This window comes from Thunnus maccoyii, chromosome 4 (assembly GCF_910596095.1).
Source record: "Thunnus maccoyii chromosome 4, fThuMac1.1, whole genome shotgun sequence".
Lineage (NCBI taxonomy): Eukaryota > Metazoa > Chordata > Actinopteri > Scombriformes > Scombridae > Thunnus > Thunnus maccoyii.
The window spans coordinates 13,609,045-13,665,558 of NC_056536.1; the positions used below are offsets into that span (position 1 = coordinate 13,609,045).

Genomic DNA, 56,514 nt, shown 5'->3' on the forward strand with positions numbered 1-56,514 from the left:
GTTCCTTTAATGCCAATTAAATGTTCCAGTTTCTGTAATAGGATGTGATGATCAATTGTGTCAAATGTGGCACTAAGATCTAACAAGACAGAGAGAAGTCCTTTGTCTGATGCAATTAGGAGATCATTTGTAACTTTCACCAGTGCTGTCTCTGTGCTATGATGCGCTCTAAATCTTGACTGAAAATCCTCAAATAAGCTATTGTTATGTAGGAAGTCACACAACTGATTAGCAACTGCTTTCTCAAGGATCTCAGAGAGAAAGGGAAGGTTAGATATAGGTCTAAGCAGCCTCCCTGGCTTCCTGGCTGCTCAGGAGCTAACAGGGGAGTAGGAGCTATGCTAGGTTGGCCCGCACCGGCTACTGGGGGCTGGCTAACTACATTAGCTAATGATTGGTTTTCCATGGTGCAGAGCCATGCTTCCAATTCTTTGAGCCTTGCCTCCAACATTGCAAATGAACAACATTTATTACACATACCATTATCATTAAAGGCAGAGGAGGCAGAGGAATAGCTAAACATATGACACACAGAGCAAGAGAGAGCAGGAGGGAGAGTGGGAAGCCATCGTTAACTGCTTAGTTAGCTGCTAAACTAACAGCTGAGCTAAAACTGTGGGATTAGCGAGAAAAGTTGCTAAAAGAAGGAGCGAGCTAAGAGTGATAATTATCTTTATATATTTAGAAATTTTTAATGTATTACAAAGTCAAGAGGTTGTGATATGTAACACAACAAGCTAGCAAAGATCTGTAAACTAAACCACGTTCCCATGCATACGCAGTGGCATCTGCCATACAAGGAACTTCTCTCCTGAGAGCTACAGTCTTATCGCTGTTATTACTCTTTGGAGCCGTTTCTAAACAAATGACCGTAATCACTCTCACCAGGGGAACATGTCACCCAGTGCAGTGGTGTTTTGACATGTTTTTATTAGTTTTTGGACAACAATGGAGGTCTATGGCACAGAGGGAATACCATTATCAGAATTTGAATACACGCACAATACTTGTGAGTGGGATGTGTTCATTGTTGGTTTGACTCTGCACATGAGATTTGTTGACAAAAAAAATAGAAAATTGCAAGCCTTATCCTTTAAGCTTGTCAGCCTATCAACTACTCTATTGAGCCATCCGTGGTGCTGTGTTAAATATAATTCTTGTAGATGACATCCAGGCCATGACCATGTACCAGGTGTAAATGAAACGCCTGGTCACGATGCCTGTCACATGGTCTATGTTAATCAGCACCGGACGCCATGGTGAAGGTGTGGTTACTGACGTGTGACTGCACTAAAACCAGGCAAAACGACGTTCCATAGAGGGGTTTTGTGATCTCACTGTGTTTCCTGTTCCTTGCGCAATTTCTCTGAAGACTCCAAAGAACAGTCAGCTCTAACCCACAACCACGTAGGCTTCCTTTAACACTTGACTCAGCTTAGAGGGAAATCTATAGATGGCTTAAAGTAAGAATGTCTCTTCCTGTTAGTGAACTCAGTCCTCGCCTGGTGATGTTGTGATAATCGGACTTTTGTTTCAAATGAGAGAAACTCACACTCCTCTTAAGTGGGTTGTTTGATCACCTCAAGGTCTAATCTTCCAACATGGACTTTGTCTTGGTAAGTACTAATTTAGACATTTTAATTGGATCATCTGTATGTCTGTTTCCAGGATGCTTTAATGTAGTTTCTGTGAGTTGATTTTAGATAATAATAACTATAGCAAACACACAAAAGGTTGTGTTGATGATGTTGATGAAGTTATATGTGGTTGACTGAAGTGAGGGTGTGAATTAAAGGGGCTCTCTGTCATGTTGTTGCAGCTCTGGTAGAAATGAAGCCTTGACATTTCATAACCTCATAAATATAAATATTTAGATGTTTCTATGACCAAAATATATAACCCTGGATAAAACAAGATACGGAGCGGTGATCGCTCCTTTCTTTGTCCCTGGCAGGCGATTATTTTGATTTTTATTCGATAATTAGATAATTATCAAAGTAATTTTTGAAGGAGTTAAATAAACCCACTTCTACATACCTTTGGAATAAGAATTTGCCCCAAATTGGATGATGTAGGGTTGGCCCTGCCAAATTATATGTTTTATTATTGGGCAGCCAGTATTCATATGCTTGTGTTTTGGTTACAGGAGGTGGAAGGACCTTTTTAGAGAGTGTACTTTTCTGAGTGTGTAAAATGTGAAAAGACTGGACCACCATCCCAGAAACATTTGGCTAGAGGATGTAATGGCACAATATGCATACTTAATAACCCGCTTGATATCAAAGATGTATGAAGATTAAAAAGGAAATATGCCCATGCAATGACTTAAAGAGTTGTATTCAGCCAAGTTACTACACCACTACAGCTGTGGCTTTGTATGACGACATGGGAGCAGCTACGGTGTTGGAGGTGTCAGTTGATCTGCCAGCAGTCTCCTCTCCTCACAGTATCACACATTATTATTATCATAACCTCGTCTTTTGTTTCAGGCTTTCTCACTGGGACTTGCCTTACTTTCTATTAGAGAGAGTTACACTGAGGGGACAGAACAAACCAATACATCATGTTATGAAAAGTGCCCACCTGGTAAGTTATAACACAAAATGCCTTCATGTTGCACAGTTATACTGGCATTATCACCTATTAACCCAACCCCTTTCTCCACTGTTTTTAAGGATATCATAAAGAAAGTGACTGTGATGATCCTGTTGGACAGTTCAGATGTAAAAAATGTGATGCTAACACATTCACAGATATAGAAAACTCCATATTGAGATGTGAGAGGTGCGACACATGTGAGAGTAAGTATCTTGTTCAAATACTATTCATTGAGTTTAGTGATATAACACACGTACTGTCAGTTTATGGGATATTGTCTGAACTTGAAGTTAAACTCTACTAAGATAATACATTGTTGAACGTTTCTAGTTATTTAAAAGAAAATATATTGCTTTTTGTTGCAGTTAACATTCACTTGTAATTTTCATGGTTTGAGATTAGACAGAAGTGGAAACACTGATAAGATAAATCTGATGTAAAATCTTCTTCTGTATGTGGCTGCACGTCCCGTTCAATGAGGTTGTACAATAGATCTAAGATGAGGGATTTTGTTGGATAATGGCAACATGTGAATTACATACACTGTGTGCCATTCCCATTTTAACTCCAACTTAACGCCCAGGTTAAATGTGATCTTGTCTAAAAGGTTATTTCTGTCCTGCAACAGATTTAGCCTTAATTTTGTAGTAGAATTTTAAAAAAGATATCTGGCTGTGTGCTGACTGAAGCAATGGCAAATTGATTAAAATAATCCTCGAATCAGCTCATGCCCTCCCAATTTTATTGTTCAGAATAAAACGCCTTGTCAGCATTGTGTGTTAATGCTGTGGATTGAGACAGAAACATTGTGTTTTTAAATTTCCCCCAGAATCTGAGGAGCAAATAAAGCCCTGCTCCTTTAACAGTAATGTGGTGTGTGAGTGTAAAACGGGATACTACAATGAAGCTACTCAAACTGACGACAGGCGGTGTGTTCAATGCCCCACTAAAGGTTGTAAAGGTAAGTAAAGACAAAGTCAAGGACATATTGGGATTCACAGCAGCCATATTGATTCATATTCTAGCTTATTAAATATAAATTACATTCTCTCAAAAGAAAGGCATGTGGTTTTTGGATTCTCAGAATCACATTGTTTATATTTTTTGGGTTTTTTTTCCAGATGGCAAAGGGAAGCAGCAGCCTAACAGGTGGGTGATTTTACTATAAAACAGAAACAAAAACCTAGATATGTTTAAGTCATTAAATGAGTAGTATTTAATGAGTGGAGAGTGCACACATTGAAAAATCTTTTATAGGTGCTGGGTAAAAAACTGCAACAGAAGGCAGAAATCAGACTGATCTACATACTGTAGTAATAGATCCTAATAAATCTTGAGAGCTGAGGAAGGATCTTTTCACTCAGTGTAATAAGTCAGGCTCATCGCTTTAAGCTAATCTTTCCACTGTTAATTTGTTTTGGGGGGGTGACTGATGTCTTATCATCACTATCTCTTTATCTTTTGACTTTTCGTCACTGATGTACTTAGCTATTTCTATGTTGTACTTTCTATGATAATTGCTTTCTTTTTGATGATTTTATGACTTATGTATTTTATTAAAACTTCATGTAGAATATTCAATATGTGTTTCATACAATTTGTTGTTGTTTCCATTGAATCAAGAGAAAATGTCAACTATTCACTGACTCTGATATTCTACAATTATTAGGAGCTATCAGTAGAGTGTGCAGATGTTTTGTCTGATTTCTGAGCCAAAAGACCTCCTTTAAGTGCTATGCTCACATTTTGAGAGTGTATACTACTGCTCCAAAGCATTTTAAATTCCTATGAAAGTGACTCACATATAGCCAGAGAGTTAACTGTGCAGTTCAAAAAAAAAAATACCCCTTTTGATCTTGTAACTGACTTTTAGTGTTGATTTAAAAAGTATTTTTCTGTGGTCAAATCCAGCATAGCATGATTTCAGGTCGGGGCGAACTTTTTCTCAATGGTCTTGACTTACTGAGGTTTTACTGTACAACCTGCACTGAACAGTGTGGCTGCAGATGTTAAAAGTTTTGTTAAGACTGTCAGGGTAGCCTTACGAATAACGGATTGTAACTGTGCATAAATATGTTGTTATATTCAACTGTTGTCTATATTTATCTCTACGTTTTTCAGGGCTTGTAAGAACTGTCTGAAAAACTCAGAATGCAAGAAGATATGTCTATCAAATACAACTACATCCACAACTACAACTGCAACTACAACTGCAACTACATCCACAACTGCAACTGCAACTACATCCACAACTACAACTACAACTACACCCACAAGTACAACTACATTTATGAATACGGCATCTTCAAACAACACACCATCGACTCCTGATATCGTCCCAGTTCCAAGTAACTGTTAGTTCTAAATATCTACTGTACTTAAGAAGTGATGTAGACAGAACAACTCACTGGTTTGTGGTTTTTTTTGTTTTATGACTCATGTTATCTGTTTATGTTTCAGTAAGTTGTCATGATTCTTTAAGAAATGTGGTCATCTTTAAATATGACTCAAGTTCACCCCATATTTTAATCATCAGAGGTTTCCAGACAGAATTATGTCAGAATTGATGAGTGGTAGAGTTATATCAGTGTTTCTTTGTGTCCACAGCAGTGAACTATTTGACCTTGATGTTTCTCGTGTTGGTTGTGGTGACAATTACGGGGCTTTTTTGGCTCCTGTTCTCCACCCTCTTCATCAGGAACCTGCTCAGATACTCAGACGTTTGTCCCTGCTGGGACACAAACAAAGACCTGGAGCCGCCTGCTGAGGACCCCATATTCAATGGTAACCTGTGGTAGAATGTAGCTAAGTACATTTGACTTAAGTAATGTACTTAAGTCAAATGTTGAGTTACTTTTACGTTTTATGTTGAGTTTTTTACTCCACTACATTTGTTGGACAGTGTAAGTTACTAGTTACTTTAGAGATTGATATTTTACATATAGAACATATGATCAGCATATAAAATATGACACATTGTTATACATTAAATTACCAAACCATAGGCCTATATAAAATGGTTGAAATTAGCTATTAGTAATTATCTGTAATAATAATCCCATAACAAAACATCGACAGGAATTGATCTCCATAATGAGTACATTTACTTTTGATACATTAATTACATTTTTTTGGCAATGCTTCCTTATTTTTACTTAAGACAGACCTTGTAGTGGATTATTTTTAGAGTGTGGTGTTGCAACTTCTACTTAAGTAAAAGACCTCAGTCAGGGGCATCATGCACAGTTTCACTATGCATATATTAAAGGGGACATATTGTGCTTTTTGAGATTTTCTGTTATTTATATACTGTTTTGATGTTGGATGTCTATGTTAAACATCATCAAAAATCCAAAACTTGAGGTGAATGTATGTAGAAATTCTCCCTCCAAGTCAAAAGCCCAGGCTTCACCATGCTTTGAACGCTTTGTTTTTTTCTACCTTGCTGACGAGCGGATGTTAGCTTGTCGCCCGTTCTGTAGCCTTTGTTGCTAAGGTTGTTCCTAAGGTTTTTCCATGTGGAATTTGCATTGTCCACTTTCATATTTCGGATCGGATTTCAGCTCAAACATGTATTTGAACATGTATTTGAGATGGTGACATTTCGAGGCAAAATGGAGTCGTCAAGCATTGAGGATGACTTTGTGGTCCTCTCACTTCTTAAAAGAAAAAGAAAGAACCACACACACACACACACACACACAAACACCTGATCACAGGTGATCACAGGTGATCAGCCTTTCGACTCATCAATAGTTGTCCTGCGATCAGTCTGTTAGAGCTGATAGTATCAGTGTTTTGAGGCTGTGTCGTTTGCGTGTACGGTGGCTCTTAGTGGTCAAACAACTCTGTAAAGGCTTTTGACAGATGCAAAAAAACCGCAGAAAATCGAACCTTCTCTGAAAACTTCAATAATGGACGAAACTTTCAGAGTCGGTGTGTAAACGTGATTGACACAACATGACATCGTATTTATTTTTTAACATGCAACAATTTCAGACGAAAAAAACGGATTTGGTGTGCAAAGACCTTAAATCTTGCAAGGATATTCCAGTTGAGCCTCAGATTCATACCAAACCAAGTTTTTATTAATGATCTGCCTTACTTATCTACTTTGGCTGCTGCGTTTATGATTAAACTGCCCCCTATCAGTAACTATCTAGAACTATAATTGAATGACACTTTCATTATTAACACTTTAAATATTTACTGTTCAATATTACATATATTAGCAATAGCAATATTGAACAAGAAAACGTTAGTAAAAATGCTTTAATCTTGGGGCTAACGTAAGTTGGTTAGCTAGCCGGCACTGTTAATTATTTAATGTTGAAGAAAGCTCACAGTCTCAACATGTAGCTACTGTTGTTACTTACACTATAATGCTCATGACTCCCTGTATAAATCTCATTATGTCTGGCCCAAGTAGTCAAAGCAAAGAGATGGGACTGTGTGTACCAGGCAGGATTAAATATGAATTAAAACATACAGAAAAGCAACTTTTGTTTATATATTATATTACTAAGGCTAATTAAAAACACTTATTGCAAAAATAGAATTTAAGTGGGCACTTCTACCACTAACAGCTCCATGGAAATGATAGATATATAAAATTAAATACACAAATACTTTAAATATATTATTTTTTGTGTATTTTTGTAACCAAAGATAAACTTTCTTGTTTGATTTCTAATGCAATTAAAATGTGTAAAATACAAGTTTAGGAGGCAGTTATTGCCACACAGCGTACTTCAGTGTTAAGCAAAAAACGTCTTTGTGCGTTCATGAGTGAACGTGTTCAGCAGGAAGCTTACTGATAACATCTGCTTTCCTCCTAACAGAACAACACAGTCATCAAGGCTGCAGCCCGACCACACTGGTATGTACTCAGTTTCATGCATTTTGTGTTCTGTTGAGATAGAGATCTAGATTGGAGAAGTAATGTAGGTGGACAATCAGAGGCCCTGTTGGAAAAAAAAGCTCAACGATCTCAATTAGTGCAAAGGTGAAATATAATACAATTTGTAGCTAAACTAAAGCTGTAATACATTATTAAGATCATTTACTGGTGTTATAAAAAGCTGAAGAATTTCACTCTCTCTAACACTTCAAAGAGTTGTCTGCAACAAAGTTTTTTTTTACTTCCTTTTTGTTGTTTTTCCCTTTCAAGACATTGAACATATCTGAGGAAACTCCCATGATGACTCTCAGTCAGAGTCCAGAACATCCAGCCCACATCGGTCTTCTAGTGCCAGACACTGAACACAAAGGTAAGATTCAGTATTTGATTTCAATGCAAATCTGTGACGTAGTGACTTAGTCAGACTTTGTTTGATATATTAGTGTGACATCAATGTTTGTCTCCAACACTGGTGCAGGAGCTGAATATCTAATGAAGGGGAAGAGGAAACTGTTGATTGTGAAAGTTTACACCAAAACATCAGCAGAATATAGAGCCAGAAGGTTTACAGATATGCAATAATAAAAATGTAAAAACTAAAACTATGTTATCCTGTCATTCAGATTATGTTTAACATTCCTTTACTTGCAGCTTGCATTACATTGTGGTGTAAAACAAACTAATTAAGTGAGAGATGGGATATTAAGTAAGAAGGTTTGAAGGGCTAAGTATGCATTGTAGCTATATATCATCAAAATTGCTAATTAACAATGTAAAATCGAATGGAAGGTCAGACGTGGCTTAACATCTAATGATAATATTACTGCTGTAATTGCTACTACAACTACTATACTAACAATGCTGATAATAATGTAGTGTAATAGAATAATAATGGAAAAGGAAAGCATGATCCACTTTATCAAAGGCAGCTGGGAGGTATTATGATCTACTCTAAATCCAGCTAAACAACCTATGCAGAGCTATAACAGTACTGTGATGACATGTAAAACTAGTCTCATATCAAAGAGACATGAAAGTAAGAAACTACTTACTGACAACTACTTATTACCTGTAGCCAAAGACTTTTGTAGAATTGGTCTGCAACAGTCATATCAAGACATTTTCGTGATTGTGCTGGAACCACACAGGAAGTGAAGAGGAACTGGTTATTTTAGGACAGGAAGACAAATTACCTCAAAGGCTTACTTAGAAAAAAGAAGAAGTAGAAAGGTATCAAAGGGAGAGGTGATCTGCTATTTAACACTCTGACCAAAAAAGATACAATACCAGTCAAACTTTTGACCGGTATGGTATGTCATCACCAATAGTCTAAATATGGTGAACACTGGTGGCAAAGTCACATGTTTATGGAGGACAAGTTGATCAACAAAGTCAAGAAAATTGAGGAGACTTCGATCAATTTGTTGCAGGGAATAAATGTCATATTTAAATGTCTGAGGTCAGTTCACATTTAAAGAACACAATTATTTAAAATAATACCCTACAAAAAATACTACAAAAGTGCCCTCTAATGTGCCCCCACAAAGGAGAAAACATACCAAAGTTCTGTAATGTCTGTCTAGTTATGGGTAAATCAGGATGAAGTGCCCTCATGGTGCCCTTTCACTGGAAGAAAATGTGATAGTGCCCTGTAAAAAATAACCCAAAACAAGAAAACATGAAGTGCCCTTTAAATGGAGAGGATGTAATGCAGTGTCCTATGATGCTGTTATAATGGGGTGAGCTGGAGGTTCTTTATGGGTGCCCTTCTAGTGAACACACACACACACACACACACACACACACACACAAAAGGAAAAAGCACAATTTAGGATTCCCCTAAGAATAAAATGCAGAATTGGGTGCCCTTTCAATGAAAAAAGGTGCCCTATAGGGTGCACTGTGTGGGAGAAAAACATTGTGAAGTGAGGGCTCACTGAATGTATCAGGTGCCCTTTATATTTTTTCGTCCCTTCCCCTGAGACTGCCTGAGTCCACCACTGAGGCTGTGAGTAAGCTCCTTTATGTGGAGGATTTAGATTTTTAAAACTAATTGTAGCTAAATTGAGACAGAAGCTCTGAAATATCTTTGATAAAATCAGTTAAAAGAGAAGGGTTGATAAATCAGATTTTTATCAAAAATAAAATTTTAGCTTGAATGAGACAGGCAAGACCCTCAAACATTCTAAATTTCCCACTGTTGGAAGTATTTAAAAGTATCTCCAAACTATCACCTGGTAGGGATTCAGTGTCTTGCTCAAGGACACTTCAGCAGATCGGGTGCTTGCACACAAACATGCAGCTTGTCTGATTGTCTGGTTAAAAGATTGCATCACCATTCATTATGCTAAATTTGTTGTGAGGAAAAATAAAAAATATCACTTTGCCCCATCTGATTACTGGTGTTGTACTATCTGCAGCGGCTGTGTTTTCAGATGCACAGTGGCAGCCTTTCCATCTCTGCTTGTTCAGCACACTATTTATCAGTGATCAGCATAGCGTTGAGGTGGAAACTGGAAAATAGAACGCCCTCACTTTTTCATGTCAGTCAGCAATTAGACATCAGGGGAAATGGCAAATCAGATAGTGACTGCATGTCACTGTTAACCTTGAACCTCCTTTGAACCACTACCTCACACTTTCAGATGTTATTTAAAGCGGTGGTTCTCAAACTTTTTCACATCAAGGACCCCTAAACCAACACAAATTACATCACAGACCTCCATCTGATAAGATTTTTGCTTTTAGGTGTTTTATTACAGAAAGTGTATGAAACCCATGACCAAAACAGTCAAACATTCTGTCATTGCGTTATTTATGGATGGAATTATAGTGAAAATAAATTATTCCCCTTTTTGCTGGGGACCGTCTGCAACCCACTCAATGACCTCTGGGGTTCCCCGGACCCTACTCCTTGAACCATTGATTTAAAGAACTTGAAGTGTGAAATATTTGTAAAGCCACATTTTTTGTCATTAGTGATGTCATGTTGTATCTGACATTTGTACCTGAGCTGAAAATCCCCTTGTGGCCATAAAGCTGTTGGCACTGTGGTTACTTTGTGCATTTCTTTTCAGAGTTTGGAGATGGTGGTTGTCTGTCTTGATTTTAGTGAATATTGTATACTGGGGAAGTTTATTAGGCGGACACATCATAACAAACATGCATCATAGTTAGTAATAAGTGTTATTGACTGTTTTTTGCACTGTGTTGTTCTGTGTCATTATTCTATATTTATCTTCATGTCACAGCAACTCACCAACAATGTGTCATCCCATTTTTAACGCTCTCTTACTTCCCCACCATTTCATCTGTGAAAAAGGCCTTTTTGAAATTTCAGGAAATACTTGTTAGTAGGTTCAATTCATAGTTGGTTTTTCATCTTTTCATGGGATTTGTTGCCAAAATGAAAAACAGAACATCACTAGACTTATCCTTTAAGGGCATGTGTACCTTTTCATATATAAATGTAGTGAGTGGCGTGCTGATCTCCTGCTCTTCTGCTCAAAGCAGAATTTTTGTTTCTACAGGTTTAGAGTCCTCTGACTGTTTATGATTCTCTCCTCACAGCTGCCAGACAAAAGGTGCAATCAAAGCACTGGCCGGCCATCGTCCTCTACGCGATTATTAGGGAGGTTCCTCTGCGTAGGTGGAAGGAGTTCCTGCGCCTGCTCTCAGTGGCAGACCAGCAGCTGGAGCGGGTGGAGCTGGAGGCTGGCATGGGTCTGGGTTTTACCGAGAGGCAGTACCAGATGCTGAGGCTGTGGAGCCAGCGCTCCTCTGCGAGCCTGAACGATGTCTTCTCTGCCTTGCACTACATGGATTTATCTGGCTGTGCCCAGCTGCTGCAGGAAAGCCTGGAGAAGCTGCAGTGGCAGCCTGAACCGATGCATTGACAGCCTGCAGACGTTACACAGACCATGGTTTCAGTGGAGCAACGCAGGACACCTGAGGCTGAGGCTGCACCTGGAGACACAAGCACAATGAGAAACAAGAGTGCTTCAATCATGGACGGAAGTGCGTAGGGCTAGAAACTTCAAGTTCCCGGAAAGGACTGAACCATAGCCACTATATGGTACAACCACAGGAAATTGCAATAATGTCACAAATGATCCAAAGCTGAGTAAAGGAGATGTATAACACAATGTAGCTAAGAGTTTAACGGCATTAGGGAGCACTAAGGAGATCCTGATAGGCCCAACTGCAATTGGAATATTTCCTCTTTTCCCACTTCTTTTAATTGATATAAATCATCAAATGCATTTCAGATGAGTGTGTAATATGTCTTTTCTTGAGTCTTCATTGAGTTGAGCTTTATTTTGATCCAAATTGACACTTTGAATGCAGATTGCACACATAAAGAAAATAATAGATAGGTTGCAGTGCAGAATCAACTGTAGAACTGGAACTTGGATCATGAAGTGGCTTCATCAAAAGCATGTTGACGACAGTGTAGTATCTTTAAGGACATCACGGCCTGTTAACATTTAGGGAGTGCTGAATTTTCTAGTAATCTAGGCGTGGGAAAAATGACTTAAAAAATTATTCAGGGAAATCCCCCTTCTCTTAGCAATACTGTTAAAGCGCAATGTTTAGTACCTCACCCTTCAGCTTCTAGTGTGGTGACACGTAAAAGCTAACAGTCGAGGGTTGTGGTTTCACAGCACAGTGTTGAAACGTACATGTGCGAAACTCAGTCATTGTGTGTGTGCGGTAAACAAGGAGAAAACTTCCTTTTTTGAATTCCAAAGAGGTGTTTCATACTTCCAGAGAAGTGGTGCTTAGCTTGCATTTTACTAGTCAAAGTAAAGGCTCTTCTTCAGTTTAAGTGTTTAAACTGTGTGAACATTTCAGTGTACATCTATGATGATTTTACCACACCCGACATCTCCTTCGTGTCTTTTGACATGAAAGTCTGGTAATAACAACTCAGCCACTGATTCTTGCTGAGCACCTTTGCAAACGAAGAAAACAGAAATCCCCACAGGACGTCAGATTTTCTGTTCTCTGCAATGAAATGGTGTCAACATGCAGTAGGCCGGGTTTTTCCTCACCACATATTCTATCCTAACTAATGGTTTCCTCTGGTGGTGTTGGGGTATCTCACTTTGAGAGTGTTGTGTGTCAACTCAATAACCGACAGTAAAGGATTTAGACTTTCCAATTAATGGAGTTTAATAATGAATGTTTTAATGTGAATCTATGGATTCTGGCTTTGGGCCAGCTGAGACATATGTGTGTGTATATATTTTGTTATTACTTTTAATTCTCTCAAACTGTTCATGGATTCCTGCATATTTTGTTACAAATCTCAATGAGTGGATTTATCATACGGAAAATGTCAAGGTTAGGAATTGTATCCTCACTGGAGTCACAAATTGTACAAATATATGGCGGTGAGGTACTTTTAAAGCCTGAGTATCATGAGTAAAACTCTTAGCCACAAGGTGGGAGTGTTGGCTGAGTGTCTGAACAGCAGCAGCTGGTGTGCAGTTTTGAGCACACAAAGAAAATGTAGGCAGGGTGCTTGAATAGCTTTTATTCTTGAGGTGGATTAGACCAACCTCATGAATTGCAAATTCTGCTTCAGCACAAAGAACAGCTGTCCTGCATTGTCCATTTCTCCTGGACGGAAAAAAATAGATTCTATACAGAAAGACATTTATCATATTCACAATATGTTAAGAGATGTGCTAGACAACATCTGAAATTCTGATAGCATGTGTAAATAAACACTGGGATGATAAACATTGCATCGTACCAACACATGTTGATATGCTGCCAGCTAACTTTTTTTTTTACAGATGTACAGGAATACAGCATTTTGATAGACCCTTCAATTCACAATTTAAATTGCTTTTCCATGCTGATGTTTGAAAGGATTTATATGAATACAAAATAAAAAAACATATTTATATTATATTTGTGGTGTGTATTAATGTGGGCCACCCCAAAAGACTGTAATTTATTCATGGTAAACACTAATACAACAACAGAAAATATCAAGTTTCCAAATTGTCAGCATATGTAGGCAATAACTGACAGTGGTAACTAAGTACATTTACTCAAGTACTGTATTTAAGTACAATTTTGAGGTACTTGTACTTTACTTGAGTATTTCCATTTGATGCTACTTTATATGTACTCTCCACTACATTTCAGAGGGAAATATCCACTACATGTATTTGACAGCTTTAGTTACTTTTCAGATGAAGATTTGACACAATGGATAATATAACAAGCTTTTAAAATACAACATTGTTAAAGATGATACCAGTGGTTTCCAACCTTTTTGGCTTTTGACATCTTACAAAAAGCAGTGTGTAGTCTGGGTCACATTTCAGATGTCTCTGAGTTGTTAACAGCTCCACCAAATAGTGATTTTTCCCTCTAAACTTCTCACACGGTTTCATTTCAATAAATGTTCAAATGATCCAGCATTTCCGCAAAAATCAAAGACTAGAGAAAAACTGAAAACAGATTTGTGTATCAGAACTTTGTTTTTTCTTCTTTCCTCTCCCATTAATCATCTCACGATCCCTCAGATTTATCTGGTGACCCTTTGGAGGGGCCCGACCCCTAGGTTGGGAACCACTGGACTAAACCAGCTAACTAGTTAGTTAACTTTATATACAGTTAACTAACTAGTTAACTGTATATAAAGTAGTTGAAACTAGCTCCACCTCCAGCAGCTACAACAATAACATGCTGCTCTAACACTGATGCTTCAGTATTAATAATCTAATGATGTCATGTATAGGGATCAAACCACTACTTTTACTGCAATAGGCTACGTTAACTACATCAAGCTGATAATACTCATGTAGTTAAGAGGGATTTTTCATGCAGGACTTTTACTTGTAATGGAGTATTTTTACATTGCTGTATTGATACATTTACTTAAGTAAAGGATCTGAAAAAATACTTCTTCCACCACTGATAACTGAGCGTACACGCAACTTATATAGACAGTAAAAGGTAATTTTAATTGGCTATTTATTTTAATGGTTATAACCTATTAAAATGACCTTTTCTCTGGGTCATCTAAAACGAGTGTTAGTGGTTTCTATGGCAACCAGAGCTGTGCTCAAGAGGACAACAGCTCACCAGGACCGTCCCATCCCGACAACAGGAGGAACAGACAGAGCCAGGAAGAGTTTATATCGGGATATGAAGCTTTTTCCGCCTGGTTTGTTTTTATCTTGTTGTTTTTTCTGTTTTCCAATCTGCTGCTCACTTAAAAAAACTGAGCTGCAGTTTTTGTTGTAGGTATTAGCGGACACACCGTGTTGTCCTGGCAACTCTGAGTGGAGAGCTATTGAATTACAAAAATGGGGCCCAGGTTTTCTGTTCTCGGGATGTTCTGCAGCAGAAAATGAGCTGACCGACTTTGACCGTGTCGGTGAGTGGTTTTCTTATTCAGACTTTAAAAAGTCACGGATTGTTCAAGTGTCGGTGGATCTACTGTGGGCAACAAAAGGAGCGGGTAGGTGAACCATGGGTCAGAAAGAGCAAAAATCCCACCCACACGGGGGCGTTTTAAAATTAGACATTTTATTAATCCTGCCAGTTAGTTGAGACCACATTGAGACAGTGTTTGACTAGTAGTTGAGTCATGATATATATCAATGTCCAGTCATCAGTGCCTCCTACACAGTCATCAAATGTCAAGGCTGAACAATAAACTGAGTCACTCAGTCTTTGAGGCCAAAAAACAATTCCTAAATTGGGCAATACTAATACATACTATATTACAATAAAATCCTCACTGTTGAATTAACTATTTAAATGTCTTAGAAGAAACAGTCAACATTTGTGAGAAACAAAATGTCACTGAAAATCAACATTCAGCATGTCCACCCTAAAAATATTAGTTTAACACAATTCTAGTGTTTATAAAGGGCTAATGAGGTGGAAAGCAGGACCATAATACCTTTATCCTGCTGCTAAACTGGGAGTTGCATCAGTGTCATACTTCACATACTATCACAAAACGCCAGTACCACAATATGTCAGATATCAGCAGTAAAAATAATATTGAACCAACAACAACATTGTTTTTAATATGTCAGGATACTAAAACTGATATCTCAGTGCGAAGAGTTTGCTTATTACTCACAGGCTGACATTTTGACATGTCACAGTAGGAAAAGCCCGGGTGTAAATAATAAAATTAACTATGAACTGAATTCCATTTAGCTGCTTCAATTTCAGTGTACTGGTATTGTGCGTGCTGGCTCACTGTGACACTGTCATGACTTACTGGGACATTTGAATAGAAAGGAGGTGTTGTTAATGTTGTTAGAAACACCTGTGCGTTTCCTACTATGACAAGTCAAAATGTCTGCTGTGAAAAAGGCCTGTTGTGAGACAATTTGATACAGTATGCGCAGTATTGATAATACTGCTATTTGAACTAATAATTTAAAATTATATCCATCAGGTGACGTCTATGATGTCATCGCTGTGAGCAGCTGAGGAGAGAAGAACAGACAGAGGGTCTGCTGCCTGATCATGACTGCTGTGGTTCGACCTGGAGTCAATGTTTCAGAGCTATGTGAGGATGGAGACAGGTTCCTTGAGGCTGGAGAGCTGGGGAGGGCAACCTCCCTCTACATGTCTGCCTTCAGGACTCACGCCACCTCCACTGTGTCCCACCTGCGAAAATTGTCCAGCCTGTGTGGGGTAATCTCTACTCTAGAAGGTTGGCTTGACAGTCATGGGGAGACTCCGCCTGCTGAGGGTCTTAATAAAGGTCTAGCAGCTGTGTTTCTGTCCACACTCTGTCCCAACAATCTTTCTGCCACCATTTTCAAAATGGAGTCTCTCCTTCATAGTGGCAGGCATGGTTGTGAGGAGATTTTTGCTCGCTGCACTGCTCTGCTTGAAGGGAAGCGAACCCCTCATCCAGAGGGGTATACTCGCGTGGTGTTGGAGATAACTCGTGCCCTGGCATGCTTGTTCTCAGAGCCTCACAGTGTCAAGGGACTAAAGCTTTACCTCAACGCTTACAAGAGCAACAAATCAGAAACTGTCACACTGGTGAAGAGCAGACAAGCTCAGCACCTACCCAAAATAGTGAAAGCCTTCACAGACCAAATACTGCACATACATCCCTCTCTGATGTTTGACAGTGAGTGTGAAGTGACAACAAAGAGGAAGGAAAAGCTAGACGTTGAGTCTTATACAATGACTGAGTTTTTGTCAGCTCTCTCACCAAGTAACAGAGAAGTGCAGGAAATTCAAGCAGCACATTTGTTTTTCACAGGCAGGTTTGGGGACAGTGCAGAGGTGTATTCTGCTGTCTTGCAGCAAAGTCATTGTCAGCAAATGTCAGAGAGTAGTATAGACGATACAGTCCAAGACACACCTGAGAGGAGAGCTAGACTTTTAACCGGTCGAGCAGCTGCCTGCTTCTCAGCGGGCGGGAGAACTGCAGAGGCCTGCAGGGATCTGGGGGAGGCATTTGAGATCCACCCTGCCTGTGCTCGAACTTATTTCCAAAAGCTCTTCACAGATCACGGTACAGGGGTGGCTGCTCGTAACCATCTCCGTCAGCAGGCAGAGAGGGGCTTATCTGGCTACAGAGAGAGGGTCCTCATTCGTCCAGACCTGCGGTCCACAGAGGGAGTTGAACTTTTGGACCCTGCGATCTCTCAGTTACGGACTCTGTGCCATTTAGAGCCTGACGGGGGAGGCAGAGAGCTGCGGGTACGACTGGCTGACTGTCTCCTTCTCAGAGGGGGACACAAAGAGGCCCTCTCTATCTGTAGCCAGCTAGCTGCTGCACAAGGTCAGCAGAGCTATCAGAACACTGTGCAAGTTCTTCGTGGATATGCACGACTTCTCAATGATGACCACAAGGGGGCGTTAGAAGACTTCCAGGCTGTGATTGAACACAATGCCCCCCACCCATCCAGCTGTGTACGGGCACTCTGTGGCAGGGGGCTTCTTCGTATGATGGGCGGCTTCAACTACCTCACAGCACTAGATTATGTGACAGCCAGCAGGCTGCAGCCTCAGGAAACAGCACTGACTGTTCGCTGCTTAGTGCCATGGAACTGCCGGGGGCTGCTGATTACAGTTTTATTGGAGCAGGGACGAGTCATGCTGGAGGGGACTGGAGAGCACGGATCCACCTCCAGTTCAAGTGAAAACTCCCAGCAGCCACTGCAGGGGGATCAGCTTCAGGCACCATCAAAGAGAGACAACCACAGAGCCGGGTATGATGTTAATCTCACATACAGTTTGCTCAATGGTCTATCACTTCACCAAAATCTCATCATCTCAATAAATTTCATTTTCAGTTGATGATATTTGCTCTAATAACAGTTCTCATTCATACTTTCTCAGCTCATTAAATGTTCCTGGTCTCTGTGCATTAGGACTCCTGCTGGTGTCCAGTCCCTGGCTGTGCTACTGATGGAGCTGCAGCCCAGTGCTGATGGGCCTCAGATCCTGGCAGCAGACGCCTTGTACCAGCTTGGTCGGGTGGAGGAGGCCTACCGGCTACTGCTCTCCATCGGGCCCACCAGTCCTCGGGCACCTGTTCTGGCTCGCCTCGCCCTGCTGCAGCTGCACCGGGGCTTTCTCTATGACACCAATCAGGTACGTAGTTTTAGGGCAGTGGGTCCCAAAGTGAGGTCCAGAGGCACCAAGATTTCATTTCATGCCAGGTGAAGATCTGGCAAATGTTTCATTGGTGGTTTCACAAGCAGCAGACACATTTATTCATTTAATTCATCTCTGCGACAACTTCTTGAAATTAATCATCCTGTCCTTGTAATTATAGGGACACATTTGTATGAAAAACTTTTGGGCCACCTTCTGTATTGCAAGGACTTTTAATACAATGTTGCAATGTAGTTTCAGTAGCCTGATTAAAAACAGAGCGAGGAGCCTGATTGTCCAGAACAAACCCAATTAAATTCGGCATAGAGCTGGAGTGAGAAAGGCCTGTGTTAATCTCATTCACTCAAATTGCTCTCTGGACGCAGCTTCAAAGTGCCCACGTTCAGGAAATAAAGAACCACAAGGACTCATTTACACCCCCTCTAATTAGATTTCTTAACTTGCATATGAGTTGATGAAACTTTGCCAAAGCTGGTGCTGTAAGAAATATAACACAGTAAATCTCATCACACCAGCCTCAGGCACACAAATACAAATGTGCAACAGTAGAGCTGCAGTATCGCAGTGCTGACCAGCAGACGAGATAAACACTGAAACTGAGTTGTCACCTGTAGAACCACCAGCGCGTACAGCATTAAATCATCAGTTGTACTGTTTTTCATTTTTGAATTTAATTAATATATTAGAAAAAAAATGTTAGATGTACAGCTTCTACTTTCAAACAATTTTTTTTATAAATAGAGTTTATAGTCACAGATAGCCTGCAGGGTTATGAATTTCCTGTCAGGTATCTTAATATATTTATTAATTTTATGAAATTTATAGTGAAGGAGACGAAGATTTCACTTCTGTCTTTTCCTCACAGCTGCTGAAAAAGCTCATTCAGTGCAGTGATACTAGCTGCTTGCGCCCCCTGTTGGCGGTGGCACAACAGAGGGACCGGGCGCTGCTGCAGGCACACTGCCACTCCGCTGCAAAACGCATCCTGGAGGCCAAGAGAGAGGAGAGGGCTGTCAGGGAGGCTGTGGCCTATCTCTCCATCGCCATCATGGCTTCTGGTGATTAGAATCTGATTGATAAGAAAGATACTGATGTTTGTTATTGGTCTGACTCTCATTGTTGACTGAAGTAATGGTGGGTAATCCTTTAATCTAGACAGAAGGAATGATTAGAGGGATGATAAAGAGAATTGATTTGGCTTCAGTTCAGTATCTCTTCAAACACTGAATAAAAAGCAGCAGCCAGATTAGCCATATGATTTAACTAAAAGACAACAAACATGAATAAAAACCTGTCAGTGTCAACCTGTCAACACATATCATACTTGTCACTGACCAGGATATTTGGATTAGTCATTGTTTATATATAAAGATTGAAGTATCCAATAAAACGATAATGGGTCAATATGATATTATGAAGTATTATACGAATATTGTGAAACCAATCAGGTAATTGTCTTTGTCAAGGTGGCGAGGCAGCAGACTCCTTGCTGGAGAGAGCGAGGTGTTATGTCCTGCTCGGCCAACGAAAGACAGCCATCTTTGATTTCAGTGCCATTCTTAGGGAGCACCCGAAACACGTTCAGGCCCTCTGTGGAAGAGGCTTCACCTACCTCATGCTGAGCCAACAAAAGGTATTCTTGAGTTGCAACGCTGTCAAAATGTGCCGTTACTCAGAACCTGTATTTTAAACAGTTTACTCCCTCTCTAAAAAAAAACATTTTAGTCTCAAAACCTTGTAAACACCTTGTGGTAGATTTTATTCTAATTTTTTTCTCTGGCCTCCTCTCGACTTGGAGCTACACTAGGCAGCTTTACATATTTGTGGCTGCAACTGGCAGTGAAAGTTAACAGTTTGAAAACTGTAATTTTAGGTGTCACAATATTAGTGACATCTGTAAACTGCCAGTACTCTCTCTCTCTCTCACTCTCTCTCTCTCTTTCACTCTCTCTCTACCTCTACACATATATACATATATATATGCAAACCAACGTGGGCAGGAAAAAAGACGCAAAAGTTAGTATTTCATGTTAGCAGAGAAGAGAACACTCCTATCATTTGCAATAATTTGGGCATATGGGATCTCCAAGATTTCGGGGGCTGGTATCCTTTTTCTAATACGACAGAGGTAAATTTACATAAAATTGTCTGGTGCAGGAGATGTGTTTATTCCATTTAAATGTAAATTCAAACTGCCTTTTTCCATGCTGTAGGAATGCACTCATGATATCCTGGCAGCACTTCAGATAAACACTGACATAGTCACCAAAGACATCCTGTCACTCAAGGACAAGGCACGGAAACTGGTCTGTGATTGGTTGCATCAGTTCTGCAGGACCAGTCTGTCAGACATCCTGGTTACTAGTGCTGTCCCCTGCCAGGAAGAGCAGCTCAGAGAGGCTTTTATAATCGGTGGAGCTCTGATGAGGACAGACTGCAGAGACCCCAGATGGCATCTCCTCTATGTGGACATACTTTTAGCCAAAGGTGAGAGGGGAACTTTGCCAAAATGTGCTGCTTGAATTCTCAGTGAGATCCTTGATGTCACTGGAAATGGTCTGGTGAGGAGATTATGGATTAGGCTGTTCGATGTTTCGTCTTTGACAAAAAGAACCATTGAACCTAGTTTACAGTGATCCTTACTTCTGCTATTATGGTCCATCTGCTCCAGGTGAATTGAAGGCAGCAGGAGCTCATCTGAGCCAGGTGTTTGGTCAGGAGCCAAGAGATGCAGTGGCCCAGGCCAGGTTGGGTGTGGTGGAGGCCTGGCAGCAGAATTACTGCAGCGCAGCTCGCAGGCTCAGCAAACTCACTGAGAAAGATCCATCCAGTTTGGACTTTTTACTGGACCTCATCCCGTTCAATCAGCGAAAACACATGGCACAGGTAAGGCTACTGGAATAATAGATTTCAATTTTCGAAATGAGCGCCATTGGCAAAATGATTTGTTCGAGCTATGGAAGCATTTTTTATTCCCCCATCATCAGCAAGTTAGTTTTACAATTTATCTGCAGACGTCCTCATAACAGAACTAAAGACTGTGCCTACATCTCTGTTTTTTAGTAGATACAGAGCAATTTACATAAAACAAATCTTTCTGATTAAAATACATTCAGTTTCACTGAGGCTGTAAAATGAAATGAGCCTTTAGGATTTATTGTTTTTTTTTGTTCAAGAGAGTTTTGTCAGTACATTTATTTATTGGCTTGTATAGAAGAATAAACTCACACACTTGCTGAAGAGATTATGAAATTGAAACACTTGCTATCTAATTTGTGGTGTTTGTTTTTCAATCTTCTCCACACTGATAGAGCTGAGCTCCTCTGTGACACTCTGAAGTCCCTGATATCTACTCTCAGAATAGTTTCTTATTTCACCTGCATGAAATTTTAATTTAATGTCTTCTGTCTGATGTCATGGTATCCTTCAAATAAGTTAACATGATTGGCAATTAAAAAAACAAAAACAAAGAAAATGAAAGTGTACTGACATTCATTTATGTTCTCTCTGAACATATAATGAATATTTCATGTTTAACATTGACAGTAAGATCAGAAAAGATGGCGAAGTATGCGTAATGTATGATGATGGAGTACATAAATAATGTTAAGACAACAGCATCTTTCCATAATCTCACTTAAGTGTTGTAGATAAAGAGTATTTATGCATAAATAAATGTCATATTTTTACATTTGTATTGCAACAGGCAGCAGCACAGGAGGCCAGCAGTGTGTCATCAGCTGGCCAGTGGGATCAGGCCCTCACCCTCCTGAATGTGGCGATACAAGCTGTGGGCAATCACAGACTCCAGTATCTTCGCCAGCGGGCTGCTTGCCTTGCACAGCTGGGCTTACACAAGAGGGCCATAGCTGACCTAGACCGAGTTATCCAGAAACACGGTGGATCCGACCCCAGCGGCTCAGATGACCCCCAAGTCTGGGCGGAGGACCTGTGTCGTCGAGGTCGCAGCCTGGTGTTGTGTTCCAGAGAAGGACCAGCTCTGGAGGACTTCAGCCGGGCCTTAGAGCTCCACAGGGACCAGGCCATCCAGTGCGTGGAAGCTGGTCTGGGCAGGCTGCGTCTGGCTGAATGCTTCTTGCGGGGGGCACTGCTGCACTACGGGGAGCAGCAGCTCAGCAAAGCTTGGACATTGATTGAATGCGGCCTTGTTGTGGACAGTGAGAACGCAGAGCTCCGCAGACTGAGGGCAAGGGTCAAACGAGAAGTAGCCAGCCCTTGCAATGTCAACTAATGTTGATTGAGAGCCGCACAGGACACAAGAGCTCCAGCCGAGGTTAAATGATGTAGCCATCATGATGTAGTGCCTGTACCTGAAAATGTTGTATTGTAGAGGAACGATCTATCTCGTTGAGGACTCTTCCACAGTGTTTTAGGACACGGTGCTTCGGTTCTTATCATGTCTTCCCAGTTCAAATTAAGTATGTAGGATTAACAGCAGTGTATGTTAAATAACAATAATACTGATAATAATAATAATACTTTATTTGTACAGCACTTTTTTAAAGTTACAAAAAGCGTCACAAAGAAAACAAAAGCAAATTAAATGCAAATACAAACAATGAGATCATTGTTTTTTTATGATAATATCTTTATAATAACAGCAAAACACTATATTGAATATTAGATTATGTGAACAGTGCAGATTTTCCATACCACAAATTTATTGTATTTTAATTTATTCATTTTTATAATTTATTTTAGGAACCAATTACTCTGGAAATTCAGACATTCGTTGGAAAGACGTCCTCTGAGTGACAGTGAAGTGAAAGATCAGTAACTGAAATAATCTGCAAATGCAGGCAGATGATGGTTGTATTACACGGTATGAAGGAAATCACGCAACATGAATTTAAATAGTATTGTTTAATTCAAACCATCACACCTAGATATAAGATTTAAGAAAGTGCCCAATGTGCAGGTTTTATGCTTTCAAACTGGAAGAGGCAGTTTTCTTTAATCATATCCATGACAGCAAACACAATTTTGTAAGCATAAATACAGGAAAAGTTAAATAAATGCTGTAATCCAGTCCATATCACTCACATGAAAGTGTCAATGAATGTTAAAAGTCAAGAACAATGTCAGTTCATTAATATTCTTCTTAATGCACATTAAGTAGGACTTTATCATTTAAAATGATGTTGAATACACTGTAGCATTAAATTTGTACATATACTGTATGTGTAACATGTGTCGAGACGCTACATGTGCTTCGCTGTTATGCAGACACAGTTATGTATTGGGGTTCCATGTTGCCAAAGTAGGATTTCTCCCACTCACTCATGAGGTCAAAGTGCAGCGGGCGGTCGCAGAAGGTGCAGGAAGCCGTGGCCGGGCTGTTGATCAGAAGCCCCGCCTCCTGCCACACCTCCACGAGTTTTTCTGTGAATGAAACACAAACATTTATAAGAATAACAAATTAAATGCCAATATTTATTTCTCTGTCTTAACTGAGGTTATAGTGTTGCTTTTGCTACTGAGGGACAATTTTAAGATCTGCATCTCTTTCATTCTTACTGCACTGCCGACCCATTTACAGTAAGTTTACAAAGCAGAGAGTCTTGCAAAGGACAAATGTAAATCACTCATTGTACCTACTGTCCCTGCTTATCTTGATTGGACATTTACCAGAATCACTTTGTCCTAATTTCAGTAAGGATTCCCACACTCACCCACAAAGTAGTTCATCATGGCGGGGTCGTGATGAGGAGACGGGGCCAAGCGCAGCAGCTCCTCACCACGAGGCACTGTGGGGTAGTTGATGGCCTGGACGTAGATGTTGTGTTTCTCCAGCAGGGTGTCACACACCTTGGTGTTCAGCTCAGCATTGCCCACCTAGGAAATGGACCATGAAAGGGGACATTAGCCATTTGGAGGATGGTTTTATTTAGCATAAAGCCATTACTGTGTTTGAATTGATTTATGGTGTACAGAGTGTGCTACTCAAATAATTATAGACTTTTCTGATGATATTACAATTAGCTTATACATAAATGCATTAAAAAAAGCATAATTAAATTAGCATGTAGATTAAAAATAAAAAGCATACATCATTATATATATTAATATTTGTATTTTAAAATAGAACCATCAACTTAAATGGTGCCACAATAGTATTCAAGTTAGTATAAGTTAAATGACAATTTAATTAATTAATTACATATAATTGCTTTTTGAAATTCATAAATTTTATTATAACCAAACATGGAAGAAGTCTATTAGTATTATGTAAATAATTTAAGGGTAGAAGTCTTTTGATGTTTAGCATGTATCATTTAACAAAAGTCAGAAGAAAAGTGAAATAATATAGTAGAGGAAGGAGCAGCAGTGCTACATCTTCATACCCGTATGGGGATGATGTGGCTGGGGCAGTTGACCACAGGCAGGCCTTTATCCATGAGCAGCTGCCTCATGTGTTTGACGTTCCGCTGGTGGGCTCTGCGGAGCACCTGTCCTTCAGGGCTCTTCAGGACCCGCACAGACTCCAGGGCTCCAGCCAGGGCCATCGGGGGCAGGGCAGTGGTGAAGATGAAGCCGGCTGCGAAGGAGCGCACTGTGTCCACCAGGGCGGCGCTGCTGGCGATGTAGCCTCCCACACAGCCGAAGGCTTTGCCTGGAACAGCAACAGATGACAGAAGGTGAGATGAGGTCAGGAGACATGAAGTACAAATATAACATCGTTTAGTAATACTTTAGGTATTTCCACTTTGTACAACTACTTTTTCTATACTAATACATTTCAGAGGGGAATATTATACATTTTACTACATTTTACAATTCAGTTGACAGCTTAAGTTACTTTGTAGATTAAGATTTTATATACAAACCATATGATGAGTTTATAAAATTTGATGCATTGCTATAGATTAAACTACCCAGCAATATATAAAGTTTTTCATCAGTAATAATGACACATAACAATAATAACCTATACAATAACATAACATTTGGAAAAGGGCCCTTCAGCATAATAAGTACTTTTACTTTTAATACATAAGTATCTTTATAAATGATACTTCTGTAATTTTTAATGCAGGAGTTGTGATTATATATTTTTACACTTTTACTACTTTTATGAAAGTAAAGAACCTTTCTCACAAAAAATAACACATTCAGGTAGTCAGTTGGTGAAATGAGAATATTTTTTTAATAAAATGTGTAATCATATGTTCAATACAATTCAATAAATATAGTGAATGGAGTGTGTGATTGTTGAGGTAGTTGAGATTTAGAGATTAACTTCATTTTTTTGACATATAATATTTTATTTAAATAATTTGTTTTATATAAGCTGCTGGTGGTGAGACTAAATTCACTGTTTTATTTAAATTAAACAATGTGACAAACGATGATGATTTTGCATTAAATCGTGACATCACCATGATGTATCATGATGAAGTTTTGTGCATTGATACACCACCAGCTATTTATTTGTTATTTCATTAAGCTTGTTTATTTATTTATTGCCAAGTGGACACTTGCGACCATGCTTTGTAAAGTCAAGTGTAGTAATCCAGGAGGATTTATTAACACTTGATGTGTGCTTGACAAGGATTTCTACCCAAAGCCTTAAAGTTGTCATAAAGCTACAACACAGCATGGCCTCTGTGATGATGGTTTTATCAGTACGACCAGAGTGGGAGTGGAGCTGGCACCCAGCTGATAAAACCTCTGCTTCCTCTGATGAGTGCCCGGTCCTCTCCTGTCCTCGTTTAACCAACATGAAAGCAGCATCGTGCTTGTTGAGTGTTATTGCTGCTACGTTGGCATTATGCCAGTTACAGTTTGTCCAAATAGCTGTAAATGGGCATTTTCCCAGGAAGAGGCCAATTAATCTATGACGGTTTGAAGCCGTTTGTCTTGCCCCTCTTAGCATGGCGTTGGGTAAACATAATGGTTGGTAACTGTTGTAAGAGTTATGAGAGTGAGATTGGCCTTCAAGTTATTTGATAAATAAGATTTTTTATTATACATTTCAAGACAAAATAGTTTACAGCTTGTGAATTTCCTCAAAAGACACTCACCTAAGGTCCCAGAAACAATGTCAATCTTGTGCATAACGTTGTCTCTCTCTCCCACTCCAGCTCCGTGGGCCCCGTACAGACCCACAGCGTGAACCTCATCGACAAACGTCAGAGCTCCGTAACGATGAGCTACATCGCACAGCTCTTCCAGAGGACATATGGCACCTGAAAACCCCAAGAGAATAACATAATTAGAACAGTGTTATATAGGTGAACAGCTGGAAATGTACTGAAAAATGTACTGAAAATATAGTATGTGGAGAGTTGTTCTTATAATTAAAAAAAAATATGTTAAAATATCCCCTAAAAACAGAAATCAGAGAACACGTCTATCAAATGAGTGAGCTTCTTTTATACGTGTTTCAAATGAATCCTCTTGGAAATTAACTGATATGGTCACAGTCATCTATTCAGACTTTAGTTTGTGCTTTATGGAGCTGTCAACAGTGTAATATCAGTCAGAGACATAGACTGGGGGAGGAGGAGTGGAGGACTATTTCCTCCCATGAGAGACAGTGATGAATGACCGATAATGTAGACTGAATAATTGTATTGTGTTGTTTTAGAAATACAAATACTCCAAACCTGGCTTTTCCCTTTATTAGCTATGGATTATGAGCTTTGCTGATGGTGCTTATTTGACTTAATATACATAATATACATATACTGTAGAGTTATTAGTCACATTAACAGATTTCTAGTGGCATTTCCTCTCATTATTGTCACAGTGTGGGAAAGGCTGTTGGTCCACTTCTTGCTTTAACAGACAATGATTGAAATTCTTGGGATTTCTATAGCTCATGTTTTCATTACATTACGTTTTTGAGCATTTACTTATTAAAACAATATTCAGCTGGTGATTATCATAAACCACACAACCATCAGTATACAGTAAACTAGGACAATTCCACTTCAATCATATAGCTTAGATCAGTCCAATACAGGTTGCCATGATGTACACTACAAATAAATATCAAAATGTTAGTCTCTCTGAATATAACCCTCTACCATAATTCTGATTAAATGCACACATACATCGTCGTACTCACCGTCCATAGAGTGCACAGTCTCAAATGCCACTATTTTGGGTGTCTTGGGGTCGGAGCGCTTCAGCAGTTCTTCCAGGTGTCGGCTGTCATTGTGGCGGAAGATGAAACGCTTGGCTCCGCTGTTCCTGATTCCCTGAATCATTGATGCGTGGTTCCCTGCATCAGAGTAGATCTCACATCCTGTAAGTGACAGTGAACACACCATGAAACCAGTGGAGATGAACACCCCCCCGACCAGTATCAACACTCAGATGGTATTCCCTTCTTCTACATAATATACGAAATGTGAAAAAAATGTTTTATTATAATTGCAGAGCATCTAAAACTATAATTGACAAACCATATTTTAAAAACATGTAATTTAAAACTGTGACACTGACATTCATGAATGTCATCACCTGAATCTATTAATTTGACCCATGTGTTAGAGGTCAGAAGTCAGTATTTACCTGGCAGCATTTTAGCCAGGGTGAAGAGGGTGGAGTCATTTGCCACGAAGCAGGAGGAGAAGACCAGAGCTGCGTCTTTCTGGTGAAGCTGGGCCAGCTCCTTCTCCAGAGACACATGGTAGTTACTGGTGCCGGAGATGTTCCTGGTCCCACCTGCTCCTGCACCGTGCTTGTCCAGGGCATCTCTGAGGACATGCAGGACAAAAAGATGAAACATCTGGCCCACATAATCCATGTCATGAAAAGTGTCTTTTCTTTTTTTTTATATTTGTTTTGAATAAAAGTGTTTTATATTTGGAACCTGAGTAACTAAGTGAAAACAGATAAAGCTCTACATGTGCTTCTATTATCCAAATACAAATGGTTCAAATGTTGAGCTGTAGACTTGAGACTTGTGACTTGGACTCATGTTAGACTTGATTCATAAAAACAAGTAGTTGAGACTGGACTTGGACTTGACTGCTGCAAGACTTGACTAACTTGACATTTGCCTCTCTTAAGGCCTGACCTGACAGCAAAAACATTCAGTTCCCAAATTATGACCTATGATCTTGAATTGATGAAATTAAATAAAGTAAATAGATAAATAAGACAGTGACAGGCAGGAAAGGGAAGCTGTGTTATTTCAATGATCAGAATTGAGACTTATGATTTGACTTGGACTTGCTCTCGAGGACTTGAAACTTGATTTGACAAGAGCTGCGACTTGGACTCATGACGACTAACTTGAGACTTGACATGGACTTGTCATAGAAGAACTTGCTGTCTCATTTTACCTGATTCCACTGAGGACCCGCGGGTGCCGACTCATCCCCAGGTAGTCGTTGCTACACCAGACAGACACCTGTGAGCCCTCCCGGCCAGAGATGGAGTAATCCTCAGCAAAAGGGAAGACCTCAGCGCTCCGGTTCACGGTCTTGAAGACTCTGTACGTGTGGTCCTTCTTTTTTTCAGCAATCTTCTCAACGAAGAAGCGGTCATAGTCGTAGCTGGGGCCGACTGCGGGGATGATAGTTTTGACTTGAAACCACTTCACTTTCACAAAATGCAAGTATTAGAGGGTTTCAGACCAACTTAACTGTAATACATACCCATGTTGTCTTTGAGGAGGGTGACAGTGTTGGTTGGAGCTGCTGCTGGGAGAATTGAATTCTTTAAACCCCTCAGCAGAGAAGTCACCCTACCTGTGAAAGATGTTGCACTGCATTACTATTTTGTCCTGGATTTTTGTCTTTATTTTGATATTTGGAAAAATTTTGTTCTGTTAAAGTTCTCGTTCAGTAACTCTGGTGTTGTGTAAGTTCACTGCAGCATTGCTATAGCTGGTTAACTCTTCCTACCTCGTTGCACATCCTCCTGCACTTCAGGGCTGGCTCGGACCATCCCGATCTGAGAGCTGACAAAAGGGCAGCCCTTAGATACAGATACTGCCACCTGAGTGGCCGTTTGAGCAACAAGCCTCCTTTGATCCACCATGGGAAGTCGGTGAGGCTTGGTTTTGGTGGGTGACACGGTCAGCTTGGCATCCAGAGAAGCTGGGCTGCTCACGCTGATCTGGCGAACGATGATGGGACATTGATCGGCCAGTGACAGCAAGGAGGTCCCAGTTCTCCTCAGAGCTGGCATAGGGACCGACTTCAGAAAGGGGCAGTGGTGAAGAAAGGCAGCCATGGTATTCCAGCTGTTCTTACTCTGAGTTAAGATGGAATACAGGAAAATACTTTCATAAAACTTCAAGATCTTATTCACCATAGAGTATGAATATCACTGCATTCATGATATGTAAAATAATTATTTATTTCTGTTGTTTTTTCAAAACCTTCACAGAAAAACTAATATCGATGACTGGAGAACGACTGAACTTTATAGATTACATTATAGTTAACAAGGCCAGAAACGTTCTAAGGGGCTAATAAGTGGTTGAGTGTAGAGCAGGTGCCTCCTGCAGGGTGCGGCAGGTTGCTGCTGCTTATCTTCACTCTGCAGGCGCAGAGCAAGTTCTGCCCTGACATACGTCATCAGCTGAAGCTGCTATCAACTGATCGTCTACAAAACACAGCAGGGATGCGTCTAATTCTTTTGTTTCCTAATTATTATTTCCCCTATGTTAAAAGTTTCCCAAACTTGCTGGAAAAATAAATGTTGGTCTGTGAGACGCTGCCAATAAATAATCCACCACATGATTATAGATTTTCTCTATGTGTAGTTTAGTTTACAAACAGAGTCCAGAGGATCATTACCTTCACAATCTCCTGTGGTCAACAGATAAGGCAATTCTTAGGATCTGTGGCTTTTCTTGTGGTTAGATGTTATCTTTACGTTGGTTTGTCAAAGGCCAGCGCCTTTTAAACACCAAAAGTGGGTCAGAAGGTTCATCTTGGTATTGTTTTGTTGTTGTTGGAGTACAGCTGAGTATTGATCACAAGCAAATATGCAGCACATCTTTCTGTTAGCTGTAGACTGCAATTTAAAAGTAATGGAGTATCCAAACATTCATTTTTTCTCAATTACTGTCAGCAAGAGTCATTCAGGGATACACTGTGTGTGCACGACATGAATGAATAAACAGACAAAACAATAACACAGCCACTACTAATACCCATGATAATAATAGTATGATTATCACTACAACAACAACAGCTGCTACTGCTAAAAATCTAAATAACCGTGATGGTGGTCATAATACAAATAATAATAATAATAATAATAATAATAATAATAATAATAATAATAATAATAATAATAATGATGATGACAATAATAATAATAATAATAAAAATGAAACAACAAAGTGAAGACTGTCAGGAAACTCACCTGTTGACCTGCACTGAGGACGAACTTCAAAACAGCAAACAGACAGAGCGTCCAAAAGTGTCAACACTGGTCAGATGTTGAGGAACATTATGCAATCAGCTCCACCCCCCACCCCCCACCCCCATAAGAGGTGTCGTACCGGCTTCGGGGGCCACCCAGGGAGGTGGGTGTGTGTGTGTGTGTGTGGGAGGTGCAAGATGCTGATGACACTTTACATCATTTAAACTGACTTTATGGAGGACTTTTTCTCTTGATGTCTGAGTTGAAATAACTCTCTGTTAAATCAGTAATGTTGCATTTTAAAATCCAAAAATGTTTATAATAATAATTTTCTTCAGCTGATGGTTTGTTGAATTACACCATGACACAGATCTAAAATTTTATAAGGAAACTGCAGGAGAAAGTCCTGATATTTTTTATTTTTTGTGATATTTTAGGTGTAAAAAAAATCACAAGACTGTTGTTTTATGAATGTTTTATGTTTATGAATATTTATAACACACTGTAACACAGCTTTAAGTATAATGACATGTTTAAATATAACAAGTATAAACAAATAGTAAATGATTGGTGATATGATATAGCAGTTGTAATCATATAAATTACATCTTTAAAGTTTATACAAATATTAAATATGATGTATGTATTTATTACATGTATTCATGTAGTATTAATTAATACATTTAGAAATACTATGTCTACTGATAAAGGCCATGAGATGAGGCTAAAATCTCCATGAGAAATCTAGTTAGAGGACCTTGAGTTAAGATTTTTTTTTTCACCACTGCTTTCAAGTTCAGCATGTTCTCATGAGTTTTGAAGATGTTTATGAACTGTTTTCAACCTGCCTGTGAATGATTAATACATGTGTATCAACTGTTCATTCATTAACTGCACATAAACCAAAATGTCCTTACATCTGCTTACAATTACATATAGTGTGTTAAGTGCATTTATCATTTTATCTGTTCATTATACAGTATATTGCTTGTAAATGCTTAAAAAAGCAAGAACACTACAGTGACATTATATGAAAATAATAAGAATAGCCATGATAATTGGCTTATATCATAAGGGAAACATATGGGACAATTAGGCTGTAAGCCCCTACATAGAAATGTTACAGGGATATAAAAGTGATACTGAAAGAGAGATGTCATGAATGTCTCTAAAAAAAAAACATGATGATTAATAAAGATGACTATAAGCTCATTTAAAAAAACTATGAATTGAATTATTAAAATATTATGTCATATAGCCTACAGGATAAGTCCATTTCCTAATACAATAGGTGTCCCCCATATGGAATCAGTTATTACACAAACACCGCAGGCTATTGTAAATAAAATATGATACAGTACAGGCTATATTCCACCATAAGGTCATATAAACTCACAAGTTCATCTGGGAATATAATGGGAACATTGAATCGATACAGACTAGTGCAAGTCTCCAAATTATATCTCGGGAGATAAATACTGGCTGTCAGACTGATTTAAGGGTCGTGTTTGTTTCTTTGTGAGCCTGTTCTCTGTACAACTCACTCCCTGTCAGCCAGCCTGTAATTAACTGTTTATCTGACTGTGTGTGTGTATATATGTGTGTATGTGTGTGTGTGTGTGTGTGTGTGTGTGTGTGTGTGTGTGTGTGTGTGTGTAGGCACCAGCAGATGGTGCAGTACTCCTCCTCGGGGTTTTATGAATAGCTGCTGCTGCTGCTCGTGTAAGAGGCGGAGTTCTTCTGGTCCGTCGACGTGCAGGCAGGCTGGGAGCATCACAGGACCAACATCATCCACCATCCACCCTCACAAGGACAACATCTCCCGATCTCCCGGAAAAAAAGAAACACACACACACACACACACACACAGGGGGACAATAGGGGGCAATCGAAAACGGCAAGATGCTGGCCTGTACAGAGATGATCACCATGTGTCTTCAATCTGCCAAACACGAGCACTTGAGAAAGCAGCAGGAGCTTGATCACAACCAAAATCAAAGCACCTCTCTTTTCCAGGATGTAAGTACATCTTGATATTATAATGTTTAAAGTGATGTAATGGCTTCATCTGTCATTTCTTATTCATATATATCAATGTTATGCATGTTTGTATCTATATTTAGACATGTTCTGTTCATGTCCTCCTCTCGGGGGTCGTCATTCAAAGCCAGCATATGAGCAGTCCTTCATTCTGCTCTTTATGAATGGCTCATAGTGAGTTAAAGAATGTCAGCCTCCCATTCACATTGATGTACAGCAGCCCTGTTATGTAAAGGTGAGGGCCCCATTAGTGCGTGTATAACAAAAGAGATGCCTCAACACGGTCATGACATACACATGTTTCCCCCCTTTTAACCTGCAAAGCACCACAGTGCAGTAGTTTTAATCTGGTTTCATCCCAGTTTTTAATATGATAATAAGGGTCATGACATTGGTTGTACTCTGCATGAAACGTGCATGTGTGGGTGTCTGTATGAAACATATGATAGCTGTGAATTTTATAATCAGCAGCCTGGCTTTCACACAGCTCTAAACAGAAACACCTTTTAAAAATAGAAAGATCTCACAGTTTTAATTATTTAATCATGCTTGCACAGCTGACAAAGGGTTGGATTTACACGCACGGTAATGTTCCTCAACTCAGCCCGCTTATCTTACCATAACATGAAAAAAATGGCATGTTCTCAGCCACTGAATTCCCTCCATTTTAAAAGGAGGCGACACTCTGTGTCCGTGCAGTATTATATTTTAAGTCACTGCTTTATCTCTTGAGCCTTTGTGGCTGTTTTGTCTCTGGAGACTGACGATGCTCCAGAAAATACAAGACACTGTATTTAGCAGCATCATTTCCCAGCTGTAGACTTCCTGACAGCAGGCTGTAAATAAAAATCTTCAGTTAATGTTCCCTTCACTGGCAGATCATTGGCCAGTGAAGGGAACATTAGACTGCAGCAAGTGCGCATTTGGTGTAAATGCAGTTAGCATCCAGCCCAACGCTGCATAACCACCAAACTGGCATTTCTTCACAAAACCCATAGCTAATGTATGATCATTTGTTCTTTAATAGCTGCAGAAACTAAGAGTGTGAGCTCTCTGGAAGGCAACTTATCCACCTTAACTGTCATGATCACTTTCCAGTATAAAACAGGCTGTCATTGACCCGCACTGATTCTCCTTTATTCCTCTGTCTTCCTAACTATGAAATCCTGTTGGTGCTCACATTCTCATATTTGCAGTATTTTACAGAAAATTGAGCCCAATTTGTGCTTTTCCTCTTCTACTCAGACTTATTACAGCTCACTTAGACTTGTGTTTTTGTGTTTATTTGTCTCGCTCTCTCTAAAGTTGAAGGACTCATTGTTGGGTTTAACAGACTCACAGAAGTCCTCGAGGAGTGTTATGCGGCTCTTTTTGAGATGCTAATTTGCTTCAGAGGCTGATGGGAAGCAGCGTTGTGCGTTTCATACACAGCTGAGATGCTACAGATGCTCTCAGAGTGTCAGTCTCTTCTCCTGCTGTAGTTTTATTATGTTCAACAGGACTCAGTGTGACATAGTAACTGGCCCCAGGGACTGGCTGAGGTAGAAATTATGACCATCATGTAGCTAATACTGCTTTTAGAAGATCTTCATCAGCTCTGCAGGATCACAACATTTCCGTCGACTCCAGCAACCCTTCAGTTAAGAGCACAAAGGAGGAATTAAGGCCAGTAAATCCCCTCCTCAGGTTTCTCAAGAGCCGATGTTTATTTCTCTCAATTTGTTTCTCAGATTTTATGGAGCAGCTCCCTGTTGGCTTCCTGAGATAGGATGCTTACATCAGCACTTCTACGGTTTAGGGAGAATTGACAGTGATAGTGCAGCCTCCAGGTGCCATCACCGGCATCCAAAAGTCATCATGCCACCATCCAAAGTTGTTAAAGGATCATACCAGTTGTTTAGCATGTTTTATCCACTCACTAAAAATCCTTTGTACTTGAGATCAGTTGTTCCCAACCTGGGGGTCGGGAACCGCACAAGGGGCTTCTGGATTAATCGAAGGGGTCAGGAGATAATTGGGCAGGATAGGACAACAGAAAATTTTGGGGCACTTTTTTTTCAAGCTTCCCACTAATTTCTGCTTTATTTATTGTGAATTACTGTATTTTATCTCCTCAAGCCTCTAAAAGTTATAAGTACTCTTTTGTTTAACTGGTAGACAATGCAACGTGTGAGGAGGGGTCTCAGGTGGACTTTACTTTAGGGGTCACAAGCCAAAAAGGTTGGGAACCAATGTTTAAATGTTGTGACAGCTAGCTTTAGCTAAAGCTAATTTACAGACTTTCTCCAACATTAGTTTGTTATACCACATAAATGAGGCCGTAGTTAAATCAAATCATAATGAAGAAAAAAGTAAAACTAATCCTGCTGAAAGTTTTAATTCATAGCTGTTACACCTTCAAACTTCAAAACCTTTTTTCTCATCTTCACTGTTTCTGTAGTTCCTGCTGTCTGCCTTTGTGAGACAGAACTAAGCTTTTTGTAAACCATGTTTTTGTGTTTTGGAGTCCACTGATACATCATCCAGTTGATATTGGTATTGGCAAATGTGTCCACCAATAAATAACGAAAAATTGCGGTACATAAATGTTAAAGGTAAGTTTTGAAAAGGAGCTTATGGTTAGACTTTAGTATGATGACATAAATAACAGCTTGAAAACTTTAATGTAGCTTACTTTTAACAGACAGAGAGAAAAGAGTACATAAAGATGATTTAGTCGTAGACATAGACATTTAAAAATCTGTTATAATTTGTAGTTTGGGTTTTTGGCAAGTTTATTTTTTTTATCTATAAAACTCTGTATATATTTGAGTCCCTTAAAGAATTATTATTTTCTTACATCTTCAGCTGTTTAATCATCATAGTGAACATCAAGTCTGAATTCATTGTTGTCAGTGTTTTGTTTTGAGCCAACACAAATCTGCCCTTTAACTGTTTTACCAGGCAACAGTAGTGTAACTTTGAAATAAATTAATGCACACTTGATTGTGACTGTGATTGATTGATTGATTGATTGATTACACAACATAACTCAAGTTTCAAGAGTCTGCTAATTGATTTTTATTTCATAAATAATTGAAACCAACAGCTGCCTGAAATTGAAGGAAAAATATATAAAAACTCAACAGCATGTGAGTTGGACCATAATTGGTCAATGAAAACATCAAATAGCCTATACATGATTTTCAAATACACGCGTATGATCCTTTAAATGTACTGAAAGACTGGGTGTTTTCCTGAGGAATTCAGTGCAATCTTTCTTATTCTGTACATTTGTTCGGTACATTTCTTTCTTGTATGGATTTCTGTGAGGCTCGGTAGATGTGTCTTGAGGGATGTTGTTTAAAAATGGGTTGCTAGCAGAGCGTGTCCAGGCCTTCACACTCCAATGTGCTCGAAAGGTGGCAGCTGGAAGTGAGTGCACCGCTCCACTCTGATGATACAGTTAATCAGCCAGGCGCCGGACTCTATTGGTCCACACAGGCTGATTTTAGAGAAAAACATGAAAGAGGTGCCACTCTGATCATGCACACAACACTTCACACTCCACTAACAGATCTGACTTCTCACAGCGTTGGTGATGAAGTTGATGATAATAATGAGGATTTTATTACCGTGTTCATAGCATAAATTAAAAGACATGAAGCACCGTTGGTTCCTGCTTGTGCAGGTTTTGCACAAAACAGGGAAAATATCTTAAAGCAGCAAGATTATCTCAATGCCTGCAGAGAAAAAAACATAAAAGCTATCATTCCAAAGCTCCTCTCGGGTGCATGTACGTAAATATCAGCGTTTCATTTCCTGAGGTGCCTCATGTCTCTTTTGTTATTGAAATGCAGAAATGACAGCTCTTTTTAATGTTCTTCTGTGCAGACAGAAAGAGGAATGTGCCGTTTGTGGAGACTCACCAGTTGGCTTGCATCATTGCTTCTCCCTTGAGCCAAAGTCTTTGCATTTCATCATCAGTTCATGATTGATCATTGATGTTTTTTTTTTTTTTATCACTGCTCCTTTGTCGTTTGTGCCTGTACCCCAGACCTAAAAACCTAAACATGATCTTCTCCTCTTATTGCAGATATTCCGCCGGGCAGACAAAAATGGTGAGTAAGCAAAATATGAAGATAATTGGATTATATCGCTAATTAAAACTCAATTAAAGAAGAAGAAGAGGGTAAACTGAGTACAGACGTGAGACATGAGAACAGGTTTGTAAACCCGACAGAAAAAGCTGTCTGAGCAAAAGATGTTTTGCAGAATGAAACTTCTACAGTTGCTGCTTGAAGCTGCTCTGGCTGATCTGCTGCAGCTCTGTAGTCTTTTCATGTATTTACAGAAAGGATGAAGGATCAAGTCCATTGAAATATTTAAACACAAGCTTGATATATAATATACATAATGAAAATCAATAAAGTTTGCAAAACTTAAAACTTGTATTTATTTAAAATGCGGCAATGATGGTACCTTATTTGCTTTTTGTCCAAGATTTTCAAGGCCTGACTTTAAAGACACTCTATGGATTTGATTACTGACTGGTTGGCCTGGGACCAGGTAGTAAAACCATATACCAGATGTGAGAAACAGCAAGGCACAGTCAAATGTCAAGCAATTTCGTTTCCTCTTCAAACAGCTAAGGTTAGCCTTAATCATTTACAAATCATTTTAGTATGATTTTTAAAATTAAACTGAGAATCTAAAATGATCCCTAAATACTTCATCTCTATTACGTGTTCATTGAGCTCTACGTTAATTCTAACAATCAAGGATTCTGTTACATGTTTTAAAGGAAAAACAGGCAGACGTTGCTTTCATAGTGTTAAGTGTCAAACAGGAAGCATCAAACCAAGCTGATAGCTGTTGTATAGCTTATCTGCAACAGCCTCACAGGTTTTGCCAGACACCTGGACGACGGTATCGTCAGCGTACATCTGAAGACCTGTACCGGGGCATATTTCTGGCAAGTCATTAATATACAAACTGAAAAGGATGGGACCCAAGACAGTTCCTTGAGGGATTCCTGTTTCAGTTTTGTATTGCCACCCTTGAAAGATCCAGATAAATAATCTTTTTGTGATGTGATTGGATTTGATAGAATTAACTCCTTCAGTGCAGCCATTCGTCTCAGTGATATACTGAAACATGTACAAATGTATAGTATAAGTAATCTTGCTATGCAGTAAATGTGGCCAAAGCTGTCGCTTGCCTTTTGCTTTTGTTCTCTATAGGAAAGAACATTTTTTACTCTAAATGGTACAGACTCACTGGAGACTTGCACCTAATCTGAATATAATTTATTCCCCCCTGCAAATGTGTTAGTGTTACATTTGATTAATGTGTTACAGTGTTACATTAAAATACCCTCTTTATTTCATAGGGAATCCTCCCCCCAAACCTCTCTTGGGAAAACACAGAGCATTCAGCTCTGCGAGGGAAACAGTGGTGACAAACAGGAAAATGTTTTTGCTCTTAATTTTTTATTCATGCAATGCATCTCCATGTTATGGCATGCAAAATACAAAAGGAGTAAGTGATTAATGCATGTAGAGTATCTACGAACTGCGATCAGTTTCCTCAGGAGGACAGTGAATGTGTTACATAAGAGCAGAATTAATGATGCAACATGTGCCATCATGAGAAGGGGTTGTTTTAGGTGCCTCAAAGCTCATGTGGAGATGTAACGATTTGCTTTTTCTTGGGGGTTGTTGTGAAGAAACTCTGAAGGATAGAAGGAAAGGGTGGGAACATTTTTCTTTCTTCAAGTTGCGTCTTCTCTCAAGTGATTACTTTGAATTAGTAGCAAAAGCATAATGGCTGAAAGCACAGCAGAGGTGTGTGTTTCATTCTCAAGTGAAGCATTTTTCCAGAAATAGATGTTGGATGCATTTCAGTAAGCGAAGTGTATATATTACATGCGTTTTTGTGAAGTCTCAAGTCTGCTCCCCGTGTTCATTCTTTCCACCCCCTACCCTCCAGCACACACACAAAGCTTTTATTTTTCACTCTTTGTAGAAAGAGGAGAGATTAAACAAGAGATAAGAACTCTGTGGCATATTTGTGGTAGTTATCTTCAATTTGCAGCTGAGCACGGCTTGTCTTCACGAACTCACTGAGTCGTGCACCCGAGAGGAAAGTGCCTCCTTCCAATCAGTACTGAGTGGGCTGCCATGATACGCCTCGAGCACTGCGGATTTACCACATAATGAGGGCTGGCTACCAACCCACTACACTACATCCCTTTACAATGTGGTAATGAGGAATTACATTCTTAAAAGCAAAAAAAACAAACAAACAAAACAATTATATGAGTACAAGAATATGAAGTAGATACTAGAAGCTTCTACTAAGCAGCCTTTTGCTGAGATTAGTCTGTAATAAATGTATATTACATCACCCTGTGCTGGTAGATGTACACTGCGGCTCACAGTGTAACAAGATGAAACAGAAAGTGCGATCAATGATATTAGAATCTCATTTTTCAGTGCAATCAATAACAGGCATGAAAAACACACATAAGTCAACAATTATATTTTCTCTTTTGAAATAAATAAACCCTTGTAAAGAAACGATGTATTATGTGACGTGTAACATGGGCTAGTACTGCTTTTCTTTATTTTGATGATTTATTCATATTATTGTATTATTGTATATTTAAAAACAAACAGTAAATCATAAGGTGCCTTTTCTCTGTGGACGCTCAAATAGTGAGCATCACTGTGCAGTTTTTTGATTAATTCTCACAGGTTGTAGTGATGTACGAAAGTGCTGCATCCATAGAGGGAAGAGACTACGGCTGAAACTGTCATTATCAATTAATCTGTTGATTATATCTTTGATTGTTTGTGCCATAAAATTGCAGAAAATAGTAAAACATGACCAGATTGAAAGGTGGTGGCTGACCAACAGTCCAACACCAAAAGTTTACAATAATTTATGAGAGAGAAAAGAATGAAATCATTGCAAACTTTTGGCATTTTCCCTTAAAAAATGACAGTGACAATTAATTGACTATCAAAATAGTTGCAGATTAATTTTTCTGTCAATTTACTGATTTATCGACTAATTGTTGCAGCTCTAGAAGAGGCAAACATAGATACAAACACTGAGCTGCTGTTCATACATTAAATATTTTAGAAACAAATTAATTCCATTAATTAGTCTGAAGATTTTTGACACCTGGACATTGAGGCAACGTAAACAAAACATGCTTCATTTCTAAGCTGTCTATATGGTACAATGCTAATAAAAAGAACAGAAAATTTAAACTGAATTCTGTAAGACTTGATTCACATGTGTCTCCGTAGGGAGAGTTGTTTATTTATTATTAATTAACCTACATATGTTGACCTCTTCTATTCTTACCTCTCATATTCTCCTGAATTGCACTTTATGGATTGTTTCTGCTTCATCAATTTTAGGACTTTTAGCTTTAGGATTCCCTCAAGGAAATGTGTTCCTGGAAAAATATGAGCTTCTGTACAGGGAGAGCTTTTCATTTAGGTCACAGTTAGAGCTGTGGTTTTATTCAGTGTGAAGTAAGACAAAATAAAGCCTGTAAGCTGTCATGCTTCTGTCGCGAGGTGCTGATTTATCATCCATCTGAACAACACTTGAAATTTCCCAGCAGAGGTATCGTATTACAGTTGTTAGTCATGAAGCCTCGAGATCAATTGCTGGAAAATTTTCTTTAGTTAGATATCACTGTCTGAGAGCTGAATGTTGATAACAGTGACCAGCTCTTCTATTCTTGCAATATAATAACTACACAAGAGTTTGCCTAATGGCATTGATTAGGAGACATACAGTATTGATGAGTCACATTGTTAGAGGACACATAATACTTCTTCACAATGTGGAAAAGACCTGCAAGACATATAATAACAACACGCAGTTTTTAATCACTCTGAGCACAAATTCAACATTCAGCTGCACCTGCAGTGTGTGCCAGTGAGACACAGACGGTGCAGCTGGGGAGGATGACAGTAGAGTTGTGAATTAGTGCATTGAACTACTGTACAATTAGAGCATGTTGATCATACTGGCATGCTGTGTTTTTATATGTACATAAGATAAAAATGTCCACAAGATCTCTACATGTGCAGTGACATAGTTATTATGTCTGCAACCAATGATTATTTTCACTACTGATTTTTTGAAATAGAGAATAGCAGTGAATTCCCACATGTGAAAACCTGCAAACAACAAATATTTGGCATTTTTGCCTGGTAGATTATTTAAATTATGCATCAGTTATCAAAATTATTGTCCATGGACTAATCCAACACGTCCTCTAACATGATCGACAAAACTGGTTGTTTGTCATTGTCTTCCAAAACAAATCATATGAGCAACAAAAATCTCTCTAAACTCAGTTTTTTATGTTTCTCAGAACATAACCAGAAGTTGTTTTGAAGTGTTTGATCAAAAGACTAATGTCACAGTTTTTCAGATGAGGACAGTCTCACTAATGAATTATTTGACTAATCGTTTCCATACTAATTGTTATGTAGGGCGTTTTAATTAGGTGATGAAAAAATTGGAACAAATCATTAATCTTCCACATTCAGGACATATTAACTGTCCTTTACTTACACTGGCTCTAGCCAGACGCTCCACTACTCTACCCCTGCAGCTCTGCTCTTTGAGAAAAACACTGAACACTTGCATAATGTGCCATCTGATGTGCACTGTAACTCGTATTCGGGTGTCTAATTGGGTGTGAATTTAACCAAAGCAGATCTGATGGAGAAGGCTGGAGAATGAGTCAGAGGTGCAGCAGACTGTGTTTACTCCTACATCGTGTGGAAAAGAGCGCAGAGATTTTTACTGGAAAGTTTGAGACAAGAATTATGATTCTGCCGCCTCCAATAGCTTTATCTTCCATCTGAGGTTAGCCATGTTCAGTAAACACAGTCTTTTCCATCTTAAGGTTATGATCTCTTGCCTAAATCAGAAGCAAATCTCTGCTTGATATTTGTCATATAAGTCAAGTCAATTTTATTAATTTAGCCCAATATCACAAATGTGCCTTTAAAATCTGTACAGCATACAACTCCCTCTATCCTTAAACCCTCGATTCAGATATGGAAAACCTCTTCCAGGACAGACTGACATGTAATAGATGTCATGTGCACAGAATAGACCAAAATAGCAAAATTACATTATGGAAAAAGCAGGATGACAATTGAATAATATGAATCCGGGAGGATGTTTAGCACCTCCTCTCACCATGGAGACTTGGAAAGAGAACAGACTTCACATACATACAAGAGGCAAGACTCAAATACACCATCCATGCAGAGGGAGAAGAAAGGGAAACGATGCATAGTGAAAAGAGAAAAAGAGGAGGAGAGAGAGAGACAAGAGAGAGAGATAGGCACACATCTTGGGCGTTATGTGGGCCAATAACAAACAGAGATGTAGTTTTCAGAAGGTTTACAGTATTTGTGTCATCAGGACAGACATGAACTTTAACTAGTAAAGCTTAATAGATTCAATGAGACTGAGATCAGCCCAGTAACAGGTGCAAGGATCCGAAGTAACCAAAGAATAAGAAAGGATGAGTTTTCATTTGAGATTTTCAGCCTTTACTGCAAATGCATCATGTCCAGAGTGATCCACACAGTGTGAGTCGGCAACAGGTCAAAATTATTCCAACAAACTTAACAGATGATATGATTCACTGTTGGCTCAGGCCTTTCAGTCTGAGCTCTGATGCCTGGCAGAGATCTCAGAGCCGGGTCTCAAAAGGTTTCAATGCTTGCAGAGCAAAGCTGGCGGCGAGATCTCATTATCGTTTACCGTTAGTCCGGAAGCGAGCTCTGCTCTGACTACTCGAACCAGCCCTCAGTCTCTGCTCCCAATTTCCTCTAGATCCTGCGGGCACTGCAGTACACACCCATGGATGCTGCTTACCATCAGCAGACATATTCACTTGACTTTGTGTTTAACTGCACTCTAGTGAAGGCTTAAGAACGGCTGATGTACAAACTGTGTTTATGTCATAAACACAAAATTGTAATAGGAGAAATGAACTGAGGTGGAAATAGTAACAGTGGTTAAATCATTCTGCAGGATCAGTTGTGAGGAAATGGAAGCAGCAATATGGTCCCATTATAAGGAAAAATGGTGCACTCTTGGGGAATTATTAATCTTAAGAATAGAAATAGGATTCTTAGCTGCATCACATTACCACCAACAACTGCTGCAGTATAATGGAGATGTATTATGGGAAAGACTTCGAAGTGACATTTGTGGCCTAAAGTTTTGTCCTCGACAGAAGTTTTAAAGCTAAAAAAAAAGACGGCTTTGCGAAGCTGCCGATTGATGTGAAACATTTTAATTTGCAGTAGCTATTTTGATCTTATCACTGAAATTAATTTAGTGTTGTGAAACCAAAGTAGCCTTTTCCATTACATGGGATAATTGACAAACTCTTCATTAAGGTGATAAAACCTTTCAGGCGTCAGAGAGGTGTCATTTTCATGGGTTTTGCTTCTTTCAGATGACGGGAAGCTGTCCTTGGAGGAGTTCCAGTCATATTTCACTGATGGTATCCTCACTGACGAGCAGATGCAGGAGCTGTATTACTCCATCGACAGGAAGCAGACAGAGTAAGCTCATCTTCCTGTTGGATGTCCTCCAACTCTGCTGCCATCTGTAGCCCCTCCTGCTCTCCTGCTGTCTGACAGTGAGATGTCTACATCTCACGTCATTGAAGATTATGTCGATATTACATAGAGAGCCTTCATTCCTGCGTGAAAGCCCCAGAATTTGCAGCACTCTGCTTGCACACTTATGAGCACAAATAAGATTGTGAAATATGTGAACATATGCCTGTGTCACTGGATTACAATCAAACTTAAAAAAAAAAAACATTAATTGGAATAAAAACCATTTGGTGATATTGCAAAAAATATCCAAGAGAGCTGTTTGTGTGGGCACAATATATCACTGTGTGCTTTTGGCATCACTGAGGTACCAACCAATCACAGTGAAGAATGACCTCTCAGATGTAACAGCTTTAGCTACACCTTTAAATGTACAGCTCAACTTATTTTTTGTACTGTCAACTTAATGTTTTCTTCAACTTTTTATAAATACATAATTATAAATGCATGTAAAAAAGGGGAACCACATTTCTATATTAAAAGTAGATGCTGTATAACATAATAAAATCAAATCCAATCCCAATCAACCCTTTACAGACATGTTTTAATACATTTAGAAATACATTTGTTGTGAGGCCCCTTTGAATACAAAACCACATCACATATGGAAAAGACACTTGAAGTTCTTTTTTTAGAGTTCCCAATAATATCTTTAATTAACACATTTTTGTCTTCTCCCCTTTACCATCCTCTTCCTTCCTCTTCCTCCTTCACAGCAACCTGGACATAGACAAACTCTCAGGTAATTATTTATATCTTTATGTATCACAAAAGTTCAGTGTTTCATGGTTTTAACTGTTGCTGTTGGCCAAGGCTGACTGACAGTGACCATATTTCAAACCCCAGGATGCCCCTGTCTCAGTAACTCAGCAATTAAGATGTAATCATGCCATCATGGCCAAAACTACTGTAATTCTAATTATTTCCTAATTATATTATTTTCTAATTATTATTATCTTCATATCCTCCAGAGTACTTTAGTCCACACCTGGGAGAGTACGTTAACGTCCTGTCTGCTCTGGAAAAGCTGAATGTGGCCATTTTGAAGGCCATGGATAAAACTAAAGAGGTGAGTGGTGACTGCTTTCACTTCTGCACTGTTTTGAATTTTACATGTCAAGACATAATTTAAATACAGCTCAACATCATCAGGCTATTATCCATTTCAACTGCATTCAGAACATTTGTAAGTACGCTTTATCCCTCCAAGTATTCAGACGAGCTCCTTTGTTTGTGCTTCAGCTGTCAGTTTGAAATCCTCTCAGACGTCTTTGAGTTTGCTCTGCTGTGATGGCGACACGGGAGAAAAGAAAACCACCCAGCATGACTGACTCTGTCTGCTATCGGCTGACAATACATTTCCAAACATGAACTCATAGAACCTTACAAGCCAAGCCATGCTCCTTAAAACGGCTTTCTCTAACAAGACAGTTGATGCCAGGTTGTTTGTGTGAGAGACATGACAGCTGTTGGTCTTTGTAAATCAGCTGGTGCTGCCAGTAAAGTAAAATAATATATGACCAAGATATTTCGGGCTGTTTATCATGCGTATGTTGTTTGGATCCCAACGTCTTATTTTTTTGCTCAAGCAAACAAATCTGCTGGCTGGGTGTGAAGCTCACGTGACACTATCTCCTTGGTGTCATCTCAAATACAGAGCTAAGAGGGATTTAATGCATTCAAAATAGCTTTTGGGAACTGAGCTGAAAAAATATTTAGGTTTATACAGCATGGTGCTGGAATATGGATTAATATGGATGTCATAAGAACTGCAACATTCGTTCTTGACTAATCTATCGATTGTTTTACTGCTTAACTGTCTGTAAATAGTGAAAAATGCTCCTCACGATTTTCCAAGCCCATATCATATTGATTGATTTGTTTGACCAACAGTGGTGCCTCGAGCTACATGCTAACCTCAGCATGCTAACATACAAACATTCGCTAAAAAGCACTAAACACAAAATACAGCTGAGGCAAATGGGAATGACATTACTATTGCAGGTAATTGGTCACAAACCAAAGTATCAAACAAATTGAAATTTTGACCTGATGATGTCACCAGATGAAGAGTCATCGGATCACCAAACTCATTACAGTTTGTCCTCTGGGGACAAATGTCCAAATTTCATGGGAATCCATCTTATAGTTGTGGAGACATTTTACTCAAACTAAATGTCAACTTCATGGTTACTAGAGGAAAAATCAGGGGATCTTTAATGTCAGTAGGATTCATCTCTGGGGACATGAATGTCTGTAGAAAATGTCATGATAATCCATCCAGTAGCTGATGAGACATTTCAGTCAGAACCAAAGTGGTGACTGAGCGACGGACATTCCCATCCCTAGAGCCACGCTGTTAGCATGACCCAAAGATAATCAACTGAGATATGAAACAGAGAAAAATGGCAAATACTCACATTTGAGAAGCTGGAGTCAGATTAATTGCTTTATAGAACTGTTGCCAATTAATTAATCCATTATGTTTTTAGCGTTCAATTTCACACTAACCTTCGTGTCATCACACAACAGAAAGACAGGATTTCAGCATGAATGCAGCCCACTGTATCAACATCTTTTAAACATCAAAATATTTGTTGTTTTTTCAGTTATAACATGTTCTGAAACATACAGAAACAGATTCAAGCACAAATCACCTTCACATAGAATTAAATTTCCTCTGGCAACATAATGCATATTATTGCTGTTAACTTTCATGTGAAGCACTGATTGGACATCATTGGCCACTTGACATTACTTTGAGTTTTCTTTGTTGTTGTTTTTGTAAAGAAAAAATAAAAAGCTCAGAGGTGAAAAAAAAGTCACAGGATATAGTCTATCTCAACATTTTGACTCAGTATCATAACGTATTTTCACCAAGTTTGCATATCTTTAGTTCATTACTCATAAAGTTAAAATAGAGATCAATGCTGTTCAGTTCAAAGGAGAAATAAAAATTTTACACCAACATTTCTTTTACATGTATTTCCAGATAATGAGACAGTATCTCATCAAATCATCAGCCTTGGATTATGAAACATGCTAATTAGAGCGTTAGAAATCCTGTTATGGAGCCTCATTGAGCAGAAGCGTATGCTGTATATTCCAGGAGATGTAGAGGGGATTAAAGAATCTGCCCCTGCCCCATGCAAGGCTTTAATCATGTTGTTTTAGGCGCTCGAAGCCGAGATCAACATCAAAGAACTTCTGTTAAGACCTCATCGATATCACTGCTCACTCCTCATCGATCTCACCTAAACCTTAGCCAACTAGCGAATATTTATTTACAATTGGTACGGGAGGAGAAACAGGTGCGGACTGAGAATAGGTAGACGCATGTGGGCGCAGACTTATAATGAGATTGTTTTCTCTGTGGTATGCAGAGACATATTTTTCACTGCAGTGCAGGAAGTGGGTGTTACTGATGATAGTAAGAGAGAGAACGCAGGGTGATAGTGGAGCGTAGATGACAATGAGCAAAGCGGACAAACACCCCCCCCCCAGCTGCCTAACTGATCTGACGTCAGATGTCCTCCACATACACATCAACTGCACCATTAATACACAGCTATTTTTCAGGTCCTCTTATCTCTTCCTCTTTCAGTTTCTTTCCCTCTTTTTTTAATCCGAGTCTATTATTCACTCAGGCGCTCACTTTGCTGTTTTATCTCCTTTCTCTGTACATCCATCTTCCATGACACTGTCTGTCTGTCTGGCTCTTTTTCTCTTTCTCTTGTTGTGTTCTTACAGCTCATACATTTTTCATGTTGCTATTAGTCTGTCAAAAAGCTTTCTTTACTCTGAACAGCAGATGCATTTTTTTTGCCATCCTGAAGTCAGTTATTAAAGTCTTATTGCTCAACCAAAGATAAAACTGGCCACCAGTAGTCACATTTGTCTAGAGGCAAAAATAGGAGAACAACTTTTACATGAACTCCAGTTTATAATACTTTCATAATGTGAGATAACACAAACCGACAAATGATGAAATGAACAAACTGAGAGAGAATGTATCTCTGTGTTGTTGTGGTGCCCCGAGAAAAACAGAAAACATCCGCTGTAGTTTTGCAGCTCTTCTGTCTTGAAAAGAAAGAGAAGAAAATGTGAGAAAAGGACTAAGGTTCATTACTCATGTGGTGCAGCATCTCTGCTCCCGAGAAAACAGAGCGCACAGAGACAAGGATTCCAATAAGCTCGGTGGGCATTTTTCAAATGTCTCCCTGTCATTTTTTTCCTGGACTCTATTTCGTTGCACCACAGGGTGCTGGTGAGGGTGACGGGGTTCATTATCCACAAAAACTGAGCTGGCAATGTTGCATTTATCTGCAGAAACACAGCTATAAAAACAGCAGCCGCTGCACTGAAGCATATATAGTTTTAGAAAGGTCTCAGCAAACTAGCACCAGACATCCAATCATTATCATAATATCCATTTCCAGTGCATGGAAGAATAGACTATTATCACCTTGTGTGCATTAATTAATTAAGGGTAATCTACAAAGTCACATGTTTGCACCATGAACGTGTGGACAGTTTTAACTTTTTACTTGGTTCATCTCACCAAATAACTGCAATAATATGCCTGAGAATGCAGATTTTATTTCTTTTAATTGTGTGAGAACATAATCTAAACAACCAAAGGATACAACTGAAAAATGCAAGTTTTAATGGATATAAGTAGATGGAAGATTGTCTGAAAACCAGCAATTTGCATGCTCAAAAAACATGAACCAAGGAGGTTAATTCTGGTCTGGATTTCATCTTCATTCATGTGTTCACAGCTCATATAATCAGCCAGGCTGAAGATTAACAGGCAGACAAGTCCATCATATCAACTACAAAAACACAAGAAACATTTCTTGGGGTAAAGATAAGAATTTGATTTGTTTCCCCCACATCATGGCTGATTCTTTCCCTTTATTCTTCTCCTCACCCTTCCATCCAGGAGTATCAGGGCTCCTCAGTGCTCGGTCAGTTTGTGACACGCTTCCTGCTGAGGGAGACCTCCACTCAGCTGCAGTCCCTTCAGTCGTCACTGGACTGCGCTATGGAGGCTGTTCATGACCAGGGCTGCACAGGGAGGAGGATAGTGAAGAAGCCCGAGGACCTGCCTATCCAGAGGGTGGCCAAACGCCCCGGCAGACGCATCCAGAAGAACATGTGTCTCTCCCCTACAGACCCCTACTCTGGCATGCTTACCACAGGTATGTCTGAGGACACTCGGATTAAGATACTGGAGGTAAATCTAGGTTAGGCAAAAGTTTGACAAAGTGGAAATTTAAATGGATGTTTTGCAGTGATTGGGCTCAGGAGGACGCTCACTGCAATGTAGCTAAAAAGTCAGCACCTTGCAATACTGTCATTTGCCAGACAACCTGTGTTGTGCCGTGCTGATGTTGTGTTTCTGGGGTCAGGGGTCAGTGTGGAGCCAGACAACCACTGGGGCTCCCAGATCAACCAACTGGAGCAGCTCATAGACAAGCTGGAGTGTGAGGTTTGTATGAAATCTTGTTGTTTTTATCAGTGCGAGGCTGTGGCTCTGCACACTGTAATTAAGCATGATATTAGTGGTAATAAATAATAATTTCAACCAATTACAGAGAGCCACAGCGCCACATCAGACCTATACTGGCAGGGTTGTAAGCAAACACGTTTAAGTTTCATTTTTATGTTAGAAAGACTATAATTTGCAGCCAATAGGTGTCCCTCGAGAGGGCGATATGTATTGCTTTTTGCCTGACAAAAAGGTTTCACTACAGAGGCTCAGCTGCTACAGACAGAAATGTCACACAGACCGTATGAGTCCTACTGTGTGTGTGCAGATATGCAGAGTTTACCCTGTGGTATGGATTCAACATATTGACAGAGAGGACAATTTATAGAAAATACATGAGGATGGTTAGGCCAACAGTAAAAGCTGCATTGAGCTACACACACTGGATGTCATGCATAAGGTATCAGCCTGTGAATGCATGATGTGCTTCACTCACTGGACAGTTTCAGTGAGCTGATTTGACACCGCGGTTATATAAAAAACTTGATACTTCACACAGATATACAGATTCAACCCTGATGCTGGTGCTTTGGGATAACAGATGTTTTGAATTTCTTGAAGAGTCAGTTGTATTTTGTTTGTAGCTCTGAAGAAGTGCACAAATAGCCTCCGGATGCTGTGTGATTTATTACTTTTTAAAAATTTTTGCAATTATGATAATTAAAAATATTCATCTGAAATCATAGAGTAGGCATTTTCCAAGGTTATAGATATCAGCACTGCAAGGATAATGAACTAGCCTGCTAACACTGATAATTACATGTTCTTATCTTTGCCATGCAGACAAGAATTTAGTGTAGTCCTCAGGGTTGCACTGAGGCTGCTGGAGGGTTAATATGAATATGGCGGTATCCTCCTCGTGAAAGCCAATGCTTTGTGACAGGCTGTGACCAGAGGCCATATTTGTGCAGGATTTGGTTCAGTCCTGCTGCTAATTCTTGTTCTGCTCATGCCTGACTGAAATATTTATGCCTCCCTTTCAGAGTCCACATCTTGAACCTCTCAAAGAAGACACATTGGCGGGGACATATAAATCAGTGAGTCCAACTAATGCTAAATATAAGTACACTATTCTGTAAGATTGTATTAGATTATATATGAAATATCTTTGCACAGAATCAAAAACTATACATTTAATGATGTTAGATTGCTTTGATTTGTATATGATATTTTTGAAGCTAGAAATCACTCAAACAAATGCACCTGAAATTAAAAAATGAGCCGGGACAGTCCACGTTATTTGAAAACATGATTATGACTCAAGTTTGTTTTCTCTCCTCGCTGTCTAGAACATCCTCCTGGTCCAAAGACAGATGTCTGTGAAGGAAAGGGACGTGGAGCCATTTCAACAAGCTCTAAAGATCTACACAGATGCCACCAGCAGCCAGCTAAACAACCTGCAGTACGGCCCTTTTATCAGTGCCTTTGTTTGCCTCAGGATCTCTCTGTGATTTCATGCAGACACTTTCACAAACATAAGCTAACCCCCATTGCCCTTTTTTTTCTTTCTCTCTGTCTCTTCCCCTTTCCTTGTTTTTCTTTTTTCAGCGTTTCAGTCCAGAACCTGCCAGACAGATCGTGTTTCATCATGTACGAATTTTGGCAGGATCGTCTCTCCTGGATGAGGTAGGATCAGAGGGGCTTCACGGCATATTAGAAGAGAAAACATGCTCTTAAAATTCCATTTCTGAGCCCAAATTTGCTCTCTTTGAAGCGTCACTGCCTTGTTGAGAGGCAAATAGTAGTTTCATCTTTATCGTTCCTCTTTCCTCACAGCTACCTGCAGTCGTCCATCAGTAAGACCTTCCAGCGCTGCATTATCGACTCACTGGAGGAGCCGGAGATAGTCTCCACCATGCTCCTCCCAGGTAGATAGAAACCAAACATTCAAACAATAGTCTAAGCTTACTGAAAGCTTTCATGCACAAAATCTCACATGAATACAGTTTGATTTAGTTAATAGTTTTATGAATAAATGATAACAAACAGTGAGAATGAAATAAGAAATGAGATGCTTCTGTTAACTGTCAAACAGTCTTAGATTAAATGAACATAAGACTTTAGTTAAAATCCTTCTGGGAGAATAATTTGTGGGAAACATTAGAATTCAGGTGCTTTACAAAGAAAATATCCTCTAAATATTGATTGAAACAGGAGGTTTTTACTAGACCATGAAATACATCCTTTCAGGGCTATTATTTTTTACAAGGAAAAGTAAAAATGCTTGTTTTTACCTTGCTTATGTGGCTCAAGCAAAGAGCTTAAAACATTAATGCTTCATTATTTTTGCATTTTACAGCTTCTTGGTGGATTATGAACAACAACTGACAGATCAAAGCTGCTACTGTTCAGCACAATAAAAGCAGGAGGAAGAGGAGCTTCTATGATCTTTTTTTCTTTTTGTTTTTTTTTGTTCTTTGATATCTTTTTCTTCATGGCATGACCAGGATTGTTTTTGCAGAGCTATGTTCCAAGGTCATAAAAAAAGAAGACTATCAACAGTGAAACAAACCTAAACCTTGGATAGAAAGAATTGAGGTAATGCAATATTTTATTGTGTGATCACGATCTGTGCGTTCATTTCACAGTATTGGCACATTTCTTGCTTCTGATTTAATAGCAACAACAAAAAAAGAAAGATTTGCATGATTTCTTATTTCTGAGTTTATCAAAACTGCATCTTAGAGTAGATATAATGTCAACGCCTCAAAAATAGAAACACATGAATGACAACTGATCTGTCCATCCATTACTCATTCTTCAGTACAGACAGAAACAGAAATAGTGGTAGGGTTAACCTGCATTTCCCCTCGTTCTCTCTGTGGTATTGTGCTTTGTTGTCTCCTTCAAAGCTTTGCTAACAAGTGTCTCTTTGCTGATGGGTAAGGTAGAACATAGTGAACTAATAATCATGGTCCGGATCTAAACTTTTATCATCCGTGTGTCACTCCTGCACTTTAGAAAAAAATGAACCGTGGACCTAATTGTGAAGAACGGAACATTTATTGTAGATTGTCTATTGAAAATGTAGATTTAACAGCTGTTATAAAAAGCCAAGAGCTGCACTGAAGTGTAGTGAGACATTAGCGGATCATAACAATTAACCAAATAATTGTGCAGTTTGCCTGTACTGTTATTCTATAAGTAAAACGAAACTCAAAAGCCATTTATTTTACTTTTGTGGTGTGTAATCAGAAGAGTTTAATGGTACAGTACACACAAATAGAAGTTTATATTTTGAGTACAGAAATGAAGCAAAAACTGTTCTGTGTAATGACATTAGAAAGAAAGTTTGTTATGATGGTGTACAGTAGTTAATGGAAGCTGTAAGGTGTAAGTAGACGTTGTAGAACATTGGTAAATGTACAGTATGATAATATATTGAGCTTTGCTCTGATAATGAGAGGAATGAATGTGTTCACTCTTTTTTGAAGTGTTAATTATTTCTTTTATGAAAAATATAAAGTTGTTATGTGGATGCTATGTTTGTTTTCTGGCATGAAATAAAGTTCATGACATGTTGATGACATGAAATAATACATTCATTGTCCCACTCTTAAGATGTTTCTAAATTGTGATATAATAGGAAAATCATAGATGTTTATTAGAATAAGTTAATGGTAGGATTAGAGGTGGTATTTAGCAGCCGCCACACTGTGTTTCTGTTTGTTATGGTACTTTTTCATGTTGGCCTCTCCCTCTTTAGTGGAAAATATGCTGCATATATAAAAATATCAGCTGCGGCAGAGTAAACAGTGGATTCTTATTTGGTCTGAAGCTTATTAAAACTTTTTTTGCCTTTAAATTGTCTTAGAAATAAATTTACATATGACAGCTGTCAAAAAAGCTGAAAAAAGAGGAAATTATTTTCCCGCTCCGTGGCTGAATAAGATTGACAGACTGAAATCCTCAGTTAATATAAGCTCATGATATCAGCAGCTGGAACCTTTGAGAAATTACTAAGAAACAGTGAAACAGTTTCAAACCCACTTTGTGTTGAATCTAGGGCAATTAGCTGGTTTTCATTCCTCAAAGCCAGCTGGCTCTTTTAGATTCTCTCTCCTCAGACACAACCTGAATCAGCTTTAACCTAGAGAGTCTAAAGACAACATTTCCACTGCAGCAGCAGCAGCTGGCAGCTCACATTCACAGCCTAAGTTTACAGCCTTAACAGTGTATCCAAATCAGGTAATATTTGACTTCACAGTATCTTTATCCCACAGCGCATTAACTAACAAAAAATATGTTTAAGTCATAGAGTTTTAAGACTCTGGGTTTAAATAAAATCCTCCAAATACATAATCTGCTGTCTACTGTGCAACACATCTTTTCCTTCAAGCACTATCTGTATTATTGTGCGTGAATGTTAATTATCCCTAAAGGATATTCAGGCACTGGAAGTAGGTCAGTACACTGTGTTCTTATTTTATCATCAGAAAGTGTTACTCACTTGTAATTTGAAGATATGTTACATGATCCTATTATTAAAAAAGACTTGGAGAAATCCAACCTGTCAGGTCCCTACAAAGGTAAAGATAAATGGAAAAGTTTTGCTATGATGGAAACTATAGGAAGTGATGGTGAATGGAGGAAACCTTTTACAGCTGCAGCCTTTCATGGGGAGAAAAAGTTGCTGCTGCTTCAGATCGAACACCCTAATCCTTCCCCGCTGCTGTTTTCTCCTCGGTGACAGTGGAGCCTCTGCAGGGATGTCGGGGCCAAAACAACTGTGATAAAGAACATCTTACATAAGTTCCATGTGTATGTATAAGCATCAACCATTATGTCAGCTCTCCCGCAATCAAAGATATGTATTTTCGATCCTCCCAGGAGTGGATACAATATGCTGATGGCATTATGTCTTTATGTGCAATTTCCTTGTGCAAATTGCATGGGGAATAGTCTATTTCCACAGCAGACTGAGCAGACACTAATAAATGTGCAGTGGATGTAAGAGAAGATGAGCAAGTCAATGTGATACCTTTAATTGCCTGTAAAGGGAATGCAGTGTGTGATCGGCACCTATTAGCAGACAAGGCTTTTCTGACTATGATGTTAATGCACCTGAGTGTCGCTACTCAGCTATTTTGTCAATTAGGAGCTTATGTGCATGTTGCTGTTGTGCTTGTGTATAATTGAGAACAAGTGGGTAGAATAGTAGGAGAATATTGCAGAAGTAAAGGATCAGAGAGAAGAAGTGGTGTGTGTGTGTGTGTGTGTTCGAAGAGACCGGGGGACACAAGCAGAGGAAAATCAGGGTCAGCTGTCAGGGCACATTGATGCTGAAGGGAAGCAAACCCAAGCAGAAAGCCTGAGATCTGATTTCCTGAAGTGTAACACACACACACACGCACATACACACACCAGTGGCTAGATTTGTGATAAACTAGGAGGAGTACAGATGTATGGAGGAGGAGATGGAAGCTAGGGTTATTCAGAGAATGCAGTGATGGGTACAGTTACATGTCTTCTAGCGTTTTTCCCGGACAGCTTAGTGACAGTTGATCAAGGAAGGATTACTGACGACCCACGGCAAAAAATATATTTCTGGAATTAGAAGGCGTTTGATCTGCCTTATCAGATGGGCTCCGCTGCCTACTTTCATTGGCCACGAATTTGCTGCGGCATCAGCAGCAGCAGATGACACACACACAAACATAAGCGGAGGAGTGCATCAGCTCAATAATAGAATAACCGTGGAGCGTTTTGAGATGTTTCAGTTCAATGGTGTAAATCTGAACAGAATATGGTGATATTCAGCATTAAGTTTAGCTTAGTACATATAAGAGAATGTGTCTTTAAACACATACACATCAGTGCAATGAGTACATGAGTAAATGCACTGCATTGGACGCTTCATTTAATTTTACTGTGAGCAAGGTTGTTGTAAGTCCTCTGGTGCTACATTTTTAGGCCACTAAATGGCATCGTAGCCATAGAAATACCAAAAATGGAGACTAAACCTGAGGCACATAATTGCCTCTCTGCTGAGCAAGCTTCAGACTACTTCAAAAAAACCCCTGGATATTTGTGTTAATTTACTGAAAAGGAGAACGGAGCCAGAAATTATATACTGAGTCACTATCTGAATAGTCTGGCTAGACAAGAAAGCACTTGACCAACCGCAGAGTAGTGGAGAAGTTCAAGAGGATGTGGATCCAAATGCACCGTGCTGGAGGATCAGAGAGAGACAGAAGAAAAAATGACATGAAAGTATACAGTTAACAGTATAGAAAAATATGAGACGAGAGAGACAATATGGAAGCGCAGGAGGGAGGTAAAATAAACCCCAATTTGCAACATCATCTTGTAAAAGCACAGTGGGGTGATCAGGGGGGAAAAGAAGGAGGTGTTGGAGGAGGAGGCCTGATGAAAAGAAATATGAAACAGAGAGGAATGTCAGTGGGGGATGTGGAGTGTGGTGGATGTTATTTGAAGAGTGGAGAGACGGTAAATTGGCAGCATGAAATACAGGACAAAAAAGTGGGAGAGAGGAGGAATAAAGGAATAAAAAATAAGGTGATGGAAGCCCCTAAAATGAAAGGATATGGAACAGTTTGGGGTAAAATAAGAATAAATAAATGTATACACAATATGACATCTCTTGGTAGAATGAGATGTTACAATGAGGATTATTAGATGAATAGAAATTAAGAGGATGCAGAAAACCTTACTATGTGGGCAAAAATCTATAGCATTAACAATACATCTACACTATACAGTATGACCACTTCTGTCCATGTATTTGTGTACTTCTGGGGCTGTTTTTTATGGTCTAGACTGGGACCATTATTTCTAATCAAGGAAAATCTTAATGCAATAACATCCAGGGATATTGACAAATGACAATGACAAAGCAAGCTCCATATAGAAATGGTTTTCTGAGTTTGGTGAGGAAAAGCTTGACTGGCCTGCACAGAGCTCAGATGAACTGGAACACTGACTGAACCAGTCTCATGTCGCCCAACGGTGTGATCACACAATGGTGGGAACAAATCCCGTGTGGAAAGCCCTTGGAGACGAGTGGAGGCTGTTATAGCAGTGTATTAATGCCCATGGTTTTGAAATTAAATGTTCTACACATGGGTGTATAGTTTGTGTGTCCACATATTATGTTCAGGTGTCCTCATACTTTAGTACCTGTATCATACAACAATTATTAACTGTTGAAAGAAATGTAACCTAAGAGTTCATTGCATTAGAGCCACTCACTTTAAGACTCGATGGCTCTGCTGTGCTGCCTCACTCCAGGTCCTTGAAAACTGATGCTCAGTGATAAAACATTCATCATGAAGTTATCACTGTCTCTTTTCATCTCTGAACGGATACAGTACATTGAATCATACGAAGAATGGAGGCAGAGGACAAGAAAAAAGAGAGAAAAATGCGTGGAGAGAATGGAAAAGATGCAGAAGAATTTGCTGGTAAAAAAAAAGATTAAGAAAAGAAGATGATAGGAGTATAAAGATGAAAACAGAGGAGACTGAAGCAGCCCGTGAAATGAGATTACAGATACGAGACGACTGTAAGTGCGAAGAAAGCTGGAGGGAGGAAGCAACAAAAGGAATAATGAACAGTTGCAGTAAATATAGTAAAACCAACAGTAAATGAAAGCAATTACAAAAAGAAAACAACATAGAATAAAAATAGAAAATCAGATGCATGCAGGACGCAGGAAGATAAAAAACAAAGTAAATGATGAAAAGGGAACAGATTTAGGGAATGTAATGAAAGAGAGGATGAGAGTGTATTTTTCTACTATTTTTGCT

General features: G+C 39.2%; 4 protein-coding genes across 10 annotated transcripts; 3 read left to right on the forward strand and 1 right to left on the reverse strand.

The window, feature by feature from the left end:
• The first annotated feature begins 251 nt into the window (after positions 1–251).
• Positions 252–13,375, forward strand: LOC121896231 (tumor necrosis factor receptor superfamily member 1A-like). 4 transcript variants are annotated; one of them, XM_042409988.1, is made up of 11 exons: positions 254–1,407; positions 1,487–1,616; positions 2,490–2,586; positions 2,676–2,801; positions 3,428–3,559; positions 3,720–3,747; positions 4,720–4,952; positions 5,206–5,382; positions 7,440–7,477; positions 7,769–7,868; positions 11,069–13,375. In XM_042409988.1, exons 2-11 carry the CDS (start codon positions 1,602–1,604, stop codon positions 11,392–11,394), a joined length of 1,272 nt encoding a protein of 423 aa, XP_042265922.1. In that variant the 5' UTR covers positions 254–1,407; positions 1,487–1,601; the 3' UTR covers positions 11,395–13,375. The 4 variants fall into 4 exon arrangements, with proteins under 4 accessions (XP_042265924.1, XP_042265922.1, XP_042265921.1 ...); XM_042409987.1 differs by having other exon boundaries at positions 254–1,616; XM_042409989.1 differs by having other exon boundaries at positions 255–1,616; positions 4,720–4,946.
• Positions 13,376–14,573: 1,198 nt separating this feature from the next.
• On the forward strand, positions 14,574–22,670 carry ttc34 (tetratricopeptide repeat domain 34). 3 transcript variants are annotated; one of them, XM_042409974.1, is made up of 9 exons: positions 14,574–14,687; positions 14,768–14,984; positions 15,942–17,721; positions 17,884–18,106; positions 18,996–19,188; positions 19,597–19,763; positions 20,344–20,617; positions 20,802–21,016; positions 21,837–22,670. In XM_042409974.1, exons 3-9 carry the CDS (start codon positions 16,013–16,015, stop codon positions 22,380–22,382), a joined length of 3,327 nt encoding a protein of 1,108 aa, XP_042265908.1. In that variant the 5' UTR covers positions 14,574–14,687; positions 14,768–14,984; positions 15,942–16,012; the 3' UTR covers positions 22,383–22,670. The 3 variants fall into 3 exon arrangements, with proteins under 3 accessions (XP_042265908.1, XP_042265909.1, XP_042265910.1); XM_042409975.1 differs by having other exon boundaries at positions 14,574–14,900; XM_042409976.1 differs by lacking the exon at positions 14,768–14,984.
• Positions 22,671–22,999: 329 nt separating this feature from the next.
• Positions 23,000–30,630, reverse strand: alas2 (aminolevulinate, delta-, synthase 2). 2 transcript variants are annotated; one of them, XM_042409978.1, is made up of 10 exons: positions 30,488–30,630; positions 29,014–29,365; positions 28,765–28,857; positions 28,450–28,672; positions 27,674–27,858; positions 27,225–27,404; positions 26,176–26,340; positions 24,496–24,764; positions 23,824–23,986; positions 23,000–23,533 (listed from the first exon to the last, which is right to left on the reverse strand). In XM_042409978.1, the coding sequence occupies exons 2-10, from the start codon at positions 29,342–29,344 to the stop codon at positions 23,370–23,372; spliced, it is 1,773 nt and encodes a 590-aa protein (XP_042265912.1). In that variant the 5' UTR covers positions 29,345–29,365; positions 30,488–30,630; the 3' UTR covers positions 23,000–23,369. The 2 variants fall into 2 exon arrangements, with proteins under 2 accessions (XP_042265912.1, XP_042265913.1); XM_042409979.1 differs by lacking the exon at positions 30,488–30,630 and adding an exon at positions 29,914–30,064.
• Positions 30,631–32,158: 1,528 nt separating this feature from the next.
• LOC121895863 (N-terminal EF-hand calcium-binding protein 1-like) lies at positions 32,159–52,269 on the forward strand. The gene is made up of 12 exons (XM_042409372.1): positions 32,159–32,506; positions 36,603–36,627; positions 43,026–43,134; positions 43,908–43,933; positions 44,163–44,260; positions 48,137–48,395; positions 48,606–48,685; positions 49,729–49,782; positions 50,035–50,147; positions 50,294–50,371; positions 50,522–50,613; positions 51,045–52,269. Exons 1-12 carry the CDS (start codon positions 32,390–32,392, stop codon positions 51,071–51,073), a joined length of 1,080 nt encoding a protein of 359 aa, XP_042265306.1. The 5' UTR covers positions 32,159–32,389; the 3' UTR covers positions 51,074–52,269.
• Positions 52,270–56,514: the final 4,245 nt, after the last annotated feature.

Coding starts and splice junctions, on each gene's coding strand:
- LOC121896231 (XM_042409987.1), top strand. Junction 4,953..5,205: donor CGTCCCAGTTCCAAGTAACT/GTTAGTTCTAAA, acceptor TTGTGTCCACAG/CAGTGAACTATTTGACCTTG. Junction 5,383..7,439: donor TGAGGACCCCATATTCAATG/GTAACCTGTGGT, acceptor TCCTCCTAACAG/AACAACACAGTCATCAAGGC.
- ttc34 (XM_042409975.1), top strand. CDS start 16,013: ATGACTGCTGTGGTTCGACCTGGAGTCAATGTTTCAGAGCTATGTGAG. Junction 17,722..17,883: donor AGAGACAACCACAGAGCCGG/GTATGATGTTAA, acceptor TCTGTGCATTAG/GACTCCTGCTGGTGTCCAGT. Junction 19,764..20,343: donor TCATGCTGAGCCAACAAAAG/GTATTCTTGAGT, acceptor TCCATGCTGTAG/GAATGCACTCATGATATCCT.
- alas2 (XM_042409978.1), bottom strand. CDS start 29,344: ATGGCTGCCTTTCTTCACCACTGCCCCTTTCTGAAGTCGGTCCCTATG. Junction 28,673..28,764: donor CCTCCTCAAAGACAACATGG/GTATGTATTACA, acceptor TCATCCCCGCAG/TCGGCCCCAGCTACGACTAT. Junction 27,859..28,449: donor CGGGTCCTCAGTGGAATCAG/GTAAAATGAGAC, acceptor GCATGTCCTCAG/AGATGCCCTGGACAAGCACG.
- LOC121895863 (XM_042409372.1), top strand. CDS start 32,390: ATGCTGGCCTGTACAGAGATGATCACCATGTGTCTTCAATCTGCCAAA. Junction 32,507..36,602: donor GCACCTCTCTTTTCCAGGAT/GTAAGTACATCT, acceptor CTCTTATTGCAG/ATATTCCGCCGGGCAGACAA. Junction 44,261..48,136: donor CCATGGATAAAACTAAAGAG/GTGAGTGGTGAC, acceptor CCTTCCATCCAG/GAGTATCAGGGCTCCTCAGT.